The sequence below is a fragment of the Nymphaea colorata genome, chromosome 10 (assembly GCF_008831285.2).
Source record: "Nymphaea colorata isolate Beijing-Zhang1983 chromosome 10, ASM883128v2, whole genome shotgun sequence".
NCBI classification, from domain to species: domain Eukaryota; kingdom Viridiplantae; phylum Streptophyta; class Magnoliopsida; order Nymphaeales; family Nymphaeaceae; genus Nymphaea; species Nymphaea colorata.
In genome coordinates, this window is record NC_045147.1 from 15259865 (window position 1) to 15330968 (window position 71104).

A 71104-nucleotide genomic window follows, 5' to 3' on the forward strand; every position below is an offset into this window, starting at 1 on the left:
GCAACACATCTAACACGAGATAAAACTTGCGTCAACACACTGATTTTTTTCTCAAGCTACAAGAAAATCAAGTTACAACCAAGAAATCTGAAACTACCCCAAAAGAGGGAATACCCATCCATCAACTACGCTAAATCGCTAAAGCTTTTTGGTGTTTGGGTCGACTTGCAGAAGCCATTTTCCTCTAATTCATCTTGCAGCAAGAAAAGGCGTCAATGGCAAAGTTGTCTCCAATGCAGTGTTTGAATGAAGAAAGGAATGCTCCGCCCTCAAGTTCCAGTTTACGCAGCCTCTTCTGAGGCATTTCATCACCAATCGAAAAGGGCTTGAATGGAGCAGGAATAGTTTGCGAAGGCCTGCCCTACCACCAAACAGTTCTCTTGCTTCCTCGTCGATCGTCACCGGCAAAGAAGCCAGGGTGATGACCTCCATGATTAGGGAAGCTTAATTCACTCGAAAATCCAAACTATTACAGTGCCCAAGAATCAACGATCAATCTTGCCATTGCCATTTGTGGGAAGGAGGATACTACTCTCTCGGATGCACTGGCTTCTTGGGAAATGCCCTTTTGATTTTGAGCACTAAATTTGTCCAAAAATGGCTCCCTTCATCTACTGTAGTGGTGGAAATGAGTTTTGGAGATAGATTGGTCAAACTCCGCACAATGAGTGAAGAGTTTAGATTTCAAAATCAACTCAATGTCTGTCGTTGATGATCTCCACCACTAACAAGTAACAAGTGATGGCATGGTTACCAGTTTCACCTGCCGTAAACCGGTGGATCGACGGTCACAAAATTGTGGAGTACCAGTGAACCAGGCTCAGATGATGGACCCATTGGCGACCTTCAGGGTACCAGGCTCCGGTATGATGCTTGAAGGGAAGCCTCGGTCTAAACCAACGCATCTTAGGGCTCAGTCCCTCAATTCTTTAACATCACAAACTGAACTTGGCACAATTTCGGTCTTCAAATTCTAACTGGATTTACTGTCATGAGTTTATATAAATTGAATAACAATCCGGTGCTTACTACACTTTAATGATTAACCAGAGTTTCTTTCAACAAACACTGTTTTCTGCCTTCCAAGCAGAATCTAAAAGGTTTCACAAAAGGTCACAACCCCAAATATCGTGTTCCACCTGAACCTTCTTTCGGAAAGGGGTTCACTTTTCGGATCAACTTTTAGCCAAAAAGTTGCATCTTTTCAAAGTAGAATCCCTTTTAGAAACCGAACAGTTATTATTTGATTTCGTGTAAAAGCAATACGCTTTCTCATCATCGCCCGAAGGCTGCCCTTCAATGGAGCTTCATTTGATAACCGTTGTGCCGTGCTGCCACTTTTCTTCTTCTTCTTCTTTTTTTTCTTTTTTTCAACTTCTTTGGCACTTTCAGACGGAGAAACTTCATCTCTCATTCCAGTGGCAGAGCCATTTTATGCAAATAGCAGATGAATCCATTTAAATATAAGACTGTTCTTGATCCTCCCACAAAAAGGCGATGAATCCATTTTATGCAAAACAAAAATAAATAACCCTGGATTTGAAAAGAAGAATATGTGAAATAGATCTACCGATCAAAGCGTCCGATGGAATGTCGCTTGTAATGGTAATAGTTCAAAAGGATTCCGTGCAAATATCTAAACTAATTCAAGTGAAGATTTAAAGAATTAGAGCTTTGAGATCTAGTCGAAGTTGAGTTTGAGAGAAGGCAAAAGAGGACAAAGAGGGAAAAGCTAAGTGAGAGAGGCCCGAGAACACCAACTCAGAAGACAGGATCAAAAAGGTCAAAAGACATGAGAGAGAGAGAGATTTGAAATTTAAGAAAAAGCCAAAGAGACAAAATTCCATTTTCCTTTATTGGAACGGTTCGCATGGAAAAGTCCCAGTGAACAAAGGAAAAGGAAGAATTCATCAGAATTTTCTCTGGACCTTTGTTTTCTTTTAACGGTCCTTGTACATGGCGCAGTCCAATAATGGCGCTCTAATAACTAAATATGCTAAATACTTTAAATGTTTCAATGGCTCGCACATGGTAGACCACACCTCATCCAACGCTACCACAGATGAGAAATCTGCTCATCACTGCACATCTTTGTAAAACTTTTCCCCCTGCCTACAAGTGGCCACACTACCATCATAAAGCTCGACCGAATTTAAATTTTAACAGTTCCTTTTCGAACGTTTTTGCAGACAAATTCAGGGAAATTGTCAAAATTTTGGATTTTTCTTGGTGTTCACGCAGAAATTACTGCATGTGAATTCTGTGATCATGTACGTTGTAGTAAATAATTTCCTTCCTATACGCGTGAGGCTTGCAATTTAATAATCTCCCCCGTCCTCGGCAACCAAAGACAGTAACGGCGTCACCACCATTCACTGCAACTGAAGACGACTGATTCTCAGAAGAAGACCAGCAGAGACCACACATGGAAGGAGAGAAATGAAGATCCGGTGCCTACCCAAGAATACAAGAGAAACTCTTAATGTTCCCGCATTATTAGTAACTTCTATGGACTAAAAATTTCATCGGCCATGTCCGGGAGAAAGACTCTTCACATGCCACAAGAAGGGCCGTCCCGAACAACGAGAAATCACGTGGCCGACATGCATTAGCTGCACTTCCACGTACCACTGCCGGAGACAGTACGCCCTGCATTTAAAAGCTGCCCGGGGCACACATTCTCACGGGGAAAAGCAATCATTCACGAAAGAAATAAAGGCTCGCTCTCCGCTGTTCCTCACACAGGATCAACGCAATAATTAAAGATATTAAACATCCTCTCCCTCTCTCTCTGTGGATGCAGAAGCATTCAAGCGGGGACCAAAAACACGTCATCTCTTTAATAATACACATGGGCCTCCATGGACCCATCAGCAAATTACAGTAGAGATCATGACCAAAGGGAAGCACATCAAAAAGCTTTAGCCACCTTTTCACCAACCTCCTTGCTTTCTCTATCACTAGATTCTCTTTCATATACATGATTGCACTACCCAAAACAAAGCTCCGTTCCCATACTTCTCAGTGAACAGCATCCATGAAATGAAACGAGAATATGTTCTTTGTGAAGTCCGTCACGTGCTGTTCTGTGAGATGACTTCACCAAATTTGAGGAAGAGATGGCCGTCTGAGGTGCTCATGCTCGTCGCACAAGCCAGCATGTCAGCCTTGCTTAGGTTGGTGTACTCGTCCACGTAGCTCTTGTAGCCCGTGGTGGATGGAGTCGACCACTGCGGTGCTACATGCCCTGTTAGGCTCTGCTGTTGTTGCTGTTGCTCCTTGGTGTATGTTGCCGCATTGGCGAGGCAGCCCAGCACTCGGGCCACCTCGTGCATGGTAGGCCTGTCCGAGGACTGCTTCTTGGTGCACAGCAGGGCGAGCTGGAAAACCTTCTTCACGATGCTCAGGTCGTCGCACGTCGAGGAGATTTCAGAATCGAGCGTTTCCATGACTGTGTTGTTTGCAGCCTTTGAAAGAATCTAACCAAAACAAAGCAGTTGTGTCAACTTAAACAAATGAAAATACGATGAATCACAACACATCGAAGTTCGGCAAGCGTTTCGAAGTAATTTTATTTTAGAAACATCAGAAAAAACAGCAAAAGAGAGCAAAATCAGGTTGCCCCATGCTTCAGCTTCGCAATGTAAAACGCAGACAATTCATTTCATCCCTGTACCATCATATAGCATAAGCTAAAATCTCAATTTGAGTGCAAGAATCAAGAGAACGGATAGCCAGAGTAGTTTTAATACCAATTGATGCAGATTGGAGTCGTTGTCCACAGCCTTCATGCCAGTGAGAAGCTCAAGCAAAACAATGCCGAAGCTGTAGACGTCTGATTTCTCGGTAAGGCGTGATGTCCGTGCATACTCTGGGTCAATATATCCGATCGTGCCCATGACATAAGTAGATGTGTGAGTCTTGGAAATGCAGAGGCTCTTGGCAATGCCAAAATCAGTAAGATGGGCTTCAAAATCCTTGTCCAAGAGAATATTGGATGACTTCACATCCCTGTGAACTATCCTGGGGTTGCAGTCATGGTGGAGATAAGAAAGTCCTTGAGCAGAACCAAGCGCAATATGTAGCCGGGTTAGCCAGTCCAACCTCTTCTTTTTCATGGAAGAACCTGAAGAGAATCCAATAACGAACACTAAGCATAATATGCAACAGGGATACAACTAATGCAGATTGTAACAGAAATGATGGCATATTGAAAATGATAAATTCCGAAACTGAAAAGACCCCAATTAGGTCAAACAAGAGGTGATGGCGTGGTCTACGGGCAGAAATACTCACCATGCAGAAGATCCCAGAGGCTCCCGTTCTCCATGTAATCGTAAAATAGGAGGTGGCCATAGGGTGAGAGAGAATAACCCTGTAGGCTCACAAGGTTCCTGTGTTTGATGCTGCCCACCGTTTCCAACTCCGTTTCAAATTCCTTCACGCTTTGAGGGTAGTGGGAATACATCCTCTTGATCGCCACCGGCTTACAGTTTTTGAGCACGCATTTGTATACTGTGCTAGATGCACCATACCCTATTATATACTTCTCACTCAAATTCTCTGTCATCCTCATGATGTCCTCATACACATGAAGCGCCATATTCATGTGAAGAATGACCAATTTGGGGTTGGTAGAAACTGCAACTAAACATTATCAGACAAAGCATAGTAAGAAGGTAAAGGAACTAACAGTGAGGAAGGGTAAAGGACTACAATGTGCAAACTGAACAGGAGATGTTTTTTAGAGTTTGGAGCCTAAATTTTTTTAAGAAGCCATAAAATGTTAGTTTTAGAGAAACTATTTCTTTATCACATCGACAGACATGAATATCCAAGGGAGGCCCACACGCATCCACACATTGCCAAACCTGCTAGTAAAAAAACAAGACCGACTACCAACAATCGACCACTCCTTTATTTATGCACCAGAGCACAGTTGGCATTCACTGTCCTCATTGCCCCTATCTTCCGTCCTTGAAAAATCAAAGTACATTATTCTCATTCTTGCCAAGAGACTAGATTCACAGCTCCATACAACGGTCCCTCACAGAAACAGAGTGAACAAGTAAATAGCTTGTTCAAGAGAAAACGACATACCTGGTTTGCTTTCAGAGTTCTCGGAAAAAGACTGTGGCTTGTAAGGCCGACAAGCAGCCAGTAAGATCATTAGGAGTATAACAAGTGAACCCAGTGCGATCCCCAGAATTGCAGCTTTAGATATTGGAGCTGCAAATTTCATCAAACAAAACATTGTGTATGTAAAAACAGGAGAATCCAATGGGAAGCAAAAGCGGGAAAAACACAGAATGGGAGCAATATGACTTAGGGATTGATAATTCAGAGACAGCGCAGACTTTTCTTTCACCTCAAGCAAACAAAATTCTCTCACAACTCATAAGGGTTCGACATCTAACACAGAGAAATATCGACTCCTTGCAAAGTGCAAAATTAGATGCAATTGCTGCAAAGCAATCTGATATTTTTAACCTCCATTATTCAGATTATTCCAATGACAAGTTTAACCCATTTTCTAGAAAGAATGAAGCACGAGTACAATTTAGAAAACAGAGAATGTCATCATAGGGAAACTGGAGTGGCAAATGACACCAGAGGAAACTAGAGTGTATGCACAAACCAGCTCAACCACAATCCTGTCGTTTGCACATGATTTGTCATTCATTGAACAGCTTTTCTTAAGATGCCCAAGACTGTACAAAGAAAAGAACCCTAGAAGCCAATTCAGAAAAGAATAGAACATTGAAGCAAATAGTTTTAGCCAGGAATTCATCAATTATTTCAGCGAAAGGCAACATCACCATCATCATAGACATTAAGGTAACATGATCAAGCAAGATTTCAGCTAAAACTTTAAACACATTTGAAGTTAGAAAATAAATGAATATGGGGCTGACAAGTAAACAAGGTGCAGAAAATCACAACAGCAGAAACAAAAAACGTCAACAACTCCTGGACATTCATGACCCCCATGACTTGCTGCACTAAAAAATTGTTTCACATAGAGATTTAGGCATTATATCTCTTCGAAGTAATTTTATGGAAAAAAGCAATCACAAAAACAGAAAACTTAAACAATACAAATAAGCTACCTCTTATAGAAGAATGAGACGCATGACATAACGAACCGGTCCAATAACCACAAAGTCCAGGGTTACCTAAAAAGCTGCATATAACAAGACAATGGTTATACAAGAGAAGACTAATCTAAAAGGGACAAGCAGAAACTGAATGGGAGAAGAACAATGAGTAATACATAAGATACCTGGCAGGCGGAAACCTTGAAAAGTTGTTGCTTGTAGGAATATCACCAACAAGGTTATTATTGGATACGTTTCTGGCTCCAAACAAGAGAAATGTAAGAAAACGTCCGGTTGCAGAAAGATGAGAGAGATTTTGAAATAACAGGGCCCTTACAGGAACGTCAAACTGAAGCAACCAGTTAATGCAAAGATATCACCGGTCAGGTTATTGTTTTCAAGCCTCCTGATCAAGGAGAGGACACATACGTTAATTGACAAGGAAAATCAATAGAGGAACAATTGTTCCAAGCTTTTCAGGAAATAAAAATAACCTGTTTCAGAGACTTACAAAGAAATCAGATTCTGCAGCTGGCCTAACTCTCGAGGAATTGAACCTGACAGATGATTAGTTGACAGGTCTCTGAAAGAAATCAATGGGAATGCGAAATATTAACACCCAGCAAACTAATACAAGAAACCAAATTACATCCCATCCTTGACTTGTTTGAAGGCTAGTCAGATTGGTCATTAAAATGCATAACATTGACAAGGTAGTAGGAAATTTAGACAAGGCAAAAACTTCAAGTATCATAAGGTAGCTGTACGTCTTTCTTATCATAGAAGATCTGCAATCTGTGCAAAACATTTTAACTGACATCCATAAAGCATGTTACAAAGGCAATCCTCCTCAATTTATCTCAGTACAATAAGAACTTCACCCTCCATTTTTCCTTAACTTCTTGTCCACAAATATGACACAACGATCAACCAAAAGCCAGCATTAAGTTCAAGCCCTATAGGAAGACTTACATATCCATGATACTTCTTAAATTCCCAAACTCAGCTGGAATCTGACCATCCAGAAAATTTCTGCTTAGCTTCCTGGAGAAGTGAATGACGGTAATTAGATTGAAAACCAAATACCAGATAGAAAAGTAAAGAACTTTAATGCATGTAAGACGTCAACCACAAGATCACAACATCCACATCAAAGTAGAAAGGAAAAAATAGATTTTCAGTAAAAGCAATTGAAAATATACTCTGTTACACACACACAGAAAGAGAGGGAAAGAAAGATACAATTTGAGGAGGTGCTCCAAATCTCCAATGGACGGTGGAATGGAGCCAGTGATCTTGTTATCAGAAATATCCCTGCACGCAAACACACATGAATCACTTTGCACCGTTATGGGGCAAGGAAGGAATTGGACAATAAGAAGTGTGTCCAAAACTTACAACGTGTCCAGATTACCCATCCGAGATAGCTCGACAGGAATGACACCCTGAAGATTGTTTGATGATAAATTCCTGCAGATGTAACACAGATAAATAAGTAATCACCAACTCAAGGACATGCTCTGTATCAAACATTCAAGAATCAAAACACTACAGTCCTAAAACCCCATCAAAAAATGTATTTCCCAGATAATTAAACAAAATAGTGACATTTAGAATCAAGAAAATCCAAGGATATAGAATGACTAGAGACAGGATAGTTGAAATGAAAAGGGACTATGCAAAGTACTCCTGTTAAATCAGGACAAAGGAATAATGGTAGCAAAAACTCAAGAATGTAAGAATCTGTCTGCCAACATTTCAATCCATATAATATGCATAAAGCACCATCAACCAGCAAGAGAGGACAATCTTACAAGTATGACATAGTTTCAAGCCGTTGAAATGCAGCCGGTATGGTTCCATTCAATCGGTTGTTATGCACATTGCTGCATTCAAACAAGGCTTAGAAGGGGAAGAAAACAGAAAAAGCATTACGGGCAAAAGGAAGCAACAGCAATAAACAACAGAAGTATACTTAATAACGTACAAGCTATTCAGGTTCACACAGAAACTGATATTACCCGGAATGGGCCCTTCAAGATTGTTGTTAGCCAGGTTTCTGGAAACCCCACGCAGGATTAGATTGTGCAGAAATGAGAAATACCAAAAGGATATTATGCTAATCCAACAAAGGAACTAAGACAAAAACTTACAGGTTATACAAGTCAGTGAGCTTTCCAAGTTCAGGTGGAACAAGACCAGAAAGTTTATTATCATGTAACTCGCTGTTGGCAAGCAAATTCCATCATGAAACCACTCATAGTTCATAAGCAATCAAAAGAACCATAAGATGAAGGTCGGTCTTACAGATAGTGAAGCTTTGTCATGTTCCCTAACTCAGGAGGAATGGAACCCGTCAACTTGTTTCCATGCAAATACCTGTGATATCAACATAAACAGGGTAAGCTGGTTACATAAAGAGAAAAAGGAAATGAAAACAAATAAGGACATTGCTTTCAAAAAACACAGCAATATCAATAATCATCCAAACTTCCAAAGGCTAAGTCAACCAATTTTGCATAAAATGAAAAAATGCTGCTTATCAACAAGGAAAAAGCACACGCTTCCAAAACTGCTGAAAAGTAATGCTACAAAACTTTCCCTCATTTCTTGAAATTTTTCAATTTTGATCACAATCAAATATTAAACATCACAACTTTCCTTCCATATAAACCCTTTTCCCCAGGGAACAACTAAGTGGACACGTTCTAGTCTTGAACATTTAAAATTCATAAGTTCTCCATTAAAATATCAACAGAAAATAACATTGAAGAATGCAGAACGTGTCACAATTGACAAAACAATGCAAGCAAAACTCATATTTAAAGTGTTACAATCTTTTAACTGGTAGGTTACATATAAAACTCCCAACTTTTAGACTTAAGACATACTTACAGTTTCTCAGTGTAAGTCAAGTTTCCGAGTATTGGAGGAATAGGGCCAGTCAAAAGATTGCAGCTCAAGTCCCTGGTTCAATATCAAATTTGTTATCAGATAGATCTTGTCTATCACAGGTTGATGCAGAAAGAAAGTAAAGGAAACAGAAACTTTTGGCATGATAAATACACTGAAGGACTATTGCATCTCCATATTTGAGATGGCATTCCTAGCATGTCCAGAAGAACCTAATAATGTTGGTTACATTTAATAATGCATTACAATCTAATCTATTCTAAGAGGCAAAATGGAGGTCTATCTTCTATATGATTTCAAAAAGCAAGTAAAAGTAAGAGGTTTGTGTTTGTTATTAAGATGCTCACAGAACAGCAAGAGCCTGCATCAAGCCAATTACTGATGGAATCTCCCCACTCAATCTGTTGCCCTGAAGTGACCTGGAACCGATGCAAAACAATCAGATAATTCAACAAGCCCTTGATTTAATGAATAGTCTCAAAGAAATCTTCAGACACATACAGAGTGGCAACTTGGAGAAAGCCTATGTTGAATGGAATCTCTCCAACCAGTTGGTTGTATGACAGGTCCCTAAAACATAAATATAATCAATTCATTAGCCATTTAATTTTGGTCTGCAGTAAATAATGTGAACAATTAGAACATGAGAAATATACATACAATACTTGGAAGGTGGTGCAATTTCCAATGTTCTGAGGGATACTTCCTGTTAAGCTATTGTTTCTCACGTCACTGCAAAATTTGTAATTGGAAAAGATAACAACACATCATTACAGAATAATCGTTGCTCAGCATAAAGAAAAAACATTAAAGCAGCTTCTATAAGATAACAAGATACTTACAAGTACCACAACCCCGTCAATTGGCAGATATCAGCTGAAAGAGTCCCAACTAATCTGTTCTCTCGCAATCCCCTTAAAACCAACACATCTAGTTATGAGTTAAAAGGAAAGTTCATTCTGGGAGAATGCTTAGGGCCAGGTATAGAACTCACAAGTATTGCAAAACTTCATTCCAATAAATAAGTCGTGGTATTTCCCCAGTTAAGTTATTTTGTGCTAGATCCCTGACAGCACAAAAAGGTAAGTTGAGCAAACCAAAGAAAAAAATTGATGAAATAAAATATAAAATGACAACTTACAATATTTTCAGATTAGGAATCTGTGACAGCGTTGAAGGTATAGGTCCTGCCAGTAGATTGTTTTTGAGGATCCTGAAATCCAAAACAAAGACATCTCACATAAAACTTCTAATGAATTTTAGATAATAACTAGTGAATGTACCAATTCTGCTGTATAGAAGAGGCTTACAGGTTCTCTAATTGCTTCAGTTTTGAAACTGAGTATGGGATATCACCATAGATCTGATTGGAAGATAAATCCCTGAGATGGACCGAGACAATGAATATGAATGCATCCACCAAAGAAGAGAATGCAATTTCAGGGAAAAAAAAAACACAAAAAATTCTAAAAGATCAGTGCTCTCCAAACTATTTCTTAAAGGGAAACATATAACTTATGCATGAAAATAGACTTACAAGTTACATAGCACAATCGGGAAACAAGACTTACAAGTGCTTCAGTGAAGAACAATCCCCAATTTCATCTGGAATTTGTCCTGAGAGATAATTTCCCCTTAGATCGCTGAGTAAGAACAATAAAAACGGAACTGTAAACAATGAGTTGAATGCACCAAAATGCAAATCAGAAGCTGAAAATGTTGAAGAAACAGTCTGTTTATCTAGACAAACGTACATTGAGCTAAGGCTTTTGAGCTCTCCGATGGATGGTGAAATTTCCCCATAGAGATTCAAGCTCGAAAGGTTACTGAAGGAATACATTTAACCAGTAAGATATTTTAACTCCATATATAATGAATCCACTGATGTAGCCTTTACAGTTCCACATACTTACAGGGCAATAACTTCGAATGTAGCATTATCACAAGTTATACCCCTCCATGAGCAAAAGTCAGCCGATGATGCATCCGTCCAGTCATACAACACATTATCAGCATCTCGAAATGATTTTTTGATCACTAAGAGTGTCTTACCTGTACATGTTTGATGAAAAACATCTAAGTTCCATTCATCCAGATTCCAAATCAAGCAAAAGATGCAAACCGTGCCGTAACAAAGGCAACTCAAACATGTATTAATGAAGCAAAGAAAGAGAACAAGAGTTCAATCTTCAAAACGGACACCTGCATGGAGCCATTCATCGGCAGTAGCCACAAAAGCATATGTTTTCAACTTGTGAATCGGTCTTACACCTAAGCATTAAATAACATGTCAAAGCAACACATACCAAGTAAATACACGTGAGCTTTTGTCCCATATTTGTTATGGACATGCGAATTTAGCCTCGGCTCCAAATAGGAAGAAAAATAGATCAGTAACCCATCCAGAATAATTACATAAATGAGTGGAGATAAAAGATACGAATTCTTAGCCTACTACTTTATCTCTTTTGGAAGATATCCTCTTGACCGTTGATTTGGGATAATAGAAGCATGTTCACATTTTCATATGAAAGTGTTTCCGTTTCTTAGGTTCCGAACGGTACTGAAAGGGGGAAGAAAAAATAAGAAAACTTTGACAGCACGTACAGAAGAGCCGGACACGTTAGTAAACGCCATTTTGGAGAGAAATGCTGCCAAGCACCTTATCCCCACTTTCCTGAGTGAGGTGTATAGTGAGACAGCGGACACCGTGTGAAAAGTTTAACTGGTAGATTAGCAGTGCAAAAGTTGGAAGGTCAAGCAGCAATACCAACAAAGAAAACGGAAACAAGAATTAACAGTTGCCGGTGCAACACAAGTTGGCCTAAATGTTCAGTCGCCGTTTGAATAAAGGATGTCATTGTGTGGATGGGGGGAGAAGGATTTTGCAAACAGTTCTATGGATCAGAATTTGCGCGTAATGATTCAATAGAAGATATTATCATTCAGTAAGCACTGAGAACCTCCTCGCATTCACAAGCTTCCGAAGAAAAGAAACTACACCCACCAACTTGCCTGGCTTCAGAAAACAGTATCCTTGGCACTGAAGAAATTGAACAACCGACCAATCCTTTCAATGAACGGTATATTTATAAACAAGAGCAGATAATCCACCGTTGAAACAAGTAACTTGAACAGTATCAAAAGGCCTTTCCCAAAATGAAAGCCATTGTTGGTGGCAAGGCCAATAAAATACCACTGGGTGCTACCGTGACCAAAGATCTTACTCTGGAGCTTACCGCAGAGAGGGCTTATTTTGCAGATCGACAATCGAGAGAGAGAGATGATGACGATGACGATGACGATGACGATGCTGAGGGAGGAGAAGATAATGGAGATGGATAGTACATATGAAAAAATGTACATCTCAGGATTTCGGTTGAAGGTTTCAAAGAAAGAACGACCTCAAGAATCTGAGCATGAATAACCAAAAAAAAAAGGTAGGAATTTATATAATCAATAAAACATGGACACGGGATCAATAGGGGATTTTATATAAATAACAAAGACCACCCACGATTCGTTCTTCGAGACAGACTATTAAAAGAGAAATCCTGCTACACGTCGACAGCTAACGAAGCAAATACTCAACTTACTACCACAAAGTCGGGGAGAGAGAGAGAGAGAGAGAGGTTGAGAAAGGCCACTTCCTTAGAAGAAAGAACGAATGGACTTCAGCTCGATGCGTCGAATGAGAGTCAAAATGAACAGTTTAGATTATTTGGAAGAATCTTGAGCTTCCACCGTAAAAACATGAGAACCGCAATGATGGATGAACAAGAAAAGGCGAGGATATTTTATTAAAAACTGACACGACGATGTTTTCCATCTATTCCAAGCTTCACTTCACATGAGAAACACTGAGAGAGAGAGAGAGAGAGCAAGAAGAAGACGACGAAGGAGAAGAATGCACTCACTGTCGTTTGAAACAGCAAGAACTGAGCCAAGCGTCGCAAAAGCAAACACCACCAGCATGAGACCAACTCCCTTCTCCATCCTCCCGTAGGAACGCGCCATTATCTTCTTCTTCTCCTTCTGCTGCTTCTTCTCCTTACCTCATTGCCGAACAGAAGACCTCCCGAGACTCCCAACCCGAGTCCACATATCCCGTCCCACCTCAACACCGCTACGGCCACAGAAATGCTCCCCACTTCAGTCTCTCTATCTTCCTTTTCCCATTCTCCACCAAGAAAAGAAAAGGGAAAACAAAATTCAGAAAGACAAAGGATGAGAGAGAGAGAGCGAGCAATAAATCAGAGGGTAAAGAAATGGAACCGGAAAAGAGGACGAGTGCCGGGCTGTCGTTCAGTCACATCTTTGTGGCGCCTAAATACATGCTAGTACGTCTTCAGAGCCCTCTGCTGCTGCTTGCAGAAGAGAGAGAAAGAAGGTCTCATCTCATGCGCTGCGCTTGTGTGAGGTGGTGCCTGGCGTACGCTGTCACTCTCCCTCCCTCTTTTTCGTTTTCCTTCTTTTTAGCTTCTTCTTGTTATTTCCATCCTTTATTCATTGCCCCCATTATTGTTACTAGCCCTCCTCTCTCCTTGCATTTATCCTGTTTTATCTCCCCACCATCCTCACTGCAACTCCTCCGTGGAGAGAGAGAGAGAGAGAGAGCGCGCAGCAGAAACAGCCCAGCTGGAACCGTCAGGTATTTATACGTCACCAATGGTTGGCCGCTTTCCTTTTCCCAAACTACCCCTGCCTCCATTTATCCGCTCCCGTGATCCGACTCGTTCCCATCCCTCGCTCCAAAGTCCAAAGTGACCCTTCTCTTTTTGACCCTTCTCTTTTTTCATTGTCGGTTGAGCAATATATTAACGTCAAAATTTTCCTAATAATGAGAATAATTTGGCTTTGTTTGAAAAAAAAATTGCATTATTGTGATCTTTTTTTACATTCCATTTCCATTTCTAAGCTTTTTACATTGTTACGGCCCTTAATTTTTTAAATAGTTTATGGCAATTGACTTGTGGATTATTTTTGCGTGGTAAAATATTTAAATTTAAAAAGTTTTAACCAGGGAAGTACGAACTCTTCATCCGAGAAGGGACGGAGGCGTTCTCGGATACGTGGGGCCCAGGGGGGGGGACGGTGCCTTTGGCTTTGGAGCGATCCGAGGGGGGAAAGAAGACAAAAGCGGCATGGCAGATTCGTAATTTTGTCTGGACGGGCGGGTGCTTTGCCGACACGAGCATGCAGTTAGAGGAGGCTTCCGTAATGTTTGTTAGATCTCGCAAATCCCCGTCTCGGGATTTTCCTCGTCCACCGATCGGGTCCGTTCTTGTTTATTTAAACAGAAAATCCAGAAACAAAGAAGCATACTCTCTTAATATAATATTATATGCAAGTCAGCTCTATCACTCATTTCAAGGTCAGCCACTTTTTAATTATATGAACGTCCGTATCTTATTGGAGATACATGTTTTCTTTTTTTTCTACGATGATATTATATTGTTGCTTTATTTTAGAATGTAGTTTGCTAATCACCGGATATTTTCTCGGCGACCGGAAAAACATGAGACGATGATGCACTTTTGTTTGTATGCAAATGATCTCTATTTAAATCCTCTAACAAATGAATCGATCATCCAAATTTCGGTTACAGAATCTAAATCGCAATTTAAAGACATGGTAAAATTAGAACTACTAGTTAAATGCTTCATACCAATAAAAAAAAATGTAAACCGATAGTTTACATAGTTGTATTAGGTAAAAATACGTGAATAAGATATATAGTATCCATAACATATAATTCATGCATCTCTCTAGACCAATGTTTTAAGGATTGTTGAACGAAGTTGACACTAATAATATAATTTTATTTACATTGGGATCGAGAAAGGAAGAAAGAGAAACTACATATACACTATACTAGGACATGGACGTAACACCTGTTACCTAGTTTATTAGATATTTTGCTCTACATTAATGAAATATCCCATTTATGAAAAACCCCACCGGTTCACCGTCCTTAAATACATGGTTACATCACTGTAGCCAGTGAGCAGCAGTGGGAAAACAAAAAACACGAAAGATGCCAAACTGCAGATTCCAAATAAAGCTTCAACGCATCCATTTTACTGCCTGTTTTAGCTTCGTTGTGTTTCATCACATTGAAGGTGAGCTCTGCAGAGATCTCAGATCCATGGGATCGACCGACAGCCGGGCCGAAGCTCAGGTCGCCTCGGACTGAGATCCAAAAACTTCCTTCCTTTCGACCTAACCTTAGCTTTCTAATGCGACTATCAAATTTACAGCCTCCTCCGTTTTCTTTTATTAAAGAACGTCCTCTTGAAAAGACCCGGAAAACGAAAAATATTGAACCGTCTTTCCGATCATCGCTTGATAAAGAAAGGAAAAGGAGGTAAAGAGGCGGTCGGACGGGGGCTTTCGGCGGTTAGAAACCATATAAAGCGCTGCCTGCAACTGCTGCGCTGCAGTAAAGATCATCCATTAAGTCCGGTCACGTCCGCCTCGTGATCTCCCCTCCTCTCACCCTTTCCCATGCCGTAATCCGTCGGGTCCATCCCCTACGGGCTACTTCCAACCGGGGGCTCAATGCGAAATTACCGGAATAGCCCGACAACCGACTTTTGTGGTCAGAAACTGCCTCGATCGTCGGGTCCCGCCCCCTCGGCCCGTGGATTTTACTTTAAAGGCACAACTTTCTCTCGCTATATACAACCACCCCCCCGGAAATAACTTCCCACCCTTTCTGATTCTTCTGTTTTAAATCTAAATTTGAAATCTGGGCAGCACACTGTCATTCGTGGAAATATGAACAGCTTATCGAGATTAATCCTAAAACGGTGGGCCCTAACTTTTATCTTATAAATGGAAGAAGGAGGGGGCTCCACGTTGTTGCTGACGTAGCGAGGCGGGCCCCGCGCGTCGTACTCGTTTAATCTTTGCGGGGGTTCGAAATAACCACATCGGGAATGGGGCCCAGCCGCTTTGAGGCGGGCCCCGCATCGAAAGCGACGTCTCCTCATTGGCCCCTTGACGGCAGACGACACCCCTTCTTTTTGGCTATATTTTCTTCCGCCCCCACCACGCTTTTTTGCGTTTCCTTTCCACTGAAATTATCACTTAATCGCTTCCCAATCATGGTCGCATCTTCTCACAATCGTGACCGTCCGCTGGCGAACCCATCCCTCCATCAAGCCCTCAATAGCGTTCCGACACGTCGGACGAGCGTCCAGCTCAGCTCCCGGGACAATCATGAGGGAGGCGGGCCCCACGTCACATGGAACTTGTCTGAGCCGCAGACGGCATCGGAAATATGCCTCTCCTCCCGCGATCTCAACCCTGTTCACGTGACCATTTAAATCGTCAGCAATAAACGCCCCCGCCCCGCCCCGCAATTTGGACGGACGAGGGCTTTGACTGGCTGGGCCCCCGGACTCCGGCCGGTCAAAATCAGGCTTTTTGGAAGGGTCCGGCGACCAAGGCCCGCCAGTCATCATTGAGGGCATCCGAAGTCCAGTGCGCAAGCGAGGTCGTTTTCTCAACTCACAAGTGACAACTTGGTGCAGCAGCAGCAGCAGCAGCCTGCAAAGAAAACAAATAAAAAATTGATATTATTTAAATACTCGCTTCCGTAGATAGATATCCCGGAAAGACCAAGATCGACCTTTGCGTTGCATATTATATCTCGTTGCATAATAAAGTTGATTTTACGTAAAACAATAAAATAAAACTTCAAGTAGGGAGGAGATTATATTCATAAATTATTTGTCGACAGGGAGGGAAGGGGAATGTAGGAAAGGCTTCTGCGCATAACGATGGTACGATGCATGTATAGAATGGGGGAATGAAGTGACTTGTAGGAGAATTTAATATTGAAGCAAAGCGGCGAGAGAAGTTTCTGATGCTTGGCCTTTGCAATTAGGCAGCTGCCATAAAGACAATCTTTTTTTAGTTAAACAATTGGTGCTTCTTCATTTATTACCTTTTTCCTTTTCAACTCTTTTTTTTTTAATGGAAGATTCCTCGGGGTTAGGTAATCCGGTTATCGCTTTGTGTCGCGTTAGCGAAAGGTTCACATGGAAAAGCTCGTTAGGTTTTGTAGGTAGAGCGATCGAGGTGGGAAGCAGCAGCAGCAGCCGAAGCATATGGTGCGGTCGGTATTAGTTGGGAAGGTCGGCCGCCTTTATGGGAGGAATGCGTTCACAGGGTATAACATTTTTGGCCCAACAACACTCATATATAATGACTCCATTTTATGAAAATTTTACATTCTTCTTTGGAGGTTGTTTGTTTGGTAAATGAAACACTAAGTATCAATTTTATGAAATTGATCTAAAGATTGAAGTAAATTCATTGACATTAAGTTCTAATGTTCTATGAATATGTTATATTTTTAGAGTAGATCCATACAACATTCATGGAGTGTTTATGCTACCAAACAATTTACCAAGGGCTTAGAATAATTATTGTCGTGAATATGATTCAAAGATTATCAAACGGCCTTTTCAAATGCACAATGAAATGATTAAGGTACGCCAACATACGATAAACAAATTGCATACATGATCAAGCGGGCAATAGTATTTCAAATTTGGTGCATACTTGTTATCTGGTTCGCACAGGCCAAAATATGATATTTTTCTTCGCATCAAAGAAAAAGTTTCACCGTCGAAATCAACAGCCGCCGCTCAAGCAGGTATACCCTCCTTTGCGTTTCTTGATCTAAGTTTAAACCAAGGAGTGAGGGATGAGATTTCCCTTCAATCATATTGAGAAAGCAAAAAGGGTTTTACTGTTAAAGTAACCAAAGTCGAGAGAAAGATAAAAGTCGGTTGCATTGGAGAGGTGATGTCTAAAATTGTTAAAAAAATTGGAGAATTATAAGGGATGTTGTTAAGTGATTGGTTATCTTAGTTTTCAACCAGAAATGAAGCTGCTAAGGAAGACATTGGGATCCACCACACCAAGAACCCGAGTTTAGTGTGGGAGTGGATTGGGTTGTGAAATTTGGTATGAGAGTTGGGTTCAACGTTCAAACCTACTGATACATGTGCTTCAATCAGGATAATGAATTGTAGCACTTCAAAAGTTTAGTCTTGTATTTAAAATTGTGAAAAATCTTAAAAGAATTCTAAATGAGATTGTTAAGAGATGATGTCCTGATTCTTAGTTTTTTAGGAGATGAACTGAAACTGTCGAAGAGCAAGTTGGTATCCACCAAATTAAAAGTTTGGTGTAGGAGTGAGTAAGGTCATGACTCATGACAGGTGAAACTATAAACTTAATGTGCATTGAATGGCATAACTTGTATGTTCAATACGTGCTTCACGCATAAAACAGTTAAGAAAGTAGTCTAAAGAGAAGTTTCTTGTGTCTCATAAGGCAGCATAAGAACCTGAAATTTTTCCACGCCTTACAACAGGAGATGCTGCAACCGCTGAAACATTAAACAGAAGTTCTAACATATGTTTGTATCTTTCGTATTGGAATATGTATACTACTTCGGGTCGGACTAAGCAAATATTTAATTAATTGAACACAGCAATATCATTATATCATTGCTTCTGCAATAACTTCCAAGAAGAAGGAATAGTTTTGAAGTGAAAAAGTCAGCTGATGTGGGAAAAAATGGCCTTATGTTAGAAAATGTTTAATATGGAAAAGATGGCCTACTGTTTGTATGTCTATCAGTCTACGGTGATGCTTACTTAGCTTATCATCCACGTTTTGTGCATTTAATTTCTTGTTTACATTCAACTATGTAAATGGATGTAGAACGTTATCAGACAAAAACAAAGTAAAAATAAATCTGAAGATCTATTAGATGGATTGGATCTTATAAGCCAATAAATATAGGAATGTTAATGGCACTATAATTTTTAAAAATTTTGACATTCACATCAAGATTTTGTTATTCTTTTAGAATATAAGTTTTGATGTCCTACATCTTATCCATGCAACAGAATTTGTGAGAAAAACAACTGGAAATAAGCGAAATAGTTGGATGGCCCCAGACGACATAATATGAAGCTCTTTCTATCTCTTTTGCCGATGGAACCCTTACTACTTTCTCCTTTGTTGAATGCTAATGAGAGCTTTCAAAGGAGACAAAGACAAAGTTTAACTAAGTTATGAGGATAATTTAGTTTCCACACACACCCAGTGAGCAAGAGGGAACCCTACCACCCGGATGAGGGCCGAAACCCCTTTTACCTTTGAGGTCTAGAACTGCTCTCGGACCTTTTTCACATACACACTCATATATAAAGATAAAAAAAAAATGTGACATATTTCCGAGTTCCAAATAGATAATTCCATCTACGACCATTACTCATGTGACATATTGCTTGCTGTACTTGTTATTGCTTCGGGGTTTGTGACATCAATTTATCTAGGAGGCCTTTCTTTTGTTGGAGTCAATCTATCTAGGTGAAGGAGATTGGTAATAACTTTAGTGTTTCCTTTCATGGTATATAAAGAATAAGGAATAAACAGCAAGGTGGTGGTTCTAGGTAGCTCTTCCTCTTTATGTTAGTAAATCAAATAATTCGGCATTGGATTTGAATTCAGTTCAACTATCTGAACTAATAACATATTTCACATCCAAACGGTAATAACGTGCAGACACAAAATAAAGCATTTTTTCCCATATCTGGTAGACATATTATTTTCATGAACATTTGTATCCAAGCACTTGTGGAAATTTGGACGTGGTGTTGATATATATAATTTATATTATATCCAAAGTTTGAGTGAAATTAATCAATACCCAACTAGTCAGATATGGTACATTGCTACATCTAATTAAAACTATAGTCACAAAAAACACATTTTTTTCGAAGAACGTGATAAATTAATTAGCCATTTAAAACTTTAAAAAATGTTTTTTTAAAAAAATGTTAAAAAAACACGTTAAAAACACATTTTTCATGTTTTTTTTTTCATTTTTTTCAGTTTCTTAATGTCAAACTGTTTTTTTATTTTTTATTTGTTGCAAATCTACTTATCTTTTGATATTTGTGTTATTAGTTTCTTACTTATTTTATTTTTCTCTTGTTTTTTATTTTTAAAATTTTTTAAAAGTTTACCGTATTTTTTCCTTTTTTTCAAGCTCGTCGTATTATACGTGATAAAAAGCTCACCATTTAAAAATCCGAGACGTTATTTGTGACTATGATTTAAACTATTTTATTGATATCTGTGCTCTTCAAGTTCCAACAAATAGATGAAAGGTACCTACTCCTTAATGAGAGTTGGAGGTGGCAAGAGAGAGAGGGGAGATGCACTTCCAATCCCTATCAAAATTCCGTTTACGCTTTGTTTTTAAAAAACACTTTTATTATTTAAAACCAGTATTTACAAGGGCTTAAACAAAAAATTAAGTTATTATATACATCCTAATTTGATTCTTTGAAATTTAGACTTAGTAAATAGTACATGCTACTTAGCGTAAGTATCTTGTGTATGTTCCAATGTGCGTAGCTTCCAACCTGTAGTGTTACTAGTGAACCCTGACTATCAAAATAAGTGTATTTGATTTGAAACACTTGTTTTATGTGGTTGGCAATCTAATTAACTATTTATTCTTGTATTTAAAAAACCTAAGATTCCAAAATATTTACTAAGCATTGGCACTTGAAATCCATGAGGCTAGTAGTGTGGTGGAAAAAGATGAATATATATCTATGTCATCCCTGATGGGGTCCGTGCGACTGTTTGGTGGGGAGGAGTGCTGTTAGGCGGCCAGTCTCTATTTTTAGTGTCAGAGGCGTCAACCTCTTATGCTGCAAAAGAGGAGGTCATTGATGTGCAAATTGAAGTGCAGCCAGAGCAACACACTAATGCACCGAAAGCAAGCATTGTATTGTACCTTAAAGAGACAAGGAATTGGGCCGGAGCTTAGGCTCTTTGTTGAATCGTGGGTCTTCCTTACTCACCCGAAATATACATACTTTTTTCACCAATGCTGCCTTGAACTTGGACAGCCACATACATCGTGGACCTAACTTTTTTTTTTCTCATGATCAATGTGGGAGAAGCCTTTATCAAAACAGTTTTCTTGCTAGCTTTTGTCTACGTATCACTGTTGACACTTGCTAATAGACACTTCCTTATATTATATTTGTTTAATGCAACATTATAGTGAGATCAAGCATTTCAAAAACACCAACTACGTTCCAAACTATTGGCAACACAAACTGCCTCACAAAGATCAAACAAGTGGACCTGATGCTTTCATTATAACAGCTACGTACCTTAAAAAAATCCATAAAGTTTCGTGTATATGGTTATCTTATTCAGTAGTGAATCCAGATGCATGCTCGTAAGTACATATTTTCCGAGTTAATTTGGATTATGTAACCATGTGCTAGTGTTCTATAATTGCCAATGATGTTGTGAAGCGCATCATAATCAGATATAATTGATACAACAATCAACTTTTAATCGGCAACATGATTATCTTCCAACGAAAATATAATAAAGCTTTCTCTAGTTTAACAAATGCAAATTAAGACGATAATATGTTTTATCTTTTGTTGCGATGTTTCCAACAATTAATGCATCCTATATCATCAAAGCTAAGTCCTTTATTTAGGGAAAGGTAGTTCTATATTGCTCTTACAAGAGACGGGACAAGACGCACCATTAGAGTGAGGACACAATCTGATCTCAACCAAGTCACGTCCTTGTTGCCTTGATAGAACGATTTTACGAATCTCATAAGGAACACTATACGAGTCTTTTATCACTGCAAGTGATTAATTCTAACGTATAGTCCATTACCTTTAGAAGAATTTTTTATGAAGTCCTGATGTACTTTTTTATGTTAATCAATGTGGATATGTATCTTGAGTTACGAGCTTCATCCAAAAACTCCTATTAATCTGATCATTTAGATAAACAAAAAGATACAAACTTCATCTAACCATATTAATTTTAGCAGGTAGGTAAACTTGGAGGACGTTTGATAAGTGGAACATTGTGTTCGAATCACATATGCATAAAGCTTTACCAACATTTGGCTAAACAAGAACACACACGAAGAACATGTTGTTTCAAGACATTGAAAGAACATATGTATACATGCTCTCTCTTAGGGGCGGTGAAATGAACCACTCACTCTTAAATTAAAGACACTTGAGCCACGGAACAGCATGTTCATTGCCAATCCAGTGTAAGTTTTCTCTCGCTCGCAATCTCCCCCTCTCCTTCTCAGGCGCTACATCGCTTACATCAAAATAATAACTTTATTATGCTCTTTTAAACGTTTTTTTTTTTTTTGTTACTTAGGTCTGATGCATGTGGTCTGATGGTCATTTAGATGGATTTTGGTAGTAGGATGTAGGCTGGGCACCATATGCCTACTTCACTCATGTGCATTAATCCACTCCATTCCCTAAAAATCTAAGTGATTATTATTTTGTCCATGCATGTTTCTATTAACTTGTTCTTAAGATTGTTTTTTTTCAAATGTTTATTTAAGGGGAACTGCCTTCAACATAAACCCCAAAAGGTTATACCCTTGTGTCTCTAAGGTTTTGACTTGCTTTAAAGCTTGAGTAAACTTAAAATTCATCGTTCAACTCAGGTGTCACATTTGCCAACGTTTGCAGCACAGAAGAGTGACACACAAAAGTGTGATAGTGACGACGGAATTCCAACCTCGGACACCTTAATTCTCAGCTGCCTTGCCACCAGCCTGTTGCACTACGTCCCTTGGGGCTAATCATTCTTGTGAAGATGTTCTTTCATGTTTGCACATGCTCTGTCTGTTCATGACTTGAATTTCATTTGCAAGGAGACTCTTTTATTAGAACCAATGTTCCCACACATCCTGCTTATGTTTAATTATCAAATTTCTATGTTGACCAACATTCATCAAAGCCATGTTTTTATAGACATTTTTTACATTGGTTTCTTTAGCCCAATTCATCTTTCTACATCAAATCCTTTTCCCAATCTTTGTTTGGCCTTATGGCAAGGCAAACACTGAACATCAACATCCTAGGATGAATAATGATGGATACCGGGCCCTCAACTATGTGGGTATTCCATACACTATACAAGAGTTCATTTTTAATTTGCCTTTAAACACATTTTGATAATTGATATATGCATCTAATATTATGTTTTCATCTAATATTATGTTTACCATCAACTTGGTTTATGTGTTAGCATCCAAATAAAAACAAAAAAAAAAAACACGGTTTTAAAAACTGTTTTACAAAACCAGGTTTCCTTAATGACCTGCCAATGTGCCATCCAAACAGGCCCTAATAATTTTGATAACTTTGAATTTTTAATTTATTTAACTATATCTTAAAAAATAATATATTTACATATCCTTTATCTAACATCCTTACATTTGAAAGTTCATTATTAATATATAAGAGCGTGATTCACATTTGGATTCAAACGGTGAATTTAAAAAGCACTTGATCATAGCCAAAGGACCAAGAAAAGTTTTACTCTGAAATTAAAAAAATAGAACCAAATGCAAATGTTAAAATTAAATAATTTAAATCGAGTCTAAACCAACATCCGATAAATCGAATATGCGTCCGATTCGAATGTGATCCGTTGACATCAATAAACAAACCGAAGTTGGCCGTCTATCTCCATCTATCGGACGGACCCGATCAGCTGGTCTATCAGCTTGAAAACGGAGCGGTGACTCATCGGAAACGGCCTCTCTCGCTTCCGGATTAGATAACGCGCGCGCTCGCAGCGCCTGGGTGGGCAGGCAGGACGCAGCGCTCTCCACTCTTCGACCCCCAAATCCATCTTGCATCACGCTCCCTTACGCGTTCCACGCCTGACGACATGGCTCTGCCCTCGTCCTCCACCGGAGACGACCACCCTAACCTCCTCCTCGCCTCCGCCGTCCATCTCCTCCCCTTCTCTCCGCCACCTCCGCTTCCTCTCAAGCCCGCCTTCGAGAAGCCCGTTCATGACCTCCACAGGCTCAACAGCTGCATCCTTTCGGCTGCTAATCAGTTCATTAGAACTGTAATGACGGAAATCGTGTCTAAGAATCCTCTGGTCCAGGGAGCTGTTGCTCTTTCTGCTGACCTCCGCAATTTCTGCAGCCAGGTAAAAGAAAAGCATCCACCCAGTTCTTGGCACTTTGCACTAACTATCTATCTGTGTGTCTATGTTGTGCTTGCCACTATGACCGAAGTCGATTGAACTAATTTTCTAAATTTTTGAGTTAACATCTTTTAACTGGAACGCCTTTAACTGATAATCTCAACGCGTATTATGTGTAATGATCTTTTGTTGCAATGCTTTCTTGTTGCTCATTTGTGAATTTTGTTGCTTTCTATGTTCAGTGGCCAAGCTAGGCCATATGTAATGGATGAGAAAAAGATGAGAAAAAAAAAGGACCAAGTATATGAAACTACAACTACTCAATTTTTTACTGCTTGTGAAAGGCTGGAGGAAGAAATTGTGGTACCGTTATATGGTGGAGAAGTTCTCTGCTGCTGTTATTGCTGATTGGTGCCCTGCTCAGCAACATTAACAGCTATATGTGGCTTTCCATGATTTTGCTCTTGCTCAAGTTCTGGAAATTGACAAGAATTGTGAATACAACAACAATGACCTAGCTACGTGAATGACACATGGCCGTTTTGTTCAAAATTCGTATGTTTACACCATTTCAAGGAGGTGACCATTTTAGCATTCGGAACCTCATGGTATCGTTATCCGGAGATTAAAAAGTTTAGTTTCATCTACACTGGTATAATGATAACGCTTTGCTTGACAATAAATCCACGGAGATGGAGAAATTTTATCCGTGGCCAGACATTGTGCCTGTAGGCTACCGCAGAGAGCTCGAAGCATTTTTGCTTGCTTTTCAGGTTATGAAGAAGTTCTAGTACTTAAATACTAATAATTGCATTTTCTATCTTCAGGTTCACCGAGCTAGGTCCTTGACGCTCAATTCTTTGTCAGCACACAATTTTGCTGCCATCATACCAGGTGATTCTGTGGCAGGATTGGTGGTAGCCAATGGCATCAATAACTTCTTGAACATCTACAATACCTTGCTGGTTATCAGACTTGTGCTTACATGGTTTCCAAACTCTCCTCCTGCCATTGTTAGCCCTCTGAGGTATTCGGTATTCCTATCCTTCATAGTTCAAATTGAGAAAATTTCAGAAACTACAATCTCTTATCTTGGCCTTTCGCACATTTAGTACACATACTGTATATGTTTCTGCAAGCATTTCTTGATCGAAGAATCAAGGTCATGTATTGGGCTACCAGTAATAGGAACGAATGAGATTAAGGTGATTCCAAAAGCTAATGTTTTATAACCACATATTTGCAATGAATTGGTTCATCATTCATGGTTATGCTCTCTTGCCATATTAATTTGGAAGTTATCATGGTAAGTTTGTCAACCTTGCCATAATTTTTGCTTCTCAATAATCATTTCTTTCTGTCAGCAATCTAAAAACTCATTGGAACTATTTTGCAGCACTCTTTGTGATCCATATCTAAATATATTTCGAGGATTAATACCACCCCTGGGAGGCACTCTGGATCTGTCCCCTATACTGGCCTTCTTGGTTTTAAATGCTTTCACCAGTACTGCTGCCGCTCTTCCAGCAGAGTTACCCGTTGACGCATCATCTAGAGAAGCTACTTCTTTTTCACATGGCAGGCATTTAAATTCCACCGTGAATCAAAGGATGTGGTTTAAACGCTTATCCAGCAGAGGTTCAAGGAAGAGTGATGCTGTTTAGGGTTTCTTGGTTTTGTTTTTTGGAGAGCTTGTATATTCATCTTTAAGCGAATTTAGGAGCTCGTCAAACTGCATACGTTGTAAGAGGGGCGGCTGGTATTTTCTAGCCTTCAGTTGTGCAGTGGTTTGGGCTTCTAAGTGATGCTTCAATTCTTGATGAAATTGGCCTGTCTTTGTTGTATTCAATATAACTTTTCCTTGTCGTGGTTTGAGGTTCAACAATTGTGAATGGCTAGATTTCTTTTCTAGTGCCTTAGAACGGTTGTGCTTATGTTTTCTTGTGGGTAATCACAGATATCATTAGCAACTAGTTGGTCACATTTCTGTTCTTTGGTCCTTCTGTACATTTGGTTTTCCTAATAAACTTGTAGGGGACCGGACCCCAGCAGGTTTGCATTGGAACTACCTGGTCACACGATCAGAAATCATAAGATGTGAACCATGGGACATAATTTCTCACCTTCTGAATGTTGATTCATATGTTTCATTAACGCTTACGAGTTTAAAAGGGTGTTTACTTTTATGAAGGTAACTTTTCCGATAAGCCATCACGCAGTCATTTTATGTCTTCCTACACAGATAGAATGACTTGTATATTTAAAGGGAAAAAAATCTTCTCTACATCTGATGATAGACTTTTTGCTAAGATTGCTGAAGCTTATTAATGTAGATTTTTCAGCATTAAAATTGAGACAAAACACCTGATCAAAGGCACAAATAGTAACACATATTCTCAAAGGATCCCTGTAATCTTTTACCGAACACCCCCATAGAGGTTTTTACTTTAATGAAACTTATCCATCTCTGCGACTTTAATCTCATTTGTGTCTTAGGATTTAACAGACTTCTGGATAACCTCTCTATGGTAATGCTAACCAAAAGGGGAGGAATAAGACCTCCTTACCTGAAATCTCCAAAGTTTGGGACAGAATTCGATGGTTCCCCATTAATGAGAACATTGAATGAGCATCTACTAACATATTCCATTATAAGATCCACCCGGTACTCTAACGAGAAGCCAAACAAAAGAATCCTTGGAGAGTTGCTAGTCCAGTTCCCATCTTAGGCAAGCACAGAAATGGGAGAGATTATGTGTGGATAAGTTCACCATTAATGGGTTTAGTTTTGGAAAACTGGAGGAACAAAGTTGGACGCATGAATCTCTTTACTTCTTTCTCTCCCTTGTCTGAATCAACTCTCACTCTCAAATGAACTCTCTCTTCTCTCCCCACAAGAAGGTCAAGTGGATGCAGCATAGGAAGAAGTCCCATGGGCGGATAAAATTATTCATGATAAGTTCTCTATGGGTGGTTTTGTTTTGTTTGAAAGGTCACCGGAAAGTTGGATAAAAGCTAGGTTATCAAGGCCTCGCCTAGGCGACCCCTAAGCATGAGTCCTCATCTGTGACCTAAGTCCACCACTTAGGTGGCAAAGTATGTGCTTGTGCCTAAGTATGCTTAGGTTGGTGCCTAGGCGCTAGTACGCCCATAGGTAAGTGAAAAGTCACATTCCCTTTCAATTAAAGTTTTTTAATAACATATATATTGTTATATACTTTATTTTGTATTAATTACATATTTTAATTTATTGTTAGGTTGACTATGTTGAAATATGTATACTGTTAAATGTATATACTGTTAGTATTGTGATATCTCATACCTGTTTATATATATAGTTATATGTATTGTCAATTTGTTATAATACTGTTATAATACATGTTGTTGTACCTGTTATGTATTGTTAAGTCTGTTTTGAGATAATACTTGTCGTTATACCTGTTATATGTCTTGCAATGCAGTCTGTTATTTCTATTATATGTGTTGTAATACCTTTTGTAAGTATATACTTTTATGTGCAACCTATTATATAGCATGGAATCAACCTGTTATATGCATATAATACTGTTAGCACCTATTATATAATATGCATTGTTTTGATACATGTTATATGTATATGTTAGTATGGTTATGTACTTACACGTATTGTTGCTGTTATTTACTTATATGTAAACTATTATGTACTGTTAGGCTTTTTTTTATTATATTACGTCTTCTTTAAGTATTGATGGATTAAAACTTTTCTTTAAGTATTGATGGATTAAAACTTTCTTGCGGATTTACATTCATTCTTATAGAGATTAAATTTAGTTTTTTTTGTTTCTTGTATTAGATTACATTTAAAGAGCAATGTTAAACTTCTTTTGTTAATTTTGCATATTCAATGAAGTCAACAATTAATTTTTGATTGTTTGAGTTGATTATACTTGTTATATTACTATTCTCCAATTCAACTATTTGCAATAGTTAATCAAAATAACTTGACATATTAACATAACTAAAATGCTACTTGCTGTGTCGCCCGGGTATACAACAAACATTTCTCTTACATAGGGTGAGGTGCTTTAGGTGAAAGAATACCAGTTATCTAAATGAGGTCAGCTTAGTCAAGATACCCAATGAAGAGGTAAGAGAAAAAGTCAAGGGGGTGTTTGATGTTTGAAGAGAGCACTGATAAATTGTCTGATCTCGACTGAAGGTCTGATTTTTTTTTTTTCCTTTGAAAATTTGAAATTTTTATTCCTATACAGAGGGGCCAAGTTCTCGCGTTTGGTGGTGGACAACAATGCCAGGGGTTATCATGCGGTTATTGAGAATTATTTATTAATTTAAACGCTAACTTGTAAAATTTTGAATGTCGAGTGGTCTTTGTGATAACAAGAAATGTTTAAGTCAGTCGCCGTAATCAGCAGACGTTACGCTTTGCCTGTTAGGTGACTTCAACCCAGCGGCCAGCCCTGGTCCCGGTTTGCATCTGTCTGCTCGGCAACCGGCAGGGTGGCGACCTTCTGATCCCGGCAGGTGACGGTGACTTTCCGGCTGCCGGAGACGCAAGTTACTCTCCACGTAGCTGGAGACGACTTCAGCATAGAAAGCCAAGGTTATTGATAGGGATCTCTTTGGGCTTTTTTCTCTCCGTCTCTACCCTTTTTCTCAGAAACATCATTTTGATAAACTTTGGTTTATTAGCGGTTGCCAAATTCTTCAATTTGCGCCAATTTGATCTTAGTAGTGCTTAACCTTTGCCTGAATTGCTTAATCAGTTTGCTTGTTCTGTTGTTCATCTTTAACTAACGCGCCGTGCGAAGGAGGAGTGGAAGAGGATGTCCCAGGAACGGTCACGGCGACCGGCCGGTTCCTCCGCTAATGATGATGACAATCTGTAACTCTCTCTCTCTCTCTTTCTGTTGTGAGGCTTTCTCCGTTACATATGCATGCCTTTCATTTTAAATATTGGAACTTATTGGCTTCATCTAATATAAAGGTTCATTGACCTATTAAATGGGTCTCGCCTAACCAGTCATCGGCAGCCTATAAGCATTGTTGGCGGCGTTATATACTGCGTCTTGTTGGTAAGAGTGCCTGGTTGAGCGCAACCAGTTCTGAGTTGATTGCTTTAAGTTTTACTATAAGTTTGACAGTTGTTGGGCTTTTGTACTGTAATTGCTCTGTGTAAGTGTTTGGGCTTATCTGCTCACAGTATTTCTTTTTATAGACAGGGTATGCTATTGTAGCTGCGGCCGCCCCATGGATATTCTATGCGGTACCAAAATTGAAGCTATCACTTCTTTGCAGTTGCAGTGTCGTTCTTTTGATTGTAACAGGTTCTAGTTTTGGCTTTCTTTCATACAGTTTGCAATCTCTTCTTTGTATTTTTCACATTTTTATTTTATAATATCTTTGTCCGATGTTCTCTTGCTTTCCTTTTCTCCTCCCTTCCTCTTGTTTATGTTTATGCATAAGATCGTGTGATCATGCCTAAATACTTATTTCTATATACTTGTTAGTGAATCTGAATCAATCCTTGCTCATGTGTCGATACTGTACTTGCAACATTATCTCTGGGGAAGAGGTAGTAGGATGTCAGTTGCAATTATTGGATGCATAACTAACTGCTCCTGTGAAGTATACTAAAGTATACTAACTCCTCCTGTGAAATATACTAAAGTATTCTAACTCCTCCTGTGAAGTATACTAAAGTATACTAACTCCTCCTGTGAAGTATTCCTCTTGTTGGATTCTCTAAGGTTTTGAAATGTGAAGGCGTTTAATCATTAATGCATGAGCATTGCTGATTACTCTGTTGCGCCAGAGTGAGCTGATAAGAAGGGCCAAACCGTCCATGTAATCAAGCATGCAGAGTTAACCAGTTCAAAGATGAATTTCACTTGGCATATGAAACTATGAAAGACCTCTTTTATTCAATGTGAGCACCGTGACAAATCTAAGGTTCAAAAAATTCTGATAACTTCTTGTTCCAAGTCCAATAAAACCCCCTTTTTTCCTTGTGCTGCAGAGAGGTCCTTGACTTATCCATTTTGGTGGTTAGGGGAATTCTGTGGTGAGTCACGATTACCGTACTCCCAAACTTTTGTCTAGGCTATACTTGCTAGGTTGCATGCTTAGCAAGAAACACATTTGATAAAAATAGCTTGTCCGGAGGGTGGGTTGCACAAGGTAAAAAAATATAAGAGAAAAAATTCTATCACTTTAATGAATTATTTTACAAGGTTATATTTCTCTATATGTCTGAAAGCCCTTTATGCTAATAAATGCAGTTTGAGGTCAAAATACATGCATATTACATATTTGTATAAAATTGCTGTTGTTCTCCAGGATGCATATCATAACTTGTGTTGGTCAGGCCCAAATTCAGTTATGTAAAGTAGCTTAAAGTAATAATATCATAAAAATGTAATTTAGAGACATTGGAAAATAACAAGAAAATCACAAAATTTAGAAAAATCAGGAAACATTTTAGAAAAATATGTAATTCACAGGATATTGTAGACTCAGTAAATATGAACTATGAATTATGAGTTGTAGGATCAACTTGATGCCTTATTAGCCATTGAAAGGTATTGAGGGGTTATATATGTTTATGGTAATATGACTAGTCTGTATTGATAAAATAGATAGAATCGGATAACCTAAGAAAGGGAGAAAAGGCAATGGTCACTCTCCCCTTTAATCACCTTCTATGTCTTTTCCTCCCCTATCCTCATCAAGGCTTGTGTGGAATAAACTTGTAAGAATTTTACAAAACAATAGCATTTTTGTGCTTCGTTTTTTGACTGGCAATTAAGGGACAATTCTCCATGAGGTTTGAACTTGAGATCCTTTTGCTTATGATTGTGCAACATAACCATTGATACATGGTATTTGATTTGCCATGTGACTGCTAGTTCTTATGCTTAAGGATTTCATATGATTCTGATTTTTTGTTGTGACGTCTTCTTGGATTAAGATACAAATGTTTGAGGCAATTTGGTAATAAGCCGTATCGGTCTGGCTTTAAGATACGCCGTATCGTAAAATATTGTAATGTATCGTAACTGTATCGTTTTTTTAATAAATAAATAAAATCAAATAAAATTCCAAAAAAATCATAAAAATCAGTCAAAATCAAGAATAATATGTTCTTCATAAAAAACATGTTTTACAGAATGATGACTTATTATTGCTATAAAGTTACGGTTCATCATTCGTAAACATCAAAATTCATCAAGATAATGAGATTGTGAAAATGTTCAATGTCAATACATATAAAATGAAAGCACTCTCGACTCTCATTCATAATCCTCATCATATTCATTCTCATCCTCATCTCCATCTTCTTCTTCATCTTCACCTTCACGATTTAAAAAAACCTCTTTCCTCTCAACGGGAATCAGCCACCCACGCACAAATCCATGGTTTAATCAATGATTTCACTTTGAAAATCAATGATTTAACGATGGAAATCAATGATTTCCATCCACGGCGGCACAATCTCTAGGTTAGAAATGAAGAAGGGGCATATTTTTATAAAGAAAACTCGAAAACGGGGGATTCATGCCCCCCTTTTCTGAAATCAGCCCATATCGTACGTATCGTATGACAGAGGCACAATACACCCCTATTTACGATATAGGGGGTATATCGTATCGTATTTTCTAAACGATACGATACGTATCGTATGGTACGGCCCCGTATCGTACAATACGTACAACACTGGTTTGAGGACTCAAGTTTTGGCTTCATTTATCAAAAGCTAATGTACCAGCTGCTTATATTTTTAATGTGCTACAATGTTTTTCATATCTGTGCATATGTTTTTTCTTTTCTTTAGTAATTTATGAATTGGTACATATTCGTTGACAGGGATTTTCCAGCAATATTTGGTTTTCCAAGTGAGGAAGCTGCAGTTACAAGTAAGATATCAGACTTGGTCAGCATGATTTTCCACTGTCATGTTAGGTTTGGTCTTATAAAAAAAGAAAACAAGAAATGGTGAAGAAGAAAGCAGCAGGGATAAATAAATGATTTACTGTGACATCATTTTGTTAAGAGAAGATTAGACATTCTGGTTTTTGAACTCAAGTGAATGCACATGATGAAACAAAAAATTGGATAAGATTGAATGTTGCAGCCTGTGCTTTAGCTTCATTTATTTCTACCATATTTTGAAGGCCAATTATGCCCTTAGGGCCGTTTGGCAATGGAAACAGCTTGTCACTGTTCCATGAATCTCTCCCAAAGATTAGGGCATATTCATGAAACACTTCTAGAGCATTCCATGAATCTGCCCCAGATTCGTGGAACAGTAAGAAACTGTTACTGTTGCCAAATGGCCCCTTAGGGGTTTTTACTATATTAATCATGTAAGAAGCTTCAGTCTTGTTTGTAAAAGATCTAGGCCTGCAGGAAAATTTTGTTGAGTGTTTGGTTTTACACAGTGACATACAAAGAGGGATAACATCAAAATCTCATGGAAGTTAAATGGCTGTTTGAAATAACCTAGTGAAAAATGTTTGTGCACAATCCCATTATGCGGAAACCATATTAAAAAATTCACAGGGGAAAAAGGGTGAAGAATCTGAAGATGTATGTTGGAACCCTCGGGCCTTGACCGATTGTACCTAGTCTCCCTGGCTATCTGCAGGGTTCAGATATGGTTTAGTCAGGTTCTGTTTCCTGGTCTTACATCAGATCCGAGGTCTTGAATGTAATAAAATGCACATGTATCCTATATCAGTTTACTGGTACTTTATCACTCATATTGGTGGAATTAATGTTTTTATTTTTTTCCAGTTACTATGCGTACTCTTTTCAGTCAGATTTGGTCGGGTCTTGCGATAGCAATATATGCTTAGCATCTGACATTGCCTAGCTCTAATTGGTGTCATGAAGTTTCGCATTGGTAATTTCTCGGGAATGTAATGACAAATCAATTTTATTTGGTAAATATTCTTCTTATTTTATATTGGGACTACATCAGAGTGTGTGAAATTTAAAATGGATCAAGGAAATACGAATGAATGACATGTTGGCAATATAATGGCTGTTATACTAAGTCTGTTGGGTGGTACAGGACCACAGGTTGATATCAAACCATGACCACCATCAAGTCTGTCTTATTTTTAAAAGCATGATCCTTTGAAAATTCAGAAATTTTAGAATGTCAGAAAATGATCAAGAATAAAAAAATAAGTTATGAGATGGTATTTTTCTAGTATTTTTCTTGCAAAATTATGCTGAAGCAAGTAGGCAAATTTTCCAAAATTTCATTGATGTTTGGGGACTATGGATCAAACCAAAGTCTGCTACAACAATATCTAATAGACTACAACAATATCTAATAGACTAATACATATCTCTGGTTAGCATACCCCTGAGCCTAACATGTTTCTTCAGATTTTGGGTATATTTTATTTAAAGTTTTAAACCACACTGGTCTGTGGATCCTGTACACCAGTTATGTGAATACTATTCGGTTGATATGTATTTTTCTTAATGTATGGGTGGCACTCTGGCATAGCCTTCCTAAGATCCTTCTTTGCTTCTTTTTCTTTTACTTCTCAGTGTGCATGGTCTTCCTGAAGTTGTTTGTATGCTCTTACTGCATCTAGGGTTCCATGCTATACTCTTCTACTTCTATGTTTAAGCATGGCCTGTTTTCAAATGCAGTTTTTTTTTTCCTGTTAGGTTGAAGAGGTCATACCTTGTTGAATAACATTCTGGCTTATGATATTCTTCTCAAATTTCAGATTTTTGTTTTTACTATGTTGGTGTAAACTGTAAACACACAGACGATATATATATATATATATATAGACACACACACACACACACACACACACACATACATACATACATATATATATATATATATATATATATAGTCAAATTAACGTGCATAACTTGTCTAATTGTTCTTATGTAGGGTTATTTTACTTTCAGCCAGAAATTAAGGCCAGTAGTTCGCCTTCCTTTTGTATCTACCTCCTTTGGTGAGTGTTATTGCTGATCTTTTAATTATTTCCAATTTTTGTCGTGTTTCTGTTTTTCAGCATAGATTTGTCCAAGCAAATGAAGTAGGCAACACAGTTCATAATTAAAGTTTCCAGAATTGGTTTAGTTCTGAATTTTGTCATTCATCGATGTTTTGGCTTCTTTTTTTTTTTGAAAAAGAAATTGTGTATCAAAGTTCTTTGCTAGTTATTGCGATGATTGACATATATATCGTATAGATGGCACAGTCCTCCAGCTGCTTGTTGCTCACCGGAGTGTTGGATGAAATTCCTAATTTGAGGACTTTGGTAACATCATACAAGTTCAGCAGTAGTTAAGTCTGCACTTGCAACCCTCAGACCTCAGACTTAAGGATCTAAGGTTGCATTGGCTTGCTCTTGCGACATGGGTCTGTGTGAGGTGTTGCCAGTGCTTGATCTTGTATTCAGTTGAGTTGAAAGCCCATCCTTTTGTGGACAAAAAAGGAAAAATCCTATTAGAGAAGTGGAAATTAATGTTGGAGAAATCCCTTAAATTGTGTCAAAGGCATGCTGAGGAAGCTGTGCATGCCATTTTGTGGGTGTTAATACAATCACATTCTTCTTATGCCCCTTACAGACTTCAAAATAGAAATATAGTTTTGTTGATAATTGTAGCATATGAGCATTTCTAACATTTTCGGTGTGCAACTAAGGACATGCTATGTTAAATTGCATAATTATGATACTTAAACTTTCAAAAGACTAGTTTTTTTTTAAAAAAAAAAAATTCTATAGTTATAGATCCTTCCATGTCATAGAGGTACAGGGTTCAGGTGTGGGTGCAGTATGGGCATATACATATATAATATAAGATATTGTCCACAATAACAAAAGTATTAAGTAAAAAACATTAACTAGCTATCATTCTATCAATGATTAAATGAAAAAGCAACAAATTGTTACATAATCAAGTAATCAATCAATAGAGTGTTCAATTTTGACTTCATCCTCCATTAAAATCATATTCATGACACTTTTTGTTTCATCAATATCTTTTCAATGTTATCACCAGAATCATCAAAAGAATGAATAACATGATCAGTAAACCTGTGTCAAGAGTGTGGGAGTCATACACTCCTTCAAAGTCAAATTCTTTTGTGTCTACATCCCAAAATTGGGATGACATGCACAAAGTTGAGGATATTAACTATAAAAGCATAATGAATCCAATGTAACACTAGAAAACCAATAAAATAACAGAAGAAAATGAATATAATATCTATATACTTTTTCTTCCATGGAAGAAGAAGGAAATTGGAGAGCACAAGAACCAGATTCCTGCATGCTTGCTGGTGAGCTTGTTCCTTTTGATATTGTGTATTTGAGAATGTGTGCTCCATCTTCTTTCCCAACACAAAGATGTAGTAGACTGAGATAATAATCTCACTGTAAGTGTTTGGAGCATGGGTAGTTCTGATTTATGACACTCACCAATCAAAAACTTTTTGTTCTTCATCTTCTCTTGCTAGCATTACATCTAAAGATTCAAATTTTCAGTACAAAATGTTACATATTTGGAAGTAATTTCTCTTTTCTGTAAGTATATGAGACCTTTATGTGTTCTAGTTTGTAGATTGAGGTTTGGTTAATGTGGGGAAATTTATAGAAACTACATTGAACATGTCTTACATTTGGATTGATTCTATAGGAGTGGTTATTGGAGTTTGAATTGCATTTCCCCAATTTCAATAATAGAAAAAGCTTTGCCAAAGAGGCTGAATTTCCCTGAACTCAGGTTGCTCTCCTCGCTCTTATTTTCTTCTGTCCTTGTTCTCTCTTTTCTTATCTACGAATATGAGTCCTCTTCCATATGGTATCAAAGCAAGGTTAGGCATGGCAGATAGTTCAGTTCTGTTTGGATTCTTCGGTGACATTTTTAATTCCTTGTGCTTTGCTGTAGGTGGTTATATATTTGGTACAATAGTCCTCCTCTCACTGGAATTCTAGGAACCCTGAATTCACCAAGAACATCTGATTGTTTATGATTTGAACATATTATTTTTCTTTTTTCATGCTTTTCGACCATTATAGCTAATGCCTCTAATCCTTTACAGTTTACAGAGTCAAATTTTGTGTTTCCATCTTCTGGAAATACCTTGTCTTTGCTTTTTGCGTGCATCTATTTCCGTCAATTTGCCTAGGCTTCCTGCTACATCTAACGAAGTTTGCTGATTGTGGGATTTAGGAACTGCATTGATGCTGTTGGTCATGTCATGGCAACAATTTATCAATGTTCCTTTCTTGTCTATTTCGACATCACTAAGGTACCTCCACCATCATGAAGATGCCATTTTACCTGGATGTTATGAATATTCTATTTCCTTTTATTCAGCTTTTGTAGGTGGAGGCTGAATTATGCATGCCATGTCAACTGCATGTTGTAAGCCATAAATATCGTAGATATAGTGTTTGTTGTTATAGTATTGAAGTGTGAATCTTCAACTTCATTATTCTCATGGTCCTCTCTTCCTACATATGCAGGTTTTCGACAATTTTTTTTTTCTCAACTGGAGGAAGTATTAAATGTTGTGGAATGTGTATCATAACTCGTATTTTGGTTTAATTTAATATATGTTGCTGTAAGAAAAGTAAAGTTTTTGAATAAGTCAAGTTACAAATTTGTTACTAATTAAAAACAAAAATAGTAATGCTAGAAAAAAAAAATCATACTAGCTATGGAACAAAATGATAACTTGAGAAATCAAGTAATCATAAACCCCATAAAAGGAATAAGCTGGACTTATCAAGTAACTGTAAATGGCATTAATATAATAAACTGGATAATTGAATGGTGCCCACCAAAATGGTGATGACCAATGCCCATACTTACTTTTTCTAACTTCTAAGGGAAATATAAGTACTGAGTAGTGGTCGTGGTGTTAGCATTTTGGTGGGCACCATTTGGTTTCCTTATTTGATACACAAATATAGTTCGAAAAAACATGCCTATCATCTTCATCAACATGTTACATATGTCCAAATCAACGTTGTTCTCCCTCAAGAATGCAAGAACTCCACACATGTCACTCTCAGAAAGTATGAAGATTTTGAGGCCGAAGAGATCTATAAAACCCTAAACAAGAAAATGTAACTTTTATTACTTAGTAACCTGATTTGAATTTTATTGTAGGAGATGGTGTGTCATAGACTGTGTCATAGACAATCACCTCCGTGAGCTAGTTCAAAAGGTTTATCGTCTGATACACCCCATAGTTATTACATGAAGATATTATACTATGCACCGGTACTATTTACAAGCTTAAATCTATGGTAGTCAAAAGTCAAAACCAGGACTAGTTTGCAGGATAGCCGATTAGCCCCAGCCTTCCAGTTGGGGCGGCCTTGAAGTTGTTTATTGATTAGTCTGACTAGTCAACAACTAATATGATTAGTCAATAGGCAAAGTCACAAAAGAATTTTCTTTTTCTCATTTTTTGTTTCTTACAAGGCTTAATATAAAACAATAACTCTCTTTCTCACTCGTCTTTTTCTCCCGGTTCATCCATATCGTTAACATTTTTTTTCTTTGTTGTTGATGATGCAATCTATGTAACTATTGGATGTTGACAATGTGATGATATAGATGCATCCCATGTTCACTCTGTATGTTTAGTGATTGTTTATGCTGATGCACTATCTTATATGGTTGTATAATTTGTAACATTGCAGATCACTTTTTTTTTTAAAAATAAAAAAATTATATTAGAGGGATCTTTTATTAAATTCATATTCATATCGGGTCTTTTGATCAATTCTGGCAATTTATCTGTCGTATCTTCTGCCATTCTTTTATTAATATTCTTTTAATAACTGACTTGAGTCAATTAGTTTCTAGTAATTACGCCTAGGCTTTTCATTGACTAGCTATATAGACACTACTAATAATGCACTCCCATATTCATGCTATCCTACACCACCTCCAAAGTAGATGGTTTTGCTTAGTGTTATAATTCTCATCTTGGTACATGAACAGATGCCTATTTTGCATGCTTCTTCTCTAATCAATTTACTCTAAGAGTACATATATGTGGCAATGGTATTGGGTTTACAGTATTTCTTGGAGAACACTGAGGTGTTCTCATGGGAGTGAGCATTTGAAAATATGGGAAGAGTAAATGAGATTCATCATGTTGCTTTGCAAATGCATCATCTCCAAGTTTATCTTTGATCGAAAGTGAAACTCAAATATGTAAAGTGGCAGCTGGAGATATCTGGTTGATGTAATGTCTGACATTTGAATGTGTTACTATGCAGGATAATCATGTTCGTTGAGGTTATCTGTGCTGGGTCTTTTATGAGTCTGTACATTGGTAAGTTGCTAAAATGTATAAGAAAAATCGAAAGTTTGAATGTTAGTTGATGAAATGGAATGCCTTCAGAATCTGTTATTAAATGGAGAATGGCTTGATCTTGAAGTGTTCCTTTTCTTGTAACCATCTTGGGTGCCAGTATTTGTTAGTTTTTTGTACTATCATTCTTCCAGTTCCAAACTTAAAAACACAACTAGTCTTGATAAGGTCTATCATGTTAATTTAAAGTTAATAACAGAATTATGTTTTGCATTAGCATGTACAGATTATTTTCTTTATGATGAGATGCACAGGAGGAGAGGAAACACTCCTTGGTTTCTGTTATTGAAGCATTGGTTTCAGTCTTTCAGATATCTACTCTATATTGTCAAGAATAGATATATTATTTATTATTACTTGCAAAACAGTTTATGTAATTTTTTTGGTGCTGGATAAAGCTCTTGTGCTCTCTCTCGTTTTTCTGAGGTGTGGTGAGTTAGGGCACAGAGGGTTTGAATTCAAATGTTATGGCATTTATCATGAAATTGTTTTTAGCTGAAAGATGCACATGGCAAATGTATATCTGAAGTGCTGAAGGATTTTTCTTTTTTCTTTTTTTGTTAAAAGAAAATACTCTTTGAATGGGGGTTGAGGACAAATAATTGAAGAAGCAATTAGTAATTTCTTGTATCGAAAAGAAGATGGTCACTGGGGTTGCAGATAAAACTAGCTGGTGACGACTTGCGCCCATGCTTGCTAAAAAGAACAAATAACAGTATGTTTAATGGTTTCAGTTTATCTTTTAGTTAAACAACTATTCTTCTCCCAACTTATTTTGTATGTTTAAGGTTTGGGTTTGGATTTTACGCAACCTCTGTTGAAATATGAAATCGGTGATGTTCATGCCTTAAATATATCGATGATTCAATCCAAGGTTTTCTCTTTCTTAATTTTCTTTCTAAAGTGATTTTCCCTTTGTTCTGGAGGCAGGGTGCGTGCATCAGTATAACTCTTTGAATGGGCAGCCTGATGTTCTGAAGTTCTTTTATTCTTCCCTGCAACCTTCAAACGCTTTAGAAGAAATGAGGTACCATACTTCTATACATATTTTCTGACACGTTTATCTAAGTTACCAGATTCTGCAATTGCTGCACATGAGTCGATTGGTTTCTCTTTCTTGAGTCATTGGTAGAATCTTAGCTTGTTACTTGTAGACAATTGTTTGTGTCTCGATTACATATCTTAGCCACACCTGCACGCATGTATTTTTTGAACGATGTTTCACCTGCACCGTCATCCCCACCTGCATGCACATCCCACACCTATGTGCCATAATTTGTAATGCTGTTTTGGGATGTGCTTTTTCATTTTTACACCTAACAATTTTCTTTATTAAAACAAAATCACATGGTTCAGTTTTTCGTTATCCTCCTTTGCATTGGACTGGTCTTTTGACGATATTTTAGAGCATTTAAAGATGATTGGTTCAGGCCTCCTAGAGTCATTTCAAAGTGCATATGTACATGCATACATAGATAATACATACGTTCATAATATACGAATGTATGTATGTACATATAGAAAGATAGAGATAGAGAGAAGAGGGAGGGAGAGAGTGAGAGAGTTCCACAGTGGATGCTAGAAGACCTAAGCTTGCATTTTTTGTTTAATAGATATCATGATGGTGACCGTCTTTCAGATCAGCATATGGCTTTGTTGCAATATCAACAGGAAAATCTGCATTACTTAAGTGAGGAGGTAAAGTTTGCTAAACTAGAATATTTTGTGATTATCGTCAGTCTTATAGCTATTTTGTTTTCTAAATGGTTTGCTATGCTATTTCTGGAGGAGGGCCACTAACAAAGGATGTGGGGCTGATCCATTGAAGAGTAACAATTATTTCATTTTGTCATGAAGAATTCCCCAGAATCCCATGTTTCATTTGTTATGAAGAATTCACCAGGATCAAATTGGGATTCTCTTAATTTGGGATCAACCATGTTATATTTAGCAAGCAAAATTTATAGTTCAAACATTTCATGTAAAACATGTGATGTAATGTCAAAATCAGTTCTGAGGTGAATCAGATTTCAACAAGGACCTAACAAGTAAAAACTTTAATTTGCTTATTAACATATGTCACACAAACTAAAAAAAAATCTAAATTGCTAAATGATTTACAAAAAATTACAAGTATGAACTTAAAGAAAATAATGACATATAGATTAAACTAAAGGAAAATGCACATTCAACAAGTAATATATTTATATATTTAAGATCATCACATAGATCTACAGTCTACTTAATCAAGAATGCCACATCCCAAGAGCTAAAGCCTGTAAAAAATGTTAAATTAGTTGTTGGAATAGTTCAGAATTAGGAAGAAATGGAAAACCAGTTAGCACAAAAATTGAAAGCCCAGACATTTTGTAATATTTCAAATATTAAGGATCACAAAAACAAAAAGGCGTACAGATTCCTCACCTGGATAGTTGTACAGATGTAATGTCTTTTCCAACATTTGAGATACATGTGGAATATAAGATTATACACTGTTGAAACAGTTGAAGGATCGTGTCATTAGGAACTGGGTCCCATTTGACACTTCTCTACATTCTTTTCAGTTTGAGTGATTTCTCAGTTGAATATTGGAATTCTTTAAGGGTAGGAAAATAAGCACGAGGAAAAGAAATGACTTATTACTGCATAGGAATGACAATAGGAATTTATAAAGTAACAAACATCTTTAGCAATATATTGCATGAGGAAAGTCAGTCTGGCTTGGGTCATAGTGGAGCTTGCTGTTGGCATGCCAGACACTAGTTCTCTAGGATGTGTCAAGAAGGCAGACATTTGGCATACTTCAGTGCACATAAATTTTACAACATCCCAAGACACATTTTGTGAAGTATTCATGGGAAGATGGCTAGGCACAGCTGTTTGCATCAGAACTCAAAGAAATGAAATAAATCATGCTGATTGAGGTGCCATTGTGCCAATTTGAAAATGGTAAATACCAATTGAGCGAGAAAATTTTTATACATGGGGTCTTGAGTTGTTCCTGCATCAAAGTTTTTGCACCATTAATTTGATTTTACTTGCATCAAGTACACAGATGTGGTTTGTGGAAGATTTTACTTCTGCTTATGTTAACTCCTGTAAGAAATTACAGCTGAATTCAATTAGGGGATACAGCTTGTACTAAATTCTATCATGAGCAACCTTGATAATCAGCTAATATATGTCATAACCTAGGGGAGAATTGTGATAAGAACTTCTCTAGATATTATTTGTTGTTACCTTGTTATTATTTTATTTTTCTTTAAGGTTGAAAATTGAGGTGGTAGAATTCAGGTTAGGCTGTTAGGGTATTCATTCCTACCAGCATTTGGTTCTTGATGCCAAGTCTATGAGTGTCTCTGATTACCATATAATTTTTTGTTTTTGTTAGTGCAGATTCTTCGGTTGCAGGAATGCTTAAGCAAATATGAGCAATCTGGTGATGGGAACAATACTTCCGTTAGTACCTAATATGATCTGTTTCAGTATTTTGTTATTCTCTTTCTGTCACCCAAATTGCCTTGTTTTCTAGCATGAGAAGTTTTTCCTTTTTTTTTTTAAGAAAAAAAATTGTTCGTTCTTCAATTTCATTTAGCTTGATTTGCAGCACTTTCTTTTCGTGTATATTTTTCTGTTCAAGAATCCTGAAGGGAAGTTTATTAGGGCATTGAAACAATGGGACAATGAGCCAATGGGAATTGTTATTTCTATTTGCTGCTGTTGCCAGAGAGATGAAGCCTCTGATGGTGTGCTGTATACGTTGATCTTGCATTACTATATCCAAAATTTCCATGCACTTAATAGGCTTATACCATTTTGCTTGTTGATATAAATTTCTCCACGTTGTTATGTAGTGCATCTACACATTGAATGATTGAACTTTAGTTTATTTATTTTTCATTCAGGTTCACTTTGTGTAAGTGGTTAAAACAATATTAGTGTTTATGCCGCAATTTTTATTATCCATCAGATAATGTACGCATTTATATAAAAGTTCACAATCTCAATCAGTTGAAGTTTGCTGGTTCCCCACCAAAAATTCAATTTTCAATGTCAATGGTATCAGTAATGGCCACATTTGCTCTTGTGCAAATGACCACTCAATCCTGCATGACAGATGTTAACAATATTTGCCAATGATTTGGAAACATTGTTAATCACCAGAAACAGGGTAAAATATTTATTTTAACCAGTCCACGACATTCAACTGTCCAAATTCCTTTTCTTAATTTTTGATAGCTCCGAACCCATGCATGTTCATTGAGAATGAAAATACTTCAAAGAAATGATGACATTGATAAGACTCTATTCGTCAAATTGGAATTGGGTCATACAATTGTGAAACAACATGTGAATTCTCCACCATAGTCGAAATGAGGATCTCTTCAGAGTGGCATTGCTGATGATTTTGTCTATTCTGTACATTACCTTAAAGTTCTTCCATCTTTTGCTGTAAAAAAAAATAAGAGTCTAAGCAGCTTCTCAAGGTGCTTTACTTGTGCTTTTTTTTTTGTTTCTTTTTGTTGCCTTACTGTCCCATGTGGATTATGATGTAGGCAATTTATTTCCCTGATCTGATGGCATGAGATGAACTAAATTAGGGCATCGTAAGTGATTTTTTTTCTGGATTGTTAGTAATGGCAAGTATTATCCAGTGAGGTGTATGTTCCTAATTAGGGATTTGAATTTTTACACTGTTTTCTAGGATTTTTCATATCAATAATCTGTTGAATTTGGAAAATGATTCGTAACAAATTATTCAGTTAGTGCATAAGAAATGAGGACTTATGTGGACTGGGATGAACAATTGGAATTGTTTAATGGAATGGTGAGAAAAATATTTTGCTTTTTTTTTTTCAGGTTGATCTTGCACATCTATTGGCTGCTCGTGACCAAGAATTAAGATCTTTATCTGCTGAGGTGACTTCTTTAACTTCATTAGAATGTTACTCTCAAGGGGAAGCCTTTGCTTCATTGGGAATTTTTATTCTTGATAGAAAATAATGTAACTAAGGCTGAATGTCTTCTGATTTGAATTTTCTTCACTTATGTGCATTTGAACACAGATAAATTACGACATACATGACCCATGTTGTGTGACATATCAATGCTTCTCTAAGATCACAATTTGGTGGCCAGGCTCCTTGGAGTATGCGCCCACATTATTTTCTGTAGCTTAATTTGTTATTTGCTTGTCTTTCTACTTTTTTTTAAAAAAAAATTGTAAGTAACGTTACTGATCTTTTTTGCATGTGTCTAATCTGATAAATTTATAATATTTTATACTTTTCTTGCAAATGTTTTTCTTTTTGAATCTTGTGATGAATATTCTCGTCCAATGAGAGTTTGAACAATGCTTGATTTATTCTAAGCTTCAAGTCTCCTACTATTCCCGGGGTGCTAAAAGTGGTGTTTATAACTTGATCTGCGCATAGGAAAGTCAAAGGGACCAGCGAAATGCCTAGTGGTGTTCTGAACACAGATAGACTACATGCTTAATGTAGCTTCTGACTTGTCAAACTCGGTTCTGATATCTTTTGCGCATTGACATGCTCTTTTGAAACAAGTATATTGCAATTTCAGATGAATCAAGTGCAATCAGAGTTGCATCTAGCCCGTGATCTAATTGCCGAGCGTGATTCTGAGGTGCAGCGCATTCGTGCAATGAACAGTCAGGTGAAATCCTCATTCTTCTTGTGCTTGATATTCAAAAAACTTTGTGAGTTCTTCTGTAGGGCATAAATATATCATATATCACCTTTAACTCTTTAAGATGGATGGAGTTATGCTGTGCCGACATAATTTTTATGCAGCAATTCAAATTTCATTCTGCGTATTTTCTTTGGTTGGAATACTTTGTGAGTTCTTTTGGTAGGAGATAGATATATTACCTTTAAGATACATGAATTTATGCTTTGTCCAAGTAATTGTTGTGCAGCAGTTGAAATTTCTTTTTCTTGTTTTCTTTGGTTGGATTATACAATTCCTACTTTCTCAATATTCCAATTTTGTGCATTGAACTTTGCCTTGCTATGATAATGTATTGGTGACACTTCCTTTTCCTTTGTTTTTTTTTTTTTTTTTTTTCTGGCCACAGCTTGAGGAATCATAAAAGAACAACAAATGTAGTTCCTCAGCTTCTTACTGTTGGTCAGAGTGTTACATACTTTTACTCCTAATAGCTGACCAAGAATCACAGGCTTAAAGGATTGAACCGTGTAGCCCATAGAGGGTACTTAATAATCTCAGGCTACGTTTTTTCTGTTTGTGTAGTCTTTGGTTTTCTATGTGCCGATAATAAGGAATCACAAGACATAATGGAAGTATGGGAATTACAGAAAATTATATGCATATGTACGTTTCCTTTATCTTTTTTCCCTTGTGGCATCGTTGCAGTTGTAAAGGTTTTGTATTCTTTCCTCTTCACCTGTTCATAGAGTAAGTTAGGTTTAGCTTTCGACAAATACTCAAATATGTCCACATTAATTTCATTTTTCAGTTGAATTAGTGAAACAACACAACTTTTAAGTGGCTACTTCCTTTTTGGAAATCCATCAATTTCTTGGTCATTAAATTTAAGTGCTATTTCTTTTGGATGCATGTCAAACATACCCACCTAAAATTACTGTTCTAATCTTTGTTGATAACATACTAACTAACATCATGTTCCTTCGTAAAAGAGATATTTGATAACAACATTTTGGTCTTCTTGATCATTATCGATGCAGTTATTTAAGGGCAAGCATGTTGAAGACGACAGGAATAGAGCTAAATATAATGTCCAAGATATTGAGTTTCTTTTTGTATGGATAATAAGCTTGGGCTGTTATTTAGATTTTATTCTTTTAATTACATTGCTCTTGCTTTTCATTGTAGTTTATTTTCCTGGGATGCTCTGATCATTGGCTGAAGTTAATTCCTCTTATTCTTATTTGCATCTCTAAATCATTTGTTAAATATGCCACTTGCCCTTTTGTTTACAAATTATAGATTCTTAGTGGGAGTTCTGGCTTTTTTCTTTCTTTCTTCCCCTGTTTCAGAGGGTAGATTTCTCTGTATACAATCTCTGAAAAGTCATAAAATGAAAATTTGTTCATGTGATTGTCATTGTTGATTCATTGTCGAAAATATTCACTTCAGTGTCTATTGGCCTCTACCCACTATTACCCATCAAATCGGTTCCTCCCTGAAGCAAGGCAACGACTGATGTGGACCCTGAACTCAAAGCCTTTGCCAGTCTTTCCATTTTAGAACTAGGCCAATTCACACTGATTTAATACAACTGCATTGCTTAACTCAATATTCTTTTGCAGAAGACTTCATGCAATGTGATAATTGGCTTGGTACCTTAAGGTTTTCATGTATTTTTTTCTTTTGTAATTTTAGTGATTCTCATAAAATACGGGGATTGCATCAGCCTTTGGTGCATTGAGACCATGTTGCTTATTTCATCCTTAGGAACTTCTCAGGAAGTTCTTTTTCCTCAATTTGTTTTTCTTTGGAAATTTATTGGGAATTCAAAAACATTAAAATATATAAAAACAAGAGTAACAGGAAAAACTTATAAAATTGCGAGCTTCTTATTAATGCGCTTAAAAAATATTGACGAGCACCTACATTAGTTTTAAAATTTTAAAGGAAACAAAAACGGGCTGAGAATACGTTTAAACAGAGGTTTTTTATCTAACAAAAAAAAAGAAAGCATATTACAATATTATCATGATATCTAATTGGGTGATATTTGGAAATATTAAGATATTCTCCCAATAGAATGTTCATTTTAGCAATGAAATCCTGATGTTCTCAATATGTTGCAAACATTTTTGACTATGAGTTCAAATTTGTTAGTGTCCCATATCTTGTATACTTTTATTTATTTTCCACTCCGATTGACGTTTAGTGTTGTGGATATTTAACAGTATGTCGAGGAGAATGAAAGACTGAGGGCCATACTGGGGGAGTGGAGTGCCCGTGCAGCAAAGGTACTTATAGGTCTTCTTAAATGCTATCAGTTGATTCAGGAAATAAAGAAAAGCCATATTCATGGCAAAACAAGTAGTGCATGTATAGATATACATTTTCAGAATCCATCCAAGCCACCAGCCCACCAGTTTTGGCTGGTTTTGCACTCAATCCAGCTTAATGATAAGTAAACCAGTTGTCTTCTAGCCAACTCTTCTGAAATGGTTCTCAATCAAATTTAATCTGATCTAAAGTTTCATTATGCTATTTCAAGCTTGAACGTGCATTGGAGGCAGAACGACTTCCCAATATGGAATTGCAGAAAAAAATTCCGAAGGCAAGGCATCCACCATCCCAGTCAAGTGAACGTAACGAAGATTAGCAGATGGACATTTGTGTTTGGATCATGGTCATCACAATGCACATTGTCTTCAGTGGGGAGGGTGTTGTACAGCGACCCATTTGTGCCAAACACGGGCAACATGTTCCATGGACAAGTTCACTCTAGCAGATGGCATAGGTATTTATAGACCAGCAAGATTGGTGGCCTAAGGTCTGTTGCTCATCATTCTCACAGCTGCTGTTTGAGTGTGACCGAGTGCTGTTGGGTTGATCTATCTGTGATGTTTCAGCCAACATGGGCTGTGGGCGATATATCGTGCTTAGTTGTTTGGTTTGTTGTAAAAATGTGAAGCACAAGAAAGCCACAACATATAAGCAGCCCAAGTTTTGATTATTTCTATCATCCACTATTTAAAGTTATTTTCCCTTGCTGATTTCAGCAGGAAATTGCTCATGTTTCGTTGATGGGGCTTTACATTGCACTTAGTTCTGTGGATTCGTCACGAATATGAATATATTCATCCAAGCAGCTGCTGTTGGATGCAGCTATTAACTTTGTGGTTAAGGGGTTTGCATGTGATTCCTGCATCAGCCTTGTTCCAGGCATCCGGCTGACCTTGAATTTGATTTATAGTTGCACCTGAGCGCTCTCAAACAGCTGAATGTTGGGTGTGAAACTGCTGGCTTGTAGTACTGCTACACTACGACCAGGACAATTCCATAAGTGTGTAAAGATGTCGTGATTATTCAGTCACACAAGCTGCAAGCCTCCTGCTCGGATCGACCGTGCTGCACAATGGTCCACTGGGTAAAGAAATCATTCCCAATCTCCGATGTCAGCTGCTAAATGCCCATAAAACGCACAATGGTCCACTGGATAAAGAAACCATTCCCTGGCGCCCATATCAGCTGCTTTATGCCCATAAAACGACCGTTTGTACTGGTTGAAGAACCGTTGACACATGAAAGACGTCAACATAGTGGACCATTTTGTAAAAGAGAAACAACTTTTCCAGCGATGAGGGATTTGATACGAATATGTCGAAAGGGTTTAAAATGAGTAGAACATGGAAATACAGGGCTATCTATATGGCTGTAAAAAGCCTATGAATCGTGGCTCTGGCCGCCGGCAGTTCATCTATTACAAAAGGTCCTCATTGTGAGAAATTATGCCAATGCCGCCAAAGGGACTTAAATATGCCGATTGTTTAGCTTCTTCCGATGGCCTCGCCCAAATGCATGGGATGTTGCGGCGGCTGCTCAATAAGATGGAAGCACCGGAGTCAACTTTTGAGGGAAAAGGAAAAAGTTTCCTTCCAGTGTATGGGGGGCCCCAAACAAAGATGGCATAGGACATAGGATATTCTGTGCATAGGACAACTGCAGAAGAGGACATTGAATATTGTACTATTCTTCTCTCTCATTCTCGTTGAATTGTGGAACCAGCTCGTGTATGATTATATGGACCACCATAATCATATGATGCAGTGATCGTAATGTTACGTTGACATTCAAGGGTTAAGTGGTACTTCGGTTTTTTTTATCTGTTTCCTTACGAAATTCCATCAGATAGAGGTTAGCATATCATATCATAGCAAATCCTTGTTTCGCATAAAGGAATCACAAGTGATACTGAACAAGTAGAAGATCGTTCATAGGATACTGAATTTTGAGATCAAATGTTAGACAGTTTGTATAGGAACCTAATATAAGACTGTAAAATGCGGCATGAGTATTAAAGATACCGACAAAACCACTGTGACTGTTCAGTTTAGATTCATTAATTTCTTCATGCTTCTTTTACTCAGCATTCTCACGTAAATTTTGTGGTCATAAGACCTCCGATGGTGTTCATCAAATATGACTTTAAGGTAGAGCTGAATTAGTAACTGCATCTACAAAGTAACATCTTGGTGCTGATCCCGCACATCGGAGGCCATCGAGGTAGCCAGAACACACTTCTTATTGCCCGTAAAACTATTGGAAGACAGATCCTGCTAATAGATCCACTGCTTCACTTGATCAAGCCTATTCTCTTGTTCCTCAAGAAGAGAAAAAAACCAAGAAGAGGGAGATGGACATCAGATTAGTTCTGAATATGACATAGCAGCTCTTTTCGCAACTTCGTAGTATGTTCTTCCAACACCATCAAAAACACTCTAATTTTCAAGCCAAAGCAAAATCAACCAGCACGTTCAGCAGGAGAACATTGCAGCTGGGATGGCCGCACCAAGGACAAGCGTTAACTTCATAGTTTTCGTCCCGGACCCCGCCCTACATAAACTTGCTGAAACAGCCTAAACACAAGGGGTTCCGCCTACAGCTCTAATGGTTTCTTCTTCTTCTCTTACGTCTGTGCCTACCGTAGTTCCTTCTGCTACCGCTCCTTTATACCCCTGAATAATAGCATTTAAAATGAACTGTTGGCCTTTCATTTGATCAGGGCCATGTCCTTCCCCGTCGTCAACTTGGCAGTTTTGTCACTTGCCTTTTTCTGTTGATGTTCATTGACACAAACGTGGGCGAACAGAGGACATCTTCACTCAGACCATGTACCAAAACAGGTCCCGTAAGAGTCCAGCATCAAGCTTTGGTATTTTTGCATCGACACATTATGGCTCGATTTCCCTTTCTCCTTCCACGTACGAGGCAGCATGTTAAATAAGCCACAGTAAGCATATATATCTCGATTCGCCAAAAATTTAAAGGCAATTTCACAGTCTGATGATGCACTTTTCATGCCTGTGTTCAATAATTTCATTTTGTTGTGACAGGTGTAATCAGACAACTGCAATGATGCTTAACTCTTTAGTTTTGTATATGGTCAATACTGGGAAAAGATACTGTGATAATACTTAACTCATTAGTATCACTTTCATATTTTTCTTACAAAGTTTCAAATTGATTTTCAGCCATCCAATAAAGTTCTTAATGATGCCGTGTATTTTGCATCGTATGAGTTACCCTCAAATAGTGTGCAAGAAATCCTTTAGAGTGGTTAAATGACAACGCGCTTCCAAGAATGACGAAATTTAATTGATATATATATATATATATATATATATATATATATATATATATATATATATATATATTCTTTTCGAACTGTCAAAGGAGCTCAAATGCCAGCTTCCTGCGCGGAAATTTTACCATATATTGGGGAGCAAAAGACGAAATTGCATGGGAAGGGGACAAACAGAATAAATTTTTTAATGCTTATGAACAGTGTCATTTGAAAAATGCGCTATTGGCCTATTGATGTGCTTGGTGGTTCTATCATTCACATTGCAGGTCCACTCTACTGAAGTGTACAATGTTTTGATCAAGGAAGGAGAGCAGAAATCTGCCTGCCATAAGAGTAGACAGATCTTTGAGACAATATTTAGAGTTAGGAGTCACCGATAAGAAAGAAAGTGATATAGGCAAATAATTCCGTCGCGACAGTCAAATGGATCTTGTTTTTAGTTCATGAGAGAAGGTTCGAGAGGCATCTTTTTCGTTTGAAAAATTTACAGATAGCCACTTCAACGCTATTTGAGCTATTTTTAAATGGCGTCTCAACCTTTATGATTTTACAGATAGATGCCCAACATGTGGGGGTAATTCATGACAAGGTCAATTGTTAAAAAGTTACCCAAATATGAGTACAAGCTCAAAAAGGAAAGCTATCATCAAAGCCTCAATCTCTAACGAAGAATCAGTAAGAACAACTCTTGATACCCGCCTGCAATATTACCCAAGAAATCACAAGTACGGAAGAATCTAAGGGTTCTGCTGTGGGGTCAGATTCCAAGGTATCTTTAGTGCACATTTATTTCAGAGAGAGAGAGAGAGAGAGAGAGAGAGAGAGAGAGAGAGAGAGAGAGAGAGAGAGAAAGGGAAAGAGAGAACAATTGTGCTATGATAATTTCACGCCAATTGATTATCCTGCCAAGTCACCGTTCATAAGCAGCCATTTGCAAATGACTGAACCTTTATCGAATTTTATCTTTGTGGACCAATTTGTCTCATTTGTGGTTCTTTTTTCCCTCCATGCAATTTATAAGGCCCAGTTTACGTTGCTTTTTGTCTTTTCGAGTGTCTTCAACTTCAATCAAAGTAATAAGTGAGAGCATTTTTTCATAAATCCATCCATATCTACAGTATAAATTTTCCTTCATACATTTAACCAAGGTAGATAATACATCAATCCTTGTCCACATGACATATTAGATCCCTGCCACTATCGATCTTGCGGCATGGAGCACCTTTTTCGGCTTTGTATATATATGTAATACATACATATATGCGAGTATATATATGTATATATTTATGAGATATTTCATAATTTGATATTTTGTGCAAATCATACGTGCAGACCAGTAGCTAGATTAAGGGCCACATGCAGCAGCAGCCATGCAGCAGTAGGTGCTTGGGAGACGAAGACTTATGCCGTAGGGTAGGAGGCCTGCATGGCTATACCACAGAGACCGCTCTTTGAGGCTATGTCGCTTTTCATCCTGATATAGCCGCCCTCGCCCCAGCTTGACCCCCACGAGTTCTTCACCAGCCAGTACTTGGTCCCGTCCTTCGCTGTGCCGTACCCCACTGCCGTCACCGCGTGGTTCAGAAGCGTACCGCAGTCTCCGGAAAAGATACCGCTCTTATAGAACTGGAAAGCGTAGCCACCGGCATCTATGGCGACAGAGACCGGCTGGTTAGCCACTGCCTTCAGCAGCGCCGCCTCGTCATTAGCTGGCACGTCCTCAAAGCCGCGGATCGTCGCTGCGGGACTCTTGTTCTTGCGGGCGTTGCAGGTGCCATCACTGCCCATGTAAGGGTAGTTTGCCTCCGTGGTGAGACCATGGTTATTGATAATGTACTGGAAGGCAGAGTCCATGAGGCCGCCGTTGCAGCCCTCGTCGGACCCATGGATGTCGCAGTCGACGAGCTGCTGCTCGGAGAGGGAGATGAGCTTGCCTGTCTTGAGTTTCGTAAGACCTTCTATGGCTGCCACCGCCGAGAAAGCCCAGCAGCAACCTGTTTTGAAAGGGTTACAACGATGCAATGAATTAAAACTCGATTTGAAATGTTATAAAGGCCACCACACGGATCTGATCTCCCTAGTTATTAGGTTTCGTTGTGTATAAACTATGGTACACAAAATATGATGTGATTCTGAAAGTTTTTGTTAAATTTAATAAGCGAAGGCTGAACGTAATTACACTATATTTCTTAAAACAAGAATAAGGTGTTCTTCAATATATGTTCCAAAAACTCAATATTCATCGCATCAAATACCCACCACATTTTCTTTGAAGTATGTTAATGGCGTGCAAGCATAAAAATGTGTGAATGAATGTCTTGACTCGGAGGTAGAAAAAGTACGAGTTATTTTGGACTAAAAAGTGACTTCCACCAGCCTTAATTTAGACATGGAGATGGAGTTCAGTTGACGGGTGCAAATGGCCTATGCTCACTTCCGGCTAAAGTAGTAACATGACGGCCACAACCAAACTTTGGTGGCTTCATGCGTCTCATATATGCCTAATCAGGCATAAGAACTTCTTGCATATAGGCAGCTCGTTGTTGTGTGAATAAATGAATATTTGAGCCCTAAGGACATAGATAACGTGATGTGAACATCTGAAGGTTTAAAGGCGAAAAACCTGCACTACATTGCTATTTACAAAAAAAAATAAATCATTCGCTAGATCAATAAAAAAAAAGAGGTTTTTTCCTTCTATCATGAGGTGTATTTCTTAATATATTATCATATTTTTTTTCGGTGAACAAAGTCAGCTCAAATTGGTATTAAGAAAAAGGCCATATTTCTTAATCGAGTGAATTTAAAAGGTCAAACAAATAAACGATAGTGCCCATAGACTACAAGATCAGACTAATCAAACAAATAAACAATAGTACCCATAGACTTACAAGATTAGATTAAGCAGAAAAAATTGCTTGTGGCATGTTTACTTTTCAAGTGTTTAATAGGCATTACTGACTGCACGCTTTCTCTCTCTCTAGGTGCAATAATCATTGGAATGAATGACACGTGTGTGTGTGTGTGTGCAATAAAAAGAGTAATAATATTTAATCAAGAGGTATAAACTGATAAAAAACTACAGTAAGAAGTCAGGAAGTGTATATTTATATACATGCGTGCATGGGTAGTAGAACAGGAAACATCCTCAAAACAAGTTACGAGGAGACAACTCAACGGTATTGTAAAGCAATAAGCAGATTTGAATAAAAAGTGAATCAAAACATATGGCAATATTAGTTATACTAAGTTGCTCACCACATAGTCCTTGGTCCTTCACTGGTGTTACTGCACCTTTCACCCTCCAGTCCATGGAGGGTGGGACAGCAGTCACACCCGCATACCTGAAAGGGCTACCGCTTGCCCTACCGCTGGACGTCTTCTTCAAGCCCGTCCGGGCAGCTAGGAACTCCTCATTCGTCATATCTGCAAACTGGTTGATACCCAATATGTAAGATTGGTTCCTAGAGTTAAAGGACTCGATAAGATCAACATTAGCCTTGAAGATCTGAAATCGCCGCGCCCTCTCGGCATCGTCGGGGTAAACCCGGCCGTGTTTCGCCATCCACTGGGCGTGCTTGTCGGCCATGAATGTCTCATCAAGGCCTCTGGGCATGGCCTGTAAGGCCATGAGAGCCATGAGGGTCATCACCATGCAGCTGCAGACCAGAAGCTTGGAGGCCATTGTGTGGTAGGCAGCTGTCTTGGTTAGACGATGAAACCACAGTTGGAGGTGTGGTGGATTCTTCTGGTGCATGGCTATATATAGAAATGTTTTGGAACCGAAATGTGAGATCAGAAGGCCAGCCAATTATTCGCCATTGATTAATTGACGATAACAAGGGTCACCATCAACGGCCGGAAGACTGACACTGCCAGAACCTTTTTGGCAAGCCCCACAATTAAAGGACAATTGAGTTTTGCAGGTTACATGAGATCAGGGGGGTTCTGTTTTTTACATAATGTATACGAATAGCCACTTATTGATTAGTCTAATTTCAATTGCCGCTTACCAATTTTATATTTTGCTAAATCGTGCTAGCCAGCACACACAAATATTGATAACATTCCTCCAACTTTTAAGTACTAACTAAAAACGTGATAATGTTAAGCTTCTCATGAGATGTGGCCGGTCCATGAGTTGGCTATGTTCAGATGGTATATGATTACACCTCAAGGAAGCTTCCAAATTATAGCGACAATAGAGATGATAAAACTCACTTTTACTTTGAGGAAGATGGCATGGACTACTTGCAATAATTAATAACATATCATGGTTAAGAAGGTCATGAAATAGTAGCGAATGAAAGCTGTTGCAGTTTTTTTTATTTTGCCCGTCAAAGAAACAGTTTTCCTTACCTTAGGATAAGAAAAAGAAGGAAAGAAAAGAAATAAAACCAATCAATTATACTTCATAAAATCTTATTAATCATAATTCCGTTTTGGCATGATTTATGCACAAAAGGTTGTAGGTTGATATGTTCACACATACTCAACAATGATTATATGAGGGACAAAGTTGGCATGAAGTATGAATAAACAAAAATTAAACTTGTAACGACTTCGGATGAAAATTTGAAAAAGTATAGAGAGAGAGAGAGAGAGGGTTGGGGAGAGAAAGCGCGCATGGTTAGGGCAAGACATATAAATATTAATTGGGCTCAAAGATACCCTTTATGCTCTTTAACCAATACATGTTAGAGATGAAGTTTAATTAATTATTTGGATGGTGATGCATGGATGTGTCCAAACGTGTCAAAGAAGGACGGTGATTTGTTTATAAAATAGCATGAGAGAGGACTGTCAATGGAAAAGGTCCCATAAATGAAGGGCGGGGATTTTGTTGAACTAAGTACAGAACGGAAGATCGTCCATCCGAACCGTCTGATCTGCGTTCCCGACGAAGATGTATCATCATCATCTTCCCCCCTCCGCCAAGAATGCTTTCCGTGGCAAATATGCTGATTAATACATCTGATTAAAATACATCCATATGGTGCATGACCCACTTGGATGCACTTATGTGACATCTGATGATCGATTGCGTGTACGTCCCCGACAATGAATTTCTTTGTTATTTCCATCTCAGCTATTCTTTCTTCGCCATTGATTCCTCCTTATTTATTTTGCTTCTTGATTTTCAAATGTTTCTATATGCTAGCTTTCAAGATTCTCGTCAACAGAGTGTCGTGATCTTCTGTTCTTGTAATGTACAAGTAATTAATTATGTGAATAGCTGATAGAGACTGAGGCATTAAGCATGGAGTATGGGGTATGGGGTATAATTCATGAGTTGACAATTTTAAACTAATTTTAAAGTGAAATATGTCACGATTTCGTCTATCTTACATTAGAACATGAAAACAAACACTAGTTTCAGAAAATATTTGATAACATGAAAAAGGAAATTTATGTTTTTCGATTGCCAAAGTGGGGTGCTCATGCAAAGTACTCTACTTCAAGATCAGCTGCATCCAAGTGGATGTTGAACCGACGGTCCTTAACATGGAGTACTAGTTGAAAGCCTGAACGCAGATCAAAGTGCAAAAGCTACTGACACTTCTACATTTTAATTTCCAAGGATTGAACTTCTTAAGCACTCTTTTGTTGTGTTTTCAAGTCACGAGTTTTCCTAGCATATCTGGACGAGTCTCAATATTAGCGATTGGAGCCATGAGTTTCCGAATCTGCTTAAGTCGAAGTTTTCTAGCTTCCTTGTTTCAAGCTTTCAAATATACTAATTTGTTTGAACTGAGCTGCTTTAATTTTTTTTTTTTATGCGCATGCTTGATATGTGTGTGTATGTGTATATATATATATATATATATGTATATGAGTCAATCCAAGTGAATGATTGAGTGCCTAATTAATCTAAGTTTGCCACCGAAATTATTCCAAACGCCACGGTACTGATATCTAAAATTATTAAGAGAGAGATACGTGGAGGCAAAGCCTTCTTGTGCATGGTGGGCCCCACAAGGGTCACTTGCCAAATTCAGCATGGTTCGGTTCATCCCAAGTACCACCAATTTTGCATGCACCATTCAAATCTCATGCTCGCATTTTCAAGCAAATCATAGTGGATCAGTTGATTGTTTGATCAGTTCATATACATCTATATTACGTTATAGCACCGATTTAAACTCGCTTAACTATAATATATATGAACTCATGCATGATGCATGTTGTGGCGAAGAACTTAAGTGTCCATTGAAAATATCATCACCTGCAGACATTGTGTCAAAGAAGAATGAGATTCAGCAGAGCGAAGTGTAGGAGATGCGAGTGTGCGCTTCACAGAGATTGTGAATTTAAGAATATGAATGGTTGGAGATGAGGAGATCCATCTCCAGCTTCCTAGCTGTTTAATGGCAACGAGTATAGATGATAGATCCGATTCTTGGTTAGTTGCTGTATTAAACTGGCAGTTGAATAAGTCCAAGAACAGGCGATGACAGAGAGCCAAGCCGACACAACAGAGTCGTGGCAAAGCTAACTAGAGAATGATGTTGGCCTTTGGTTACGACAAGCAGTGGATCACCAAAAATGATGAAGAGAATATGTGACATGAGGTTAACCCCGACAGAGAAGAAACAGTCATCATTTCCCACTTCTTCTCTTCCTTGTTGAAATTTTCTCGTCCGCAAATGGAATCTTGCAAGCCTTGAACTTATTTGCGCATACGTGTGAAGTAGCGTGTGCATCCTGCAGTCGAGATGGCTGTTGGAGCGTGGACCATAATCTACATTTTTATAGGCTTTCCTAATTTTTACGGATGTAAAGGTGAGGGCCCTCTTTCTCTCTCACTCACTCGCGACAACAAGAGAAGAAAGAACTTACAGAAGAAGACACAAGGACGAAGTTCTCGTATGTCCATGACCATATCCGTTTTTTCCATATATTTACATGTTTAGATTCAAATTCAAATTTGAATAGGAACACAAAAAAGTCATACCAATCCAAAATCTAATTTCACAATCTGAATCTGATTTAAATTTAAGTCGGGATCTAAATTTTGAACTGAATTTAGCCCATTTTCAAAATGTAAAAACATTAAATATAAGATATTTGTCAAACAAAAATAAATCTCATTCGAAAATCTGATTGGATATTTATGCATATCAGAATCTGAATCCGATCGAATGTCATTTTTTAAATCCCAATCTGATTCGATTTTTTAATGAGATATAATTTTTTTTTTCATATCTGATTTTTTCAAAATGGTTTAGCTGGATATCTAACCCAAATTAGATATATTGACATCCCTATTAAATCATGCTCCACATTCCAACAAAAGCCCAAAAGCCCTATAAGGCTGTGGACATATGAGAACTTTGTCTGTGAACCATATAAATAATCCTTGTATGTTCTTCTTTTTCCTTGTTTTCGTTTCTCTCAGTGTGATGAGTGAGAGAGGAAGAGAGAGAAAGCGCTACTTTCGTAACAGTAGTCATGAGAAATATATGCCATGTCTGGCAGTACCTGCCTTGCCATCTTAAATAAAGGTAGTGATGATCATACCACTAGCTCTAATCGGAGATACTAATCATGAAATGGCTTCTCATCTGGTTATTCTTCCGACAATGATAGCGGAGTATCACTACATTCTTCTGCAGGTTGAGATTCTAGAGCAATGGCTCTCTCAAACAGGCTGAAAATGATCTTAATGACATGACTTGGGTTGTGTTTCTTGGGCATACGCCATGTTAAGCCCGACCGCACAAAGAGATTGAGTGCTATCTCTTCTTTTCAACTAAAGATCTGATCCCAGCACCACACGAGTCGCATCGATCTTAACTTAAACTTTACAAATGATCAAACGCTCAAATCTGTTCTCCAAGATCCCTCTTACAAGGAATGAGAACCTAGCAACCGCCTCCTCTCTGATGATTCTTGAGCTATATGGAACCAAAAGATTGAGGCTACATGGATTGGCTGCAAGTTATACGACGATCACTATCTCAAGAAACCTGTCACCACAAGATGGATGATTAGCTGAACTTAGCTTACTGCATACTTTGGAAATGTTTAAGGGCTATACGTCACAAACTCGATCATGCACCACCCATTAATGACCCATGTATATTCAAATTCAAAGAGCAGGAAAACGTAACGTTTCCAGCTTCTGTTCACCAAATTCGAGTCCAACTACGTACAAAAACCGAACTCCGATGATCTGCAAACTGCTGTCACTATTGGCATTGTTTGAACGAGAAAAAAGAAATAATGGACTTCAATGCCATAAACAACAAAGGCCGCGCCAAAATAAGGCCAGCGAACAACAGAAGAAGATAAAGAGATTTCATTGCACACTAAAAAGAAAATAGACATTTTTATTGCATGTTGGTTTCATCATCGAAACCAATATAACCTTTGATCCTATATAGGAAATTAAAGATAATTCTATTTCCAAAGAACTATAGACAAACACTGGATAAGTTAGAGAGTACTGATAGTCAAACTGGGACTGAAAGAAGCTTTCCCAAGTGAAAAAAACAGATAGCTTTAACCACCTCCGGCCTATGGATGATGGTTTCTTGGTGTCGAGAAGATGACCGATAAGCCATTGCAGGAGAATGCATGTATCGACAAGTTTTGATGACAACATAGGCTATGCCTGTTATAGTCAAGTTCAAGATGGTAATGCTGATGTGCCTCTAGTTACCCTACTTCCTGGAGAATATCCATCATATTTATATATGTTGACATTAAAATATCCATTTCTTTGAGTGATCAAGCATGACCCTAAGTAAGCATCTCAATCTTCCTCATGTCTTTTATGTCAAACGAGTTCATCAAGACATGTTTTTTGTATCATGTATCATGTGTTGATTACTGCCTGTGATATTTTTTGGTGCCAACCAAGCGTTTTGTTCCCAAAAAGTGTCGCTTGCAAGTTTCTCAAGCATAGCTCTTTCTAACGGGGGATCACTTTAATACTCTTATAAGGAGAGTACTGGTAGTTCAAGTTAGCAGGTGATAGCACTGAGTAACGAGACAGATTTTCTTGGAAAATAATCTTATCCAACGTATTTTTCAAGGGGATGAGTTGTAAGGGTGTAACCAAGTAACCTTGTTGATGATTGGACGATTGAATACTCTCCTTGATTGGTAGGCAGAAAGTTTACTTCGTGCAACTTCTTGTAGCCATTTTTTATTGTGTTCTTACTGCTCCTCTTGAGATTTATTGGGAGATTTGTCAATGGCAAAGAATTGATCACAGTTTCCTAGATTCGTCATATATTAACGACAATTACAGCTTTCCCCCAACTACTGGCTTATATCATTAACTTCTGCCATGAGGTATCTTGCCATGAGGTATCTTGGTTGAAGCTGACCCTACATGACCCAAAAAGCGCCTGGTTTTAATGTCAGAAGACTTGTGACCTTTCTTGGAGGAAGACAATTCCGAGACAAGAATTTGGCTGCATGTGGGTAAGCAGGTCCCTGTATCTATCATTAAGGTTTTACATGTTTCGCTTGCAGCTATCTCTGTGACGTATCTCCATGGAAGTCTTATTGTGGATCTCTTGCGAATGGCTAATCTGTTATATATATATATATATAACACTGTGCCAACTCCTAATTCTAATAGAACTCATAAATACATACATGGAACATGGGCAGGCGTAACTTCACGCAAATAGGATCTCTCCACTTGGCCACGGAATCTTGCGAGAAGTCGTGACACCTTGATCTATTGAGACGTCTTTTCAGGAATCTTCTGCAGTCTTTGCTTCTGCGCCATGAGCTAAAACTGTCGTTTCTGAAGAGCCCTCATTTCGCTACATAGAGTCTCAAGACAAAAGACTGGTTCTCAATAGAACGTACCCCTTTCAAACAACTTTCAAATTCATGAGAAACATTCTTGTTGTATAGGCGGAAGTGACACACGTGACGGCCAGAAATTTACCTTTATCGATGTCACCATTGCCTAACGACGCCATTAGGAGGGAATATTCAATGATGTGCAATAAACCCCCTCCTCGGCGCATGGACCTCGGTCTGCATGCATGTAGGCTGTCAAATGAAGTCAGAGCAACCAAAATTTCATTATAGATCGATCCAGTGCCCTCGGAATCGGCCACAATCATAATTTCGTATTGAAACAATGGCAAAGAGCTTAGATCTGATTCAAGAGTACGCCATGTGTTAGCTTTATTAATTTTTGAATACTTTAAGAACTTTAATAATTCTCTTTTTCATATTTTTCTTTGTTTTTAAATGATCCTTTAACATTTTTAGCCAATTGATAAGGGATTCAGCTGAAACGGTATCGGCAGCTGCCCCCATTCTGTTGTTCATAAGCAATTTATAGGAGTTTGGCTTCCTCAGCAAATGTGATACAGTAGTAAGTACAGAATATCCTGTCAGATCCGTTCCGTCTTTTGCTTCACTTGCTCCTAACTGCAGTCAAATGATTTAAGATACTCTCGACCTTGTTCAGATATATGATACGCATGAATCCTTTTTTATGTAGACATTTCCTCTTTCAAGTATATTAAGCTTTGTCCTTAGAAATTCGGAAGCACCCTATTCCCCAAAGCCATACTCGTGCAGTCACCAATCGCCCTAACAAGAGAAAATATATGCCACCAGTGCCTCGTCTTTCAGAATTACTAATCAATCATATTTCTTGCATGGAGAATTCTAGTAGGGATGCAATGGTCTCATATAAATGATTAAAGACGTAAGCTTCTGACCAAGGGAGCAATCCGACTTTTCTAACTTAAGAAGTTACACCTGTTCCGAATTTCAGACGCTAGTTGATCGAGGAAATTTAAATTGAAGATAACAGATTTGTTGAGAAAATATGGAGGATAAATTAAATAAAGGTATAATAACAAGCACAATTATCATAAGGTGCAAAACAGAAACCCAGACCATAAGAAACAGTCGACAACCGCAAATACCCTACCAACAGGATACCTGAAAACTGACAAAAAGAGAGAAGACGGAGAGATCCGTGTGTTTCTTTCTTTGTGTGTTCTTTTTTTGGCCTTTTTTTTCCCTTTTAAATCAAACAATCAACTGAAGATAAGATCGATCAACTGTCCATAAGGCAAAGGAAACGTATGGTGCAAACTTTTGGTAAGCTTCTAAACCCTATGGTCTGGAATATGTTCTATATATGCAACCAAACAAGGTAGAGAAAATATAAGATTACGTTTATAAGGACGATAATAGTAAGATGAAACAAATCCAAATTCAAAGGAAACATGACAAGAAAAGGATCTGTTACCTAAAGATATACATAACATAAGGGTGGCCGTCAGGCCTCCAAATTCAAAGGAAACATGACAAGAAAAGGATCTGTTACCTAAAGATATACATAACATAAGGGTGGCCGTGAGGCCAGGCCGGCCCGCCGCCGGCCTGGGCCCAGGCCAGGATTTTTCGGGCTCAGCCCGGTTCGGCCCTTTAAGTTTAATATATATATATATATATATATTTTAATTTTTTTGTTTTAATAATATATATTTATTATTAATAAATATATTTTATATTTAAAACATTATTTTATTATTAAAAAAGTTTTTTATTTTTAAACAGGCCGGGCCGGGCTACCCGGCCCGGTCCGATGCCCACCCCTAGATATAGATACACCAAAGTATAGACTTCGCTTCTTTTACCACAAAAAGAAAAGAACCAAGGTGGTGTCAAAGAATAGAATCAACACAACATAGATGGCTAGAAGGAGTCACCTCGAACTGGATCCACAGGAAATTTCACAGGTGCCTGAGACTATGTTCGCAACAAGTGTTACCCTTCACCATTTAGAAATTCTGGCAAATGAGAAGGCCGTCTTCCATAATGAGTCCACAAGGGAAAAGACGAATTGATCAGTGTATGGATAATTTTCAGAAACTAGAGTTGGGAAAGCTAGGAGCCCGTCAAACAGAATTGTCGCACCAGGAGCAAGGAGCCCCGGAAACAGCGTGGTTATGGTCTAATGATGTCACGGGTAGGTGGAATCTCCTGGAACAACACATTTTCTCAACTCACCATTCTATGCCATGACACAAAGAATGACAAGAGTCTCACATTTCGAGGTTCAGGTGGTGAATTCTTGCTTGCAGAGCATAGAAGAAGCAGTTCTTGCTGGCTTTAGTTTTTCAGTCGTACAGAAAGAAAAGGGGAATGAAAGCACATTTTTAGAAGAAAATATCAGTTTTGTCAAGTTATTTTCCACATTAAAGCCCGAATATTCAGAATCATTCAATCATATACATAAAAAGCAATCCATCTAAAAAAAAGGTCACTTTTGGCAGTGGTGTCAATAAAAGATTAAAAAGAATGATTCAGAATCCTTCTTTCCATTGTCAATATATTCAAACTCCAAAGATGGAAGAACAATGGCTTTGAAGGTCCAATCAAACACCTTGACTTTCCCACAAGGCTAGCATTTTATAAAATAGTGTTCAACTAGTAGTCTTTCATAAGAATCAAGAAGCCTGGTAGAAAAATGCTTTATTTCTAATTTTTTAGATCAATTTATCCACAAGCTGTAACTCTACTACTTTATCAGCTCCTGCTGTTAACAGCAATCACAGACCCATCCAAGAAGGCACTCAAATGCTAATTATCCTAAAGCAAGGGCATGGACATACTCTAACAAGGGCGAACAAAATTTCTGTAGAAACTACAGTTGATGAATACAACATCAAAGTAATGGCCGTGGAGATAAAAGCATCCAAAGCTCAAACCTTCAAGAGTAAGCTGAATCTAATCCACTTGCATATTTTGCTAAAGGGCCTCTCAAACTGCAGTTGTACCAGAAAGATAAAACCCAAAGCCTAAGTGGGCACTTGTTTGCAGCGTATCTGAATTTGTCAGGTGGAATTCCTTTGGTTATGGTCCTTTCAGCACTAGCCTGTGTAGAAGAAACATAAAGTTGTGAAATTGCTTTTCTGATAAAAGAGCAAATGCTTCCTGCTCATTGCTGGGTTCAACTATGAAGTAGGCTCAAAGTATCTGAATAGTATGACTGCCAGCATTGGCAATGTCAACATAAACCATAAAATGCGTACGAGCAACAATCACTATTGAATACCATTTTTTTCAGAGATTATTCAACTTTTGCAATAACACAACACTTTTGCATAAAGTGGTATTAATTTCCACAACATAGCACCAACAGTGGAACAGATCTAAGAAGAAATCTAGCTCTACTGTCCCGGAACTATCTTAACGTTTTGTCAAATCCCAACCATTTGGTCAACTAGTCCATTGAATAGGTTATTAACCAACCTGTATTCTGAATCAGCTACCAGTTGGTTAGACTAGTCAATTGGTCAGCTAGTCATGGGTCAACCAACTAATCCCTGACCCATATATATATATGTGTGTGTGTGTTTTCATATGAACAGATATATTTATTTGTTTATTTATAGTCAGTTCAACTTGAACCAAGCCAGACCAACTAGTTCTGCTTAGTCATTTTAGGGTCTTGAACAACCTGTCTCCAACTTCTCCTTCTGGCAACTTAGCTTAACATTTAGCTCCAACATAAGTTATTCACTTTTAGGGAGAAATTGATTAACACATTTAAACTGATGTTGAGAACATACGACCTTAAGATCAATGAATTTAAGATTGGACTCCCAAAGCAAATTAATCAGACTCCCTTGCACAACGGCAGACTGGCAGTAACAGAAATCTAAATAAGTATGCAGAAAAACAGAATACAGAAACCACAAACTGCAAATAAAGAATTATACCAATCTAAATCACAAAATGTTCACTGGAATGATTCCGAAATTCAAAATTAAAAGGATTCAAGAGACTATATATATATATCAGAGTTTTAAACGGTGATGTTTTTCGCATGTATAATACAGCGAGCTTGAAAAAAATAAAAAAATACAGAAAAAATATGGTAAATTTTTAAAAATCTTAAAAAACTAAAAACATGGGAAAAATAAAATAAGAAACTAATAACACAAACATCAAAAGATAATTAGGTTTGCAAGTAATAAAAAATAGAAAATGAAAAAAATTGTTTGGCATTAAAAAACTGAAAAAAATGAAAAAAGTGAAAAAAAATCATAAAACGCATTAAAAACGCATTTTTTAAAAATTTTAAACGGCCATTTAATTTATCGGGTTTTCTGTGACTATATATATATATATATATGAAAAAAGTGAAAAAAAAATCATAAAACGCATTAAAAACGCATTTTTTTCATTTTTAACGTTTTTAAAAAAAAAACGCATTTTTTTAAAATTTTAAACGGCCATTTAATTTATCGGGTTTTCTGTGACTATATATACTGAATTCTGCAAATTCTGAATAGTGAATACTTTAAAAATCTAACACCATTGACGTGTCTGTTGTGCCTTCTGGGGCTTAGAATAATTATCACAAACTTCAGACTGCTGACTTTGACAACTATCTAAAAGTCTACATATAAGATCCATAATATACATCGATATTTCTAGACAACCAATGTACTTGTGTCTGGCACTTTTGGACACTGACAGCTATACTGACACTCCCTAAGACTCCAAGGACACCCTAAATAGATTTTCTGCAAATATCAATCCCATGCATCTGCCAGTCTATTGATGTCATTTATAAAAGTATCTAATATCTATTAGGAATTTATCATATATACTATGCTTGAAGCCTATTTTCCTCGATTTTAAGTTTTTAACTTAGAGATTTTTAAAGGTCAAGCTTACTTGCAGACCCTTCAAGTAGAGCTTACATGAGACAGAAGTAGAAGAGATGCATAATCTCTCTTTCTCATATATATGACGTACAAGCCAAGAAATCCAATGGGGTTAGCTAATTAGTGCCATACCTAACTTCATCATCATGAAATCTAAAAACAACCCGTTCAAAGGATTTTGTGCCAGGGACTCTCACAACATCTACTTTGTAGGTACGCTTAGTTATCCAAATTCCAAGTGTTAAGTTAAAATGCTAAGCAAATGTAGAAATAGATCATCAAATGCATCAACACTTTTCAAGTTTAACTACACCCAAGAAGCTTTATTTTGTCCATGCTTTCTACAGGGATTTCACCTGCTAGCCAGGAAACCACAAGTTAAAGCCTCATCTAAAACAAATGAAGCACTCTTCTCTATAGAAATTCCATAAACTCTACAGGAGCAAATCCAAGAATCACCAACATCTTCAAACACTAAATATACCAGAAAGTCTACTAAGGACAACTTAAATTTCTTTATCTTGGTTGGTTTAGAATCTTAGATATAGCAATAGTTGACTAAGGAAAATGAATATGCTTAGGAAGAAACTTCGCAATCGAACAGACAACGTACCTTTGCTCAACTGTTAGAAGCTTGCTCCATTATGAACAAAGTGCACAAAATAATCCCTGCTTACAACATCCAACATTCGTACAAACTGGTTAAGCTTTAACGGACACTGACAAGCACTTCATAAGAAGGAGCTTTATCAAATAGCCGCCAGAATCCCTCCAGATTTTCCTAGTAAGGAACATTTCTTAAAATGCGTTGAACCAACACTGAAGTCATCAAATGAAACTGTAATTACAACTTGGTTTGCTTCAGCTGGCATCCCAGCCTTCAAAAGGCGTGAGACTAGAGATATTACTGTAATTTCATCAGGTATACAACCAACTTCCAACATCTTATGAAAAAGATTAACAGCTTCAGTCATTCTTCCTTTCATGCAATGACCAATGATTAAGATAGTATATGTCCATTTATCAGGAGAGCATCGCTTTTCCTCCATCTCGGAGAAAATTATGTTTGCTTCGTCCACATTTCCTGCCTTGCAGAACCCATCTACCACAGGGTTGTACATAAATGGTTGGGGAACAAGATTACTGTATTTTAACTGCCTCAGAAGATCGCGGGCCTGACTTAACCTATTTTGCTTGCACAAGCCATTGAGAAGAATGGCAAAAGTATATTCATTTGGAGATATATCTCGACAACCCATTTCATGCCAAAGGCCCATAGCGTCATCAAACTGTCCATTTCGGCAGCAACCATCTATCAAAGTTGAAAAGGTAACCACATCCGCCGGACATCCCTGAAATATCATTTGCTCGTAGACACGCTTGGCGGATGTCATATCTCCTATCTTTGCGTAACCGTCTATAAGGACATTGTGAGTCACAGTATTGGGTCTCTTGCCGCAATCAACCATTTCCTTGTATAGCTTAGCAGCCTCTTCCATCCTTCCCACCTTACAATAACCTGAAATAAGAGATGTAAAGGATACTACATCCAACCAGCAAACTTTACTAGAAATAACTTCTTTCAGCAAAGCATGCGCTCTATCCACTTCATCAGCTCGACATAACCCATCTATGAAAGTGTTGTATGTAATAGTGTCAGGTGAGCAACCAAAAGCTTTCATTTCAGCAAGAAAATCAAATGCCTCAAAGGCTTTCCCCTTCCTACACAGACCTCTGATGATGATATTGAAGGAGCAAGTATCTGGACTGAACACCATTCCCGACCACTCCCTCAGTAAACGAACTGCCTCATCCTCCCGGTTCTTCCGGATCAAAACATTCAACAGAAGATTGACCACTACCACACCCAGCCTACACTTCAAGTCCCGAGCTTCAGCAACCAAACCAATTGCAGCATCAAGATCACCAGATCGAACGACACAAGAAACCAAAGAATTCAAACTGGACGCACACACCAAATGTGCTTTGCTTCTCATGGTGTGGAAAACTCTCCGCGCCGCATCGCAATGCCCTGAAGAACTGAATTTTCTAACAAATAGGTTGTAGGCGTGCACAGAATGATGGAAATCAAGCTCCGCATCCGTCACGTGGAAGAACTCCAGCATCGAAGCAGGATCGTCCATGCACTTGATCACATGGAACGCGAGCTCCGCATTCAGCGACCCGCGTAGGAATCTGGCCCGGGCCTCCGACGGAGAACCCCGGCCCCCGTGAGCGAAAAGTGAGACGATGACCTTAACGATCCAGGGGTTAGGGTTTTCCGGGTATACTTCAGGGTAGGAGCTAGGGTCCGCGGCGTTCGACAGGAAATGATGGAAGGGGGGAGCGCCGAGAAACCGTCTGTGTCTCAGGCGCAGGAGAAGCATTGAGGCATGTCCGCATAGGGAAGACGAGGAAAAAGATCATCCGAAGGCGGCGCTGCTCCGTGTACCGGCGTCGTCATCATCATCACCATCGCCGCCAACACCACTGCAGAAGAAGCCTAGCGCGTCTTCCGAGCGTCCCGCCCACCATTCCGTCTTCCTCATCGCGAGCAAGGCAAAGGCAACATGGCAGAGAGAACGAGAGCAAGCGAGGGTAAGAGGGTTTTGGGAGGGGACAGAGGAGGGCAGATTTTAGTTTAGGTAGGGCAGCCTTGTAGCCGGGTGTGGTGACGCACCCATCAAAGGATTTAAATCTTAGTACTACAAAACCCAATCTCAATTTTTACCATCTGAAGCACGAAAGTCCACTGATTAGATAAGAATTAGTACGTCCTCGAGGAAAAATCTATAAAACATCCGCCAACCTGATTTCCAAATTTCTGAATCAGATTCAAATCTGACTTTCATTTTCATGTCATATCTGAATACAAATCGGATTCCAACCACATTATCATACGTTAAAAACTGATTTTCAAAGTACATGGACATGTCCATATTGGACATACGATATATTATTGGCAACTAATTCTGAATCTGAATTAATATCTCATTTAACATTTATTTTAAACTAGATAAACAAATAAAAAAACAGTATCCAATTCAGTTTCTTAATTTTAGATTTTTTTTCTTTTCATACCCGAAGCATTTCAGTGAGGTATCTGATCCAAATTCGACACCATCCCCCAGTTCAAAAGAAATTTGATACCAAACACGTGTGTCTTTAGTGGGATTTGATTTTTTCTAACAAATTGTACGTAACTGGTGGGTGGTCGGACAAGCAGCTGGTAAGAGGCTAGTTCCGAATTCGACTCTCATGAGTAGTAAACCCTTGTACAGGCCGACGTTATATGCCTGTGCAACATGTAGATAAAAGATGCAACACCGAGAAGTTAACTTGCTAGTGAAAACACACGCAATAGAACATCTGATACGAAAAACAGCGGATCGCGACGTGAGAATTCGGCAAGATGTTGCTACAGAAATCAGTACAGGGTTTAGAGCGGCCTTCCCTGCCGCCCACAAACAATTTTTTTTTTTTTTTTTTTGGTAATGAAAACGAAGGTACGTGCTAGGCTTGACGTATGACAGGCTCGGCCACTAAGATTGCAAGTATGCAATTCTGACTGCGCCAGGAAGCTGGGTGCAGGCCCATGAAGAGATAAAAATGGACCCTAATCAGAGAACAGAAGAGCATGAAGAATAATATTGAAGTCCCCCAAAATCTACAAATTTTATTAATGTTTCTATAAGAAATGATTCCTCCGATTCAACCAATAACACGAATAACAAAAATGGTAGTCAAAATTTTCAGCCCTGTAATGAGGCATTATTCTGAAACGTGGGGAAAAAGAACAAAAAACCAGAAAACTGGGCAAACTTATGAAAGCAGTACCGGTATCTTCAGGAAAACTATAATATACATAGGATACTGCCGCCATCTATTACTTTTTTTTTTTCCTTTTCGCTAGTTGCTCCTATTTATAATTTACATGAGGTAGAATGCTGGAAACCTCTTGCTTTCACACATCCATTAAGTGGTACGATTCTCTCACCCACCACAGCGAATGAAATGATTCCCGATAATATACACCTGAAAACAAACAGAACCATCAAAGAAATATAAATAACCAATAATTGGTAAAAACTTTTCCTGAAACTTCAATATTTTTTAAAAAATAAAAACAATCTCAAAGTGAATTTGTACAAACCACACCTCACCTTCTCTCAGATAAAGAAACAGCCACGGAAACATGGCCTATTCACAGAAGCAATCCTGCCAAAACTCTAATATGAGCAGAAGCAAGAAATAGTACACAAGAAACTATATACAACATTGAAAAGACGTGGACTCCAAACACACCTGAAGCAACCAAAATTGCATGAAGGTTTCGAGGTTGGGAACTAGATTATAGTTGAAACAGCAGCAATAAATCAGCTCAAGCTACGCACTGTTGGAACAGAATACCAATCCAGAAAACCAGTGACACGTCAGCTCAAGGAAAGTTCCGCTGGAAGAATGGGAACCCAGGTGCATAGTGCTATCTGAACACAAGGCTTCCATTCTGTTGGCATCTCAAGCTCTCAATAAGCGACTGGTAGAAGCACTTCAGTGTCTTCATGTCGCCACTCTGTGCAATGATGAAGTTTGTAAAGAACAACATAAGGTATCAAAACCAAGTCAACCTTGACCAATAAAACTAAACCACAAACACACCAACGGCCCAAAGGAAAAGGAAAAAGGAGAACTGAGAATAACAGAATGGTCCAATAAATCGTGGATTACACTACAGGGTTCCTCTTCCAGCTTCCCTTCACAGAGAACAGCAGGCTAACAGATTAAAGAAGGCAAAAGAAAGTGAAGCTGCCTATTATAACTTTCCACAATAACATCATACAAATACACCACTCTGAAGTACATAGTGGAAGATAACAAGCCGGAAAAAAAAGATGCCTACGGATGACCATTTAGATGCTCATTTTCCACATCCACAACACATCTGAAGCACATAGTGGAAGGTAACAGAAATTAAAGATGCCTACAGAGAACCTTTTATTGCTCATTTCAAATATCACAAGTACAGCACTTTGAAGTTTGAAGTACACAATGGAAAACCAAACTAACACAGCGTATGTAAATGAGCCAGAAGAAGAAAACCGTTACCTGTAATTTTTGGCAATACTGTTCAGCTAGATTTTGTGGGCAGTGCGCTGCTGGAAAGCCCTTTGTCACGAAATGAATAAGAAATTCATCACCAAGATTCTCGTACATGACTTTCTGAGCCACAACAATTTCCCCAAGAAGGACAAGCTGGCACGAGAGTTTTCAAGATGGTAAAACATCCAATAAGATGCAAACAAAGAACTCAGTAAAAACTTAAGCAACAACGTACATAGTATTGACCCCTTCCAATCATATTTGACAATTTTTATGTCCTCTTATTTTTACCTAAGTTTTAGGATTTTCTCATTTTTCTAAAAAGTTGCTAATACCTTCTCGAGAAAAACAACTTTACGAAAAAAACCCAAGAAAAATATTTGTGGCGATGGTGCCTATTCATAATGATAACTTATTGCATAATGTACTTCACGAATGCCTATTAAGTGACCTTTGCACAACAAAAGTTCAGAAACACACAGATCTCCAATGAGTGATACTCAATCATATATGCATCTCCTCCATCAGTTTTCATACCTATCACATACCAGAGCTTTATGATACCAATGTGAAGCATATATATATATATATATATATATATATATATATATATATATATATACACTCCATTTGAGGGGATCTCAATGTTAACATGATGTAAAAAGCTTCCCAAAAAAATTGTGAATCTGGACAAGATGTGTGCTAACATAATGTAACAAAACCTTCCGAAAAGATTGTTTCACCAAATTAATCAATAAACCATGGCCTGTGTTACACACGAAACAGATCTGCATGAAAAATATGCCACCATATTCACCAAGTATAAATATGTGAGTATTAAGTATGCTTTCAAAGTTATAACGAAAACCTTCTTACACAATCATGTAACAGGTTAAATAATTTACTAACATCTATGATGCCAGATTTGCAAATGAATTTATGTTGACGAGACAAAAGTTTATAGTAAAAGGATGAATTTGTCAACATTCACTTCAATAAAAAACTTACTGTATTGGCATCACGCAGCTCAAAGGAACTGTCCAGCACACTATATAAGCAACAGTTGGGTGCAAATGACTCAATAATAAATGTCCGAAAACCAGGTACCTGGAAAACAGTCAAATAATCATTATCAATTAAGAAACCATTCAAGTGGTGGAGACATAATTCACAAACTTATACGTGCAACAACCACGACAAATTAATAGATAAAATTTAAGAAACATAATATGAATAGAAAATTTCACCTTTTCTTCACCATTAGACCTGGAACACCAATCTTTTATGAGTTTCACAAAAATCTGCACACAAGCCTGTATACATAAAAGAAGTGAATGATCGTCTTTAAGTCTGCAATCATGTGCATGTTTTAGATTTGAGTCATCCAAAACCGGCCATCTGGTGTGGCATCCAGCATTTGAAAGTTTCCTTACTACAAAAATGTAATTACATGGCAGAAGATGGAATTTTACAATATAGGAACAAAAATAATTAATTGTTCGATGTTTTGCATCATATTCAGACAAAACTAAGTTTACTGACT

The 71104-nt window shown here is 37.9% G+C and overlaps 6 protein-coding genes across 11 annotated transcripts in view; 2 read left to right on the forward strand and 4 right to left on the reverse strand.

Annotated features, from left to right (window-relative positions):
• Positions 1 to 2818: 2818 nt before the first annotated feature.
• Positions 2819 to 13611, reverse strand: LOC116262753 (LRR receptor-like serine/threonine-protein kinase ERECTA). 4 transcript variants are annotated; one of them, XM_031642245.2, is made up of 28 exons: positions 13287 to 13611; positions 12929 to 13180; positions 10925 to 11063; positions 10766 to 10837; positions 10583 to 10654; positions 10322 to 10393; positions 10153 to 10224; positions 10006 to 10077; positions 9854 to 9925; positions 9672 to 9743; positions 9513 to 9581; positions 9359 to 9430; positions 8994 to 9065; positions 8406 to 8477; positions 8252 to 8323; positions 8086 to 8157; positions 7913 to 7984; positions 7497 to 7568; positions 7341 to 7412; positions 7071 to 7142; positions 6610 to 6681; positions 6436 to 6504; positions 6284 to 6355; positions 6111 to 6184; positions 5101 to 5229; positions 4297 to 4641; positions 3753 to 4126; positions 2819 to 3479 (listed from the first exon to the last, which is right to left on the reverse strand). In XM_031642245.2, the coding sequence occupies exons 2-28, from the start codon at positions 13026 to 13028 to the stop codon at positions 3075 to 3077; spliced, it is 3000 nt and encodes a 999-aa protein (XP_031498105.1). In that variant the 5' UTR covers positions 13029 to 13180; positions 13287 to 13611; the 3' UTR covers positions 2819 to 3074. The 4 variants fall into 4 exon arrangements, with proteins under 4 accessions (XP_031498105.1, XP_031498103.1, XP_031498104.1 ...); XM_031642243.2 differs by having other exon boundaries at positions 4297 to 4647; XM_031642244.2 differs by having other exon boundaries at positions 4297 to 4647; positions 12929 to 13191.
• Positions 13612 to 23662: 10051 nt separating this feature from the next.
• Positions 23663 to 25985, forward strand: LOC116261905 (ylmG homolog protein 2, chloroplastic). The gene is made up of 3 exons (XM_031640834.2): positions 23663 to 24077; positions 24902 to 25101; positions 25471 to 25985. Exons 1-3 carry the CDS (start codon positions 23808 to 23810, stop codon positions 25736 to 25738), a joined length of 738 nt encoding a protein of 245 aa, XP_031496694.1. The 5' UTR covers positions 23663 to 23807; the 3' UTR covers positions 25739 to 25985.
• A 2509-nt stretch (positions 25986 to 28494) lies between these two features.
• LOC116262460 (protein FIP1-like) lies at positions 28495 to 47181 on the forward strand. 2 transcript variants are annotated; one of them, XM_031641867.2, is made up of 15 exons: positions 28495 to 28674; positions 28838 to 28956; positions 29059 to 29146; positions 29290 to 29398; positions 31938 to 31987; positions 34000 to 34066; positions 36294 to 36372; positions 38363 to 38418; positions 39388 to 39484; positions 40071 to 40155; positions 41854 to 41916; positions 43318 to 43377; positions 44041 to 44133; positions 46377 to 46439; positions 46694 to 47181. In XM_031641867.2, the coding sequence occupies exons 2-15, from the start codon at positions 28898 to 28900 to the stop codon at positions 46799 to 46801; spliced, it is 1077 nt and encodes a 358-aa protein (XP_031497727.1). In that variant the 5' UTR covers positions 28495 to 28674; positions 28838 to 28897; the 3' UTR covers positions 46802 to 47181. The 2 variants fall into 2 exon arrangements, with proteins under 2 accessions (XP_031497727.1, XP_031497726.1); XM_031641866.2 differs by having other exon boundaries at positions 28883 to 28956.
• Positions 47182 to 50881: 3700 nt separating this feature from the next.
• Positions 50882 to 53517, reverse strand: LOC116261924 (senescence-specific cysteine protease SAG39-like). Its single transcript, XM_031640874.2, has 2 exons — positions 53045 to 53517; positions 50882 to 51780 (listed from the first exon to the last, which is right to left on the reverse strand). Exons 1-2 carry the CDS (start codon positions 53469 to 53471, stop codon positions 51188 to 51190), a joined length of 1020 nt encoding a protein of 339 aa, XP_031496734.1. The 5' UTR covers positions 53472 to 53517; the 3' UTR covers positions 50882 to 51187.
• An 8725-nt stretch (positions 53518 to 62242) lies between these two features.
• Positions 62243 to 67132, reverse strand: LOC116263328 (pentatricopeptide repeat-containing protein At2g06000-like). The gene is made up of 2 exons (XM_031643019.2): positions 65075 to 67132; positions 62243 to 62660 (listed from the first exon to the last, which is right to left on the reverse strand). The coding sequence occupies exon 1, from the start codon at positions 66846 to 66848 to the stop codon at positions 65211 to 65213; it is 1638 nt and encodes a 545-aa protein (XP_031498879.1). The 5' UTR covers positions 66849 to 67132; the 3' UTR covers positions 62243 to 62660; positions 65075 to 65210.
• A 979-nt stretch (positions 67133 to 68111) lies between these two features.
• Positions 68112 to 71104, reverse strand: part of LOC116262401 (exportin-T) — an 11463-nt gene continuing 8470 nt past the window's right edge. For both annotated transcript variants that reach the window (XM_031641742.2, XM_031641741.2), the window contains 6 exons: positions 70809 to 70874; positions 70570 to 70668; positions 69568 to 69714; positions 68767 to 69034; positions 68625 to 68679; positions 68112 to 68496 (listed from right to left, as the gene is read on the reverse strand). In XM_031641742.2, coding sequence (XP_031497602.1) covers positions 68945 to 69034; positions 69568 to 69714; positions 70570 to 70668; positions 70809 to 70874 — 402 coding nt within the window. In that variant the 3' untranslated portion in view covers positions 68112 to 68496; positions 68625 to 68679; positions 68767 to 68944. The remainder of the gene's footprint in view (positions 68497 to 68624; positions 68680 to 68766; positions 69035 to 69567; positions 69715 to 70569; positions 70669 to 70808; positions 70875 to 71104) is intronic.

Excerpts from the sequence above, each read along its gene's own strand:
- LOC116262753 (XM_031642243.2), bottom strand. The coding sequence starts at position 13,028 with ATGGCGCGTTCCTACGGGAGGATGGAGAAGGGAGTTGGTCTCATGCTG. Across the intron at positions 10,838-10,924 it reads ACATTCGAAGTTATTGCCCT|TAACCTTTCGAGCTTGAATC; the intron begins GTAAGTATGTGG and ends GTATTCCTTCAG. Across the intron at positions 6,682-7,070 it reads TTAAGAAGTATCATGGATAT|AGACCTGTCAACTAATCATC; the intron begins GTAAGTCTTCCT and ends GATTTCTTTCAG.
- LOC116261905 (XM_031640834.2), top strand. The coding sequence starts at position 23,808 with ATGGCTCTGCCCTCGTCCTCCACCGGAGACGACCACCCTAACCTCCTC. Across the intron at positions 24,078-24,901 it reads TCCGCAATTTCTGCAGCCAG|GTTCACCGAGCTAGGTCCTT; the intron begins GTAAAAGAAAAG and ends TTCTATCTTCAG. Across the intron at positions 25,102-25,470 it reads GCCATTGTTAGCCCTCTGAG|CACTCTTTGTGATCCATATC; the intron begins GTATTCGGTATT and ends ACTATTTTGCAG.
- LOC116262460 (XM_031641867.2), top strand. The coding sequence starts at position 28,898 with ATGTCCCAGGAACGGTCACGGCGACCGGCCGGTTCCTCCGCTAATGAT. Across the intron at positions 31,988-33,999 it reads TGAGGAAGCTGCAGTTACAA|GGTTATTTTACTTTCAGCCA; the intron begins GTAAGATATCAG and ends GTTCTTATGTAG. Across the intron at positions 39,485-40,070 it reads AACGCTTTAGAAGAAATGAG|ATATCATGATGGTGACCGTC; the intron begins GTACCATACTTC and ends TTTGTTTAATAG.
- LOC116261924 (XM_031640874.2), bottom strand. The coding sequence starts at position 53,471 with ATGGCCTCCAAGCTTCTGGTCTGCAGCTGCATGGTGATGACCCTCATG. Across the intron at positions 51,781-53,044 it reads GAAGGACCAAGGACTATGTG|GTTGCTGCTGGGCTTTCTCG; the intron begins GTGAGCAACTTA and ends CTTTCAAAACAG.
- LOC116263328 (XM_031643019.2), bottom strand. The coding sequence starts at position 66,848 with ATGCTTCTCCTGCGCCTGAGACACAGACGGTTTCTCGGCGCTCCCCCC.